Source organism: Diabrotica undecimpunctata, chromosome 11, assembly GCF_040954645.1.
Source record: "Diabrotica undecimpunctata isolate CICGRU chromosome 11, icDiaUnde3, whole genome shotgun sequence".
NCBI lineage: Eukaryota > Metazoa > Arthropoda > Insecta > Coleoptera > Chrysomelidae > Diabrotica > Diabrotica undecimpunctata.
In genome coordinates this window covers 2,765,229-2,826,176 of record NC_092813.1, presented here as the reverse complement: position 1 = coordinate 2,826,176, position 60,948 = coordinate 2,765,229, and the positions used below count along the sequence as shown (strand labels likewise).

The following is a 60,948-nucleotide window of genomic DNA, read 5'->3' as shown; positions in this document are numbered from 1 at the left end:
AAGACCTGAACGCCAATCATGAGGCTTGGGGTAGCTCCTGTAATAATTTCAATGGGAGAAACATCTCCCCAACATTAGATGAGCTGGAACTAGTTTTTTTAAATGATGGTTCATATACCAGAATAGAACCACCACCAAAATGACCATCAGTGGTGGATCTAACAATAACATCTAAGGATATTGCTACCAGATCATCATGGCAAATAATTCCTGACTTAGGATTTAGTGATCATCTACCCACAATGTGCAAAATTGGTGTCCAAAAGATTACCATCCACATGCCACCAAGGAATAACAGAAACTTCAAAAAAGCTAATTAAGACCAATAGACCTCAGTATTAGAGTCATCATTTACATCATTTCCAGGTGAGAACTACTGATCATTTGCAGATTTATTAAATAAAGCTGCACATTTGTCTATTCCATTGTACAAATCAAATGTTAATAAACAGTATCATATCCCATGGTGGGATATGATAAGTAATTCCAATCAACACCCAACTTACAAAATTATTTAATAGTAAAAAACAAATGTGATATAGCTAGAAGATTCCTTAAAGATAAAAGAAGGGCATCCTTCCTGATCCTAATATGGCACAAGAGATACTGAATTCGTTGGCTCCTCCCAGTATACATTTACATCAACAAAGTATACAAGCTAACAATACAAGTTCCCCTTTTACCTTAAATGAATACACATTCATAATAAACTCTAAAAAGGAATCTGCTACGGGACTTGACTTAATTTTATACTCTATGATTAGAAATCTACCTCATTCAGGATCATTACTATTGTTACAAATTTTTAACAAATGCTTAAGTACAGGGACCATCCCGATTTAATGGAAACAGTCATTAATAATTCCAAACCTAAAACCTATGAAAGATAAAGTCACTGCAACTAACTATAGGCCTATTGCCCTCACCTCTTGTGTAGGTAAAGTTTTAGAATCAATGATCAAAAATAGGTTGGAATGGCTTATAAAAAATAAGGGAATCCTCAGACCATTGAGGCTAGGTTTTAAAAGGGGTAAAGGATGTTCAGAATGTCTATCCTTTTTGACATCTAAAATTCAAAAATAATTTAGTAATAATGAATGTATAATAGGAATATTCTTGGATATCCATTCAGCATATGATAGTGTTAGTATTGACAAACCGTACTCTACTTTAATACATTTGGATATACCACATGGTTTACCTAACCTTATATATGACTTTTTAAAATGCAGAGAACTGTTTGTCAAAGATAACTCTGGGTTAATATATGGCCCAAATACTACTAGCACTGGACTCACACAAGGATCATCATTAAGTCCAATGCTATTCAACATATATATACCTACTCATTACACGATGTGTTCCCCACAAATGCTAAAGTCATACAGTATGCTGACGATTTTGTAATTCTAGTCAAGGGAGTAAATGTTAAAAATATAATATTAAAAATAAACAAATATTTAGCCAATCTTGAGGCCTGGCTGGACAATCATAATTTGAACATCTCTGTGGGCAAATCTAAAGCTATCTTGTTTACAAAGGGTAATACCAAAATAATGCCTGGAAATATCAGTTAATAAATACCTAGTAATAGTTTTACAGAAGAACCTTAAATGGAAGGCACATATTAACCAGCTGGAAGTCAAAATTGGTAAAGCACTGAATGTAATGCGTGCCTTGTGTGGAACATGGTGGGGCAGTGGCCCAAAAATATTAAAACTGATCCATGAAGCACTTATCTTAAGTCATTTGAACTATGGGGTTCAATTCCTATCTACATACCCTAAATATATATTAAAAAAACTAGATCAGATGCACGACCAAAGTATTCGGATTATCACAGGATGCATAAAGTCAACTCCAATCCAAGCCTTATTATCAGAGTCTGGAGAACTGCCAAAAAAATACAGAAGAGAATGGCTCACAAAAAAATTTTTGCTAAAAAAGCTAAGCGTTAAAAACAACCCTATCATTCAATCAATCGTTGAATTAAAAGCACTTTGTAATACGGACAACAAATACTAAAGAAATAAGGAAAAATCCATATTGATAGCAATTATTAGAAAAATCCAACCTTATTTGCAGAACCTATATTCCAGTTTCCAGTAAACTTCTTCCTTGCCATGAATATGAACTGGAACTACAACTTCAACCATTAGGAATTCTGAATGAAAACATTACAAAAAATGAATTCAATCTTAATTATGAATTTTGTGAACTTAGTTAAAAAATTTCATTCATACAAAAAATTTTTTACAGATGGCTCAACGGACACAATGGGAAATGCGGGATTTGATGTTTTTCCCCAGATATAAACTATTGATTTTCATCTAAACTGTACTGCAGAGGTAACCGCGATCAATCATGCAGTCCAAATTATACGGGAACAAAATATCACAGAAGACATTATCCTTTCTGACTCCAAAAGTGCACAACAAAAAATCAAAAAAACAGGGTTTTCTAAAGACACAAAACATACATCGTATTTAACGAAAAGAGGAATTATCCTAGCAAGGAACAATAATATCAAAATCTTACTAGCATGGATCCCAGGACACACAGGTATTACTGGAAACTACAAGACTGACCAACTTGCCAATATAGGTCGTTCTCTGAATATTCCCATGAATATCAAGCTAGAGTTTTCAAATTTTACACTCTACTTGAAAAGAGAGATTTGGTCTAACTGGGCAGATGAATGTTACGAAGGATATGGCACAAGTAATTCATTTTATGCCAAAAATAATAAACGAATCCACACACTACCATGGTTCAATAATTCGCATATATCAGTAGGAGACATTTAACTACAATCATCCGTATGAGAATGGGTCATTGCTCATTCCCTGTTCATCTATTTAGATTTGGAGTAAAAGATAATCCTTATTGCGAATGTGGCCAAGTGGGAGGATTAACCATAATTTTTTAGAATGTCGCTTAAATCAAAACCCACACTTCGACTTGTATGCCGAATTAGCTAAAACTAAACTTCCCACCCCCATAAATATTTGTACAATCCTCAAAAATATTACCGAAAATACAATAAACACCTTATGTAACTTTATTTCTACCTTTAATATTAAATTATAAACTATGATATTCCTTCTTTCAGTCCTGAGTACTTCTATTTTATCCGTCGGTAGCATTTCTGGTGTGTGCAAAGCTTGGAGGCTACCCCCGAGCGAGAAAAGTTTATACCTTTGTTGTGTTGTCTTACTAATATTTTAGCCTGTGAAGAAAAAAAAAACAGCACAAGTATACATGTAGATTAACCTAAAACAAACAAAGGAAGAATATAAGTGTAGGTAGACACTGATTGCTGAAGCAAGACAAAAAGTGTCTACCCTCGAAGTAAACTGGGTAACTTGTCTAGTACATAGCCCAAAAAAAGAACAAGAAGAAGAAGAAGAATTTGGTATAGTCAGTTTTTTGATAAAATTTTATATTTGACTTATTGCACAGGGTTAATAATTAAAACGTGGTTTTTTTTTCCTAATTTTGAAACATCCTGTAAAATAATTATGTTTGTGAACTTTGGCAAAACCTTATTTTTCGGTTGCAACCATCTCTCCTAAGCATTGTGTTTTTTGTTTCTTGTCAAAATATGCCTGGTTAATTTTTTAGAGCCAAATGAATTTGCCACCCACAATTTAGGACTTTTTTAATTATGATTATTTTGGAGTTATGTTGTAATACGACGAGGTGGCTTTGGTGACTGTTATCATTATGTCATATTGACACTTACATTTTGTTAACCCATGATTGATTATGGTTCTTAGTGTCGAATATTGTGAGAAAGCCGTTGCTCAGCGTTTGCGGGATCGTCATTTAACAGCGGTGCAAACAAGTAATCAGCTTTAAGAGGTTCGAGGCAATAATGTAAGTGTATTTAGAATTCAGTATGTATATTTAGAAGTTTTAAAAGAGACTGGAGATGTCGGAGTAAATGTTATGCATATGATCTGCAAAAAGATTTGGGAAACCGGAGAGTGGCCCAACGACTGGACAATATCCACTTTCATCCCTATATTCAAAAAAGGAACTTCGCTAGATTGCAGCAACTACAGAACGGTAATCCTAATATCCCATGCAAGCAAGGTTCTACTTCATGAAATATATGAAAGACTAAAAGCTTTTCTATTGCCTCATATATCAGAAGAACAAGCGGGATTAGTCCCAGGAAAAGGCACAAGAGAACACATCCTTAATGTCAGACAGCTAATAAAAAAACTCGTGAATTTAATACTCATATGCTTATGTGCTTTGTGGATTAAACAATGGCCTTCGATAAAGTCAAATGGCAGCAGCTATGGTTCATACTAGCGGAAATGGGAACACTCCACCACTTAATTTAACTAATCAGAAGTCTATATGAAAATAATAAGTGCACAGTAAAAATAAACAACACCCATTCCGATCATTTCAGAACAGAGGCAGGTGTCAGCCAAGGATGCATAATCTCGTCAACTCTGTTTAAAATCTACCTACAGAGAACATATTATGCGAAAGTACTAGACGAATGGAAGGGAGGAATATCAGTAGTAGGTCAAAAAATCAATAACTTGAGATATGCAGATGACACTTTAATAATCGCGGCAAGGAGGAAAAAAGCAAAACATGTGGACTACAGCTAAATAGGAGTAAGACAAAGATCATGATAGTAGACAGAGCTCGGAATAACCTTCAACATATTAAAGAAATTGGCGGCTTTGAAGTCGTAAATAGTTTCATATACCTGGAGTCCCTAATAACAAATGACGGAGTATGTAACAGAGAGATACGTAGAAAGTTGACTATTGCTAGAACAGATATGATGAAACTGGTAGCAATTTGGAAAGATTTTAGTATAACAATACACACAAAACTAAGGCTGGTAAGGGCGTTCATTTTTCCCATAGCAACATATGCATTCGAAACGTGGACCTTAAAGAAAGCGGATAAAAATAAACTGGACGCTTTTGAAATGTGGGTATACCGCCGCATGTTGAGAATATCCTGGATTGATCATTGCACTAACGTATCGATATTAGAACAACTTAAAGTAAAGGATATATTGCTTAAACAAATACAACAGAGATATTTGCAGTGTTTTGGATACATTGCTAGAAGAACAGGTACGATGAAAAAACTATTAGTCGAAGGTAGAGTTGAAGGAAAGAGCCCTAGGGAAAGATCTTCAAGCCGTTGGGTAGATCAAAAAAAAATACTTATTAACCAAGGGTTACATGAAGCTGAACAACTAGCCCAGGACGAAAAAGGATGGAGAGAAATTGTGAAAAATCTGTAAAGGCCTGATGGTGTCACCACATCCCAAAAGGGATTAGGACTGAGGAGGAGGAGGATTTAGATTTCTTTGAAGATTACATGAATTTGGTTTGCAAAGTTGCAGACCAGCAACTGGTCCCAAATTATTTTCACGGCACAGAGTGGCTAGACTACAATTTTCTAGGGAACATTTACATTGGAATTTAGGACAATTGAGTAATGTTATTTTTACGGATGAGTCGAGATACTGTCTTCACTCATCAGATGGGAGAGAACGAGTATAACATCGAACCGGAGAGAGATTTGCGGAGTGCGCTTTTAGTTCCTGCGTTAGCCATGGAGGGTGTTCGGTGATGGTATAGGCAGGAATATCCCGAGAGGCGCACACTGAATTGGTATTTATTGAGGTTTCGTTGACTGCACACCAGTATATTGAGAAAATGTTAGCGAATCACGTAGTTCCTTTTTCTCAATATATCGGTGATGATTTTCTATTAATGCCAGATAATGCGCGACCACACTCTGCAATGTCTGTCACGCAATATTTAGAGGAAGTTGGTATTAATAAAATGAACTGGCCAGTGTGTTCGCTAGATCTGAATATAATAGAGCACGTTTGGGACTTGCTTGGTAGAAATATTAGAGGTCGCGAAGGCACACCAGCCTCAATTAACGGACTTCGCTTGGCTTTAGAAGAGGAATAGCAAAACATCCAACAAGAGGATATTCGCAACCTCATAGACAGCATGAGTCGACGTGTACAGGCAGTTATAGAGGCTAGGGGAGGCAATACAAAATATTAAGTTATTTTTTAGTAGTTTTTCTTTATTATTTGCGTACTTAGGTTAAGTATTATTATTATTATTATTCAAGTGGATTTTTTTATGTTTTGTTATTGTTGTCATTGTTCATTAAAACCAAGATCATGTCGTTGCTTTTAATCATTACTAACATGATACAGTGCTTCTGTGATGTCGATATGATATCAGTCACCAAAGTATCCATCGTCGTATTACAAATTAATACAAAAGATAATGGTAATAATAGGAAAAGTCGTAAATTGTGGGTGGCAAAGTCATTTCGCTTCTAAAAATGACCTAATCTATATTTTCAAATGAAACAAAAAACATAATACTTAGAAGACATAGTTGCAACCGAAAAAATAGATCTAAAAATAAAAAAACTGAAATACTTTGAATTTGATCAAAATTTTCTCTGTTGCGTTTTTTTTGCATCTGAGTATATATATATATATATATATATATATATATATATATATATATATATATAATATATATATATATATATATATATATATATATATATATATATATATGTATAGATATATATATATATATATATAAATGGGAGACTATTATTATATAAATATATATATATATATATATATATATATATATTTATATATATAAATATATATATATATATATATATATATATATATATATATATAAATATATATATATATATATATATATATATATATATATATATATATATATATATATATAATTTTTAGTTGGTATAACCTGATCCTGAATGGCAAGTAGGAAACCCTCAGTCTTGGGAAACATCTTTTCTGATGTCAACCAATAGTTCGACGCTGTATTGTCGACATATTCTTGGCTGATCTCATTGAGATGTCGTCCATGCAGAGGTTTACTCATCCAGGTGCGCATTTTTTCTTGCTGAGTCAGGTGGTTTATGCGCATTTCTTGTTCCCTCAGTTTAAGCGGCGTTGTATCATCTACTGCGCAAATTGCTCGTTATAAAGTAGATGTCTCAGCCTGTACCTGAAAATAAGTTCTTATATTAGCAATTAGTTTATCCAATTGCTCACCTATATCCATAAGTCCTCTTCCTCCTTGATACTGCGGTAATGTTGTTCTCTCTACTGCGCTGCGTGGATGATGTTTTTCCGCGTTTGTGAGAAGTAAACAAGTCACATTTAAATTATTTTTAAGTTATTATTATACAGTTATAGTTTGTTGTTGACAGTGTTTGTTTACTAAAATTACGTGAAATTCTCAAAATCCTGCACCACAAGCTCTTCCACAGGTAATTTGTAACAACTCCGGTACCATAGGATCTAATGAAAATCTTAACGATTTTTATTGAAAATCTAGGCACAAAATGAAAAACATAATTCTTTAAACGAGGAACACATTGTTACTAGCTTGATAGAAATATAGAAAGTTTGTAACTGTGTCTTAGTCTTCGAAATTTTAGGCACAAACAGCTAGTTGAATAATTTGACTTGAGCAGATGTTTGCTTATAAGAGATCCCCTCTCTAACATTTCACCCTCTACTTTACAATCAATCAATTCACATTTTTAAAATGTTACTCGGATTTATTGGGACTTAATAAATATTTTTATGATTTTTATTATTTTTATTATCTGTATATTATAATTACCATATTAAAAAATCTATGTGTACTTATCTAATAAATATTCGGCACCAAAGATGTCATTTCTTGATTTTTGACAATCATTCCAGATTCACTAGGACTTTGTTTGGAGCCGTGTTTTGGGGCAGTAGTCTACTGTGATAGCAATCTCTATTTTTCTTTCGTTTTTCCAGTATACGTTTTAACATTGGACATTTTTTTGATTGTGGTATAAAGGAATATTTTTTTTATTTTTGATGCATTATAAGTAATTTTTTTATGATTTTTATAATATACTACCTGGCATTTTTACATATAATATACATAGTTAAGACGATTTTGTTAAATTTTCAATCCTAACGACAGAGGTGCGTCAGTTGGCACTGATGTCTACACACTCATAGAAAGTGCTTATGATGCACCATAATATGTGTCATACGCTTTAAAGCAAAAAAGCATGGTTAATATTATAAAAAATGGGCATATTACCATTCCTCAGCACAATATCATGCAGGGTCTATTAATAGGGTCAAATTTTGAAATTAGTAAATGTAGAAACCACTTTGGAAATCACGTGGAAAATTATGAAAAACACTGGTATACGTCTACTTTTAAATTGAAATTTACGCTTTTAAACCTAAATTTAAATTTATGTTTATTACACTTTTTTTTTTATTTTTTTTTATTTAAACACATATACCATCAACCACTAAGGGTTATTAGCGGGGGGACATACACAAACAGTAAGATACATATTGTTACATAAAAAAAAATATTTTTTCAATCTGGTATATAGTTTAGTCATTTTAAGATAACTTAATAAAGACTGTAAATTTGACGTTGGTATACTTTTTAAATTATCACTAAGGGCACACGCGATTCTTTCGTTCTGGTACACTGGACACTCAATAATTATATGTTTCACTGACAACTGAGTGTTGCACTTGGTACACATCGGAGCAGCCTCCTGGTTGAAGATATGCTTGTGTGTAAGAAAAGTATGTCCTATTCGGAGTCGGTTGATGATGACTTGGTCTTTTCTATTATTTGGTAAGATGAGTTTGGTTCCTACTTGACTTAGATATTCTTTGAGTTTGTTAGCAGTGTGATCCCAAGTAGTTTGCCACGCTCTGTACACGTGGGCTTTGATATTTACTTTGTGATCAGTCCAAGGCATTTGATTTATGATAGCAATACTTTGGTCGGTGGTTGCATTGCTTGCCAGAGAGTCCACTTCCTCATTACCACTTATTCCCATATGGGAAGGTACCCAGATAAAGGAAATATCTTTTTGTTGAGTCTGTAGATAAGATAACTCTTCTTTGATCTTGAGAAGTATGGCGTGAGTTGTATATAGCTGTTTTATTCCAAGTAATGCGCTCATTGAATCGGTGATGATAACAAATTTGCTTTCATTGATAGAACAACATTTTTTCACGGCCTGGTGAATTGCCGTAAGTTCTCCGGTATATATACAACAATTTGTTGGGATTCGTATGGTAGACTTGACGTTTTCGTAGATGTAGGCTGCAGCTTGTCCTTCATGACATTTGGAAGCATCAGTGAAGATTTGATGGGTTGTTGGGTATTTGGATATTACATTCTTATAAGCTTGCTGTATAAGGAAAGGATGTGTGGAATGTTTCGGGAGTTCTTTTAGAGACGTGTCTATTTTTGGAGGTTTATTCATCCAAGGAGGAACATTTACATGAATGGGCATAGTAAGACTGAACTGTTCTAAATTAAGACCAATACGTTTTATTCGTTCAGGAAATGGTAGTTTTTTTATTGCGATTTCTGTAAAGATCTGACGTTATATTTGTTCTGCAAAGTATTGTTGAGTAGGTTACGTTGCTGTTGTTTGCTGAAATTCTGGCAACGTAATTTAGTGATAGAAGATGCCTTCGTTGGCTTAAGGACAGTTCATTAGCCAAAACTTGTAAGCTACTTACTGGACTAGTTCTTGTGGCACCTAAAACTAATCTCAAGCACATATTTTGAATGTAGTCAAGTTTTTTTTAAAGATGTTTTGTTAGCAGTATCGTAGCATAAACAGCCGTAGTCTAGTTTACTTCGTATTAGTGATCTATATAGAGTAAGTAAGGTTGTTGTATCTGCCCCCCAAGAGGTATTTGACAGCATCTTTAGTAGATTAATTCTGGATTGGCAAGAACGTTGCAGATTGGTGATGTGGGTTTCCCAGTTTAAGTTACGTTCAAAAGAAAGTCCTAAGAAATTTATTTCTTCTGCTTGTTTCAGGACAACTCCATTTAGTGTTAATTGAACATTAGGATAATTTTTTCTTTTGCTAAAAATTAAATAACGTGTCTTTTCACTAGAGAATATAAAACCCGTGTTTTGCGACCAGCTTTCAATTGTGTGTAAGGTAGTTTGCAGTATATGTGTTCCCAGAGTTACATTGTTTGTTCTTAGATAAATGACTAAGTCATCTGCATATAGGCTAGTAAATACAGGTAGTTTTATTTGATGTATAATACTATTTATTGCAACTAGAAAGAGAGTAGGACTTAGAGTAGATCCTTGTGGAGTGCCGTTTTGAAGTACTCGTCTGGACGATGTAAATCCATTGGTTCTAACTCGAAAAGTTCGTGTTTTTTATTACACTTTATTTTTAACGAAACACCATGTATATTTTCATGTTTTTAGAAGCGACTTAACAACCTCATCTCAAAAAAATTATATTATATAGGGTTTATGAATATTTATGTATAGTTTTCGTCAAGCTATTAAATACAAAAAATTTTGAAATTAATAATTTATTGCACTTTTTATAATGGATATTTTAATTAGACAAATACAGAGATAATTTTTTTAAACTAAGCATCAATATATTGGGATTTTGAATTGAAATTCAATTCATTGACGAAAATTATACATAATTTCAAAATTTCACCTTGTATTATACGTAATAGACCATAGATAATATAAGTTGTTCAAATCAGGTTAATTCAAGTATATTTCAAAAACAAAATTATATAGGGTATTCTATTAAAAATAAATATAATGGACTATGATATACTTGCATGAATGACCCTGCACATTTAAATTTATTGTTACGTAAAAATATGAGTCATATTTAAAAACCTGTAAACATGTTTTTATTCACATGTTTATGGTTTAGATTTTACGAGAGGCTTCTATTTACCTGAACGGACCTTCCAGAAAACGGTCGAAACGATGACCCGGATTGACCTTCTAGTATAATCAGGCTGAATTCTCGACCGGCTGTGTTTTGATATATAATAACGGAGCTTTCATGGAAGGGACAGTTGATTTTGAAGATGCGCTCGCGATTTAATTGTTACGTTCGAATATATAAATTATTGTAAGATAAATTAATATAAATAAAGAAAATAAATTAAATTTGTAGGTGTTATAAATATTGAACCTTAAGGTAAATTAAGATAAGAACAAGACATTATAAATTAAAGAATTCACAACAAAATATAAATAATTATAAATAAATAAAAGACGTTACAGTGGTGTCAGAAGTGGGATAAGTGGAAATTGTGGAAATGGCTACGATTTATGAGCTCACAGTGACGAATTTAAGGAGACATCTCGAGGATAGAGAATTAGCTTCTACCGGAAAAAAGGCTGAGTTAGTCCAACGACTAAAGAACGCTCTGGAGGAAGATGGGTTTAATCCAGAAACGTATATATTTGAAGATAAACATGATGCTGTCATCTCGTCGATTTCGAAATTAGAGAACAAAGTTTCTGACGATATTTCGAAAGTTTCTTCTGATGTAGCCAAAGTTTCTGGTGATGTAGCCAAAGTTTCTGGTGATGTAGCCAAAGTTTCTGGTGACATCGCGTCATTAGAGAACAAAGTTTCTAACGAGATTTCGTCTCTGGAAAGTAAAGTTTCAGCTAACATCTCTAAAGTAACTTCTGAGATGTCTGCCCTCGACGATAGAATATCTTCGTTAAAAAATCAAGTTGCTGCCGATATGTTGGCCTTCGAAGAAAAGATGAAAGAGATGGAAAGGAAGATGGAGGAAACAGGGACAGCAGAGAGAGGTAACAATCCGATTACAGTGGAGATAAAAGAAGACGAGACGAAATGTAAGTTGGAGACACTTGAAATGAGTTGGCCGAAAATTGAAGGAAGTGGAGGTTCTATTCATGTTAAGTCCCAACTTTCGACGGAAAATCATCATGGAACAACTACATGAAACAGTTCGAATCAGCCGCAAGAGCGAATGGATGGTCTGAAATAGAAAAGGCTGTAGACCTGACTATCGCTCTTCGAGGAGATGCCTTAGATGTGCTTCAGACCATAGCCGTAGAGGAGACCGATGATTTCGAACAACTGAAGAAGAGGTTAAATATGCGATATGGCCAAGAACATTTGGAGCATGTATATCAGTCGCAGCTTAAAAATCGTAGACAGAAGAAAGATGAGGCTCTTCAAGAATATGAGGTAGATATTGCCAGATTAGTACGATATGCTTATCCAACAGCTCCCGAAGACATGATGGAAAAATTGGCCGTTCAAACGTTTATTGATGGTCTGATCACGAAATGCAGAGAACACTGCGATTAGCTCGTCACAAGACGCTGGTTGATGTCCTATCCGCCGCCCTCGAATACGAGTCAGCTACGCAGGCCTCTGGCGGGTACAGTAAAGTTAGGACTGTAAAAGAGGAAGGAGATGAAGATAAACTTGACGAGCTCGTTAATATGATGAAAAGCATGACATATAAGAAAACGAAGACCATCAGATGCTGGAATTGTGGCGAAATAGGACACGTACGAAGCTCCTGTAAACACCCTAGGTACGACGCAAATCAAGAAACTCACCATTAGGAAAACTAGAACGGGTCAGCCTTAGGGGGGCAGCTTCGACCCAGAACTTTTCCAAAGACCCTCTCATACTAATAGCTTCTTTGAAATGTCGTGAAGATAGTGTATATGTAGATGGAGACATAAATGGTAAAAAGCATACGTTGTTGGTGGATACCGGAGCGACCAGAACCATTATACGCCCGACAGTTATAAACAGCCGAAAGAAACTGTTACCAACGAGGTTGCGACTTTGGACCGCTACAGGTGAAAATGCCAACATTCATGGAGAAATCCAGGTACAATTGGGAATTGGAGCAGAAAAGTTTGTCCATACTGTTATAGTTGCTGACATCGAAGAGGATGTTATATTAGGAATGGACGTAATGAATATGCATGGATTCCAATTGAATTTTAAGAATAAGGTAATCAAAGTTGGCAACGATGAAGTATTTCTCCATCCACATAATGACAACACTGTGCAAGCAGCCATTAAAGAAGATACAGTCGTGCCTGCGAGAAGCGAAACGATCATAGTAGCGCGGCTACAGGGAATTGTGGACGAAGGGAGACCTGTTATGATGGAGCCTTGGAACCACGACGATGAGGTTGGCCGTGGAATCATAATTGGAAAGGAATTGGTGACTTCGGCTAAGGAAATTCCTGTGAGACTTATCAATGTCAACGACTACCCAGTGACCATAAAGAAAGAAACAAAAGTAGGAACTTGTGTACCTGTGACATCCATAATCCGTCAAGCGACAACATCTGATAATTCCAACGACAAATTCGACCAAATGGTTGCAGTTGCAGGACAGTCTCTGAATCAGATTAAGAAAAGGAAATTAAGGGAATTTCTTCGGCAGTATCGTGATATTTTCGTACCGAAAGGAAAAAAGACGGGAAGAACTACCGTTGTTAAGCATAAAATTGATACTGGTAATGCTAAGCCAATTCGTCAGACAGCTCGACGATTACCACAGGCGAAAAGAGAGGAAGCTGAAACGATTGTTCAGGAAATGAAGAAAGACGGGGTGATAGAACCTTCTACGAGCCAATGGGTCTCTCCGGTGGTCCTGGTTAAGAAGAAAGACGGAACGACGAGGTTCTGTGTGGATTACCGTTTGCTGAACAACGTTACCAAGAAAGATAGTTATCCTCTGCCTCGGATCGATGACACATTGGACACATTGGCTGGAAGTAAACTATTTTCTACTTTGGATTTGAAGTCTGGATACTGGCAGGTAGAAATGAACCCAGTAGATACAGAAAAGACAGCCTTCACCACAGGATCTGGATTGTGGCAATTCAACGTTATGCCATTTGGACTCTGTAATGCTCCTGCGACATTTGAGAGGCTTCTGGAAAATGTGTTGAGAGGGGTATCTTGGAAAACATGCCTGGTTTATTTAGATGACATAATCGTCTTGGGAGAGACATTCGAAGAACATTTGAAGAATTCAGAAAACGTTTTTAATCGACTTAAAGCTGTTCAATTGATGCTAAACCCCAAGAAGTGCCAGCTATTTCAGGGTAAAGTCAATTATCTGGGTCATATAGTCAGTAAAGAAGGAGTGGCCGTGGATAAGGGAAAAATCGATTCCATTAAGGAATGGCCAAAACCAACTGACAAACATCAAGTGAGAAGTTTTCTTGGACTATGTACTTATTACCGGAGGTTTATTAAGAAGTTTGCAGATATCGCTAAGCCATTAACGCGACTTACAGAGGAAGCAAGATAATACCGCTGGGATACAGATTGCCAATATGCCTTTGAGACCTTAAAAAAGCATCTAATAACAGCACCAATTTTAGGGTATCCACTGCCAGAAGGAGAGTTCATCTTAGATACGGATGCAAGTAATGCGGAAATTGGAGGAGTGCTGTCTCAGATTCAAGGAGAACAGGAACGAGTCCTCGGATATTTTAGTAAAGTTCTTTCAAAACCTGAGCGGAATTATTGCGTCACGAGAAGAGAACTTCTAGCAGTAGTTAAATCAGTAGAGCACTTCTATCAATACATCTATGGCAGAAAGTTTCTAATCCGAACCGACCATGCCGCCCTTAAGTGGTTGATGCAGTTTAAGAATCCAGAGGGTCAGATAGCCAGGTGGATCGAACGACTCCAAGAATACGATTTTAAGATTGAGCACCGGGCCGGAGTTAGCCACAGAAACGCTGATTCTCTTTCTAGAAGGCCATGCCCAGCAGAGTGTTCCCACTGCAACAAAACGGAATCCAAGGAAGCAGCAGTGCTAAGAACGACGATTGTCAACGACGACTGGACGCCTACTAAGATAAGGGAAGAACAAGAGAGAGATCCAGTTATACAGAAAATCCGAAAATGGAAAGAGGAAAACCGTCGACCACCTTGGCAGGAAATATCAAACCTATGCTCAGTAGTTAAGACGTATTGGGCCCAGTAGGACTCATTTATCATCGAAGATGGCTTGCTTAAACGAGTCCTGGAAAATGGCGACGGTTCAGAGAAGAGAAGACAGTTGGTGATCCCAAAGAGCAGAATAGCCGAAGTTCTTCGTCAGTTACACGACAGTCCATCGGGAGGGCATTTTGGTGTAAAGAAAACCCTTCAGCGAATTCGGGAATGGTTTTATTGGATGAACGGTTCCGACGACGTAAAAGACTGGTGTAAGAAATGTACTATTTGTGCCACGAGTAACGGGCCTTACCGAAAAAGGAGAGCTCCTATGAGACAATCTAATGTTGGAAGCCCGTTTAAAAGAATAGCTTTGGATATCGCTGGGCCATTTCCAGAAAGTGAAAATGGCAAGTACATGTTGGTAGTAATGGATTACTTTACTAAGTGGGTCGAGATTTACGCACTTCCAGACCAGAAGGCCGCCACCGTTGCGGATAAGTTGATCCAAGAATATATCAGCCGATTTGGAGTGCCTTTGGAGATACATAGTGACCAAGGCAGGAACTTCGAAAGCGATCTATTCCAAGGAATATGTGATAGACTAGGCATGAAGAAAACAAGAACTACAGCATATCATACACCATAACCGGCTGGCGTCTTTCGAAGGTGACCACGACGTAGATGAAGAAGTGAAAGTAAACCAAGTCCAAGACGTGTCTGACCTCACGTTTGAGGAATTCATGGGTGCCTATGGAGGTACCGGTAAAGCAAGACATGGTGTTACCACTGAAGAAAAGCAAGATCTACTCGCGCTCCCCGATGACTACTCGCTGGCCCTTACCATCCCGGCCAGTATCAAAGACGCACCAGAGTTGGCATCCGTCTTTCGAAGGAAGTTTGGTCGAGTTGCAGAACTTCAATGCCAGGTGCCAGCTCCCGGTAAAACCTTGAAACTCCAAGATGCATCACGTTACCTTTTCTATCTGGTAACAAAAGACACTGCCCGTGACCAACCTACCTACCGAGATGTATGGGAAGCCTTACTTTAATTGAGAGGGCACGTACTAGAGTCCGACGTGCAAAAGTTAGCCATGCCAAAGTTGGAGTGCCGCCAATTAGATTGGAGGGTTATCCGAAATATGGTGGAGGAGATCTTTAAAGACACCGAAGTCCAGGTGTTAGTCTGTTGCAATCAGCATAGTTACTGGTGCGGAGAGAAAACCGTCCCTTGTCATTTTTACACAACTGGAAGTTGTAAAAGAGGGTCCAGTTGCCGATACCAGCATACCGTTCCAGTTCTAGTCCCGACAAGGTTCCAGAAGGAACCATCTTTTGAGAATGGGGCAATGTTACGTAAAAATATGAGTCATATTTAAAAACCTGTAAACATGCTTTTATTCACATGTTTATGTTTTAGATTTTACGAGAGGCTTCTATTTACCTGAACAGACCTTCCAGAAAACGGTCGAAACGATGACCCGGATTGACCTTCTAGTATAATCATGCTGAATTCTCGACCGGCTGTGTTTTGATATATAATAACGGAGCTTTCATGGAAGGGACAGTTGATTTTGAAGACGCGCTCGCGATTTAATTGTTACGTTCGGATATATAAATTATTGTAAGATAAATTAATATAAATAAAGAAAATAAATTAAATTCGTAAGTGTTATAAATATTGAACCTTTAGTAAATTAAAATAAGAACAAGACATTATAAATTAAAGAATTCACAACAAAATATAAATAATTATAAATAAATAAAAGACTTTACATTATATTTAAAAGGCGCACATTGGAATTTAAAAGCGTTGCCGTAAAAAGCGTATTTTATTATTTTCAAAAATAACGACACAAACAAGGATATTCTGTAACTGGTTTTCACACTGTATAATTGAAAAATTTCATCACGTAATAATTATAATATGCCCTAAATGATATAGTTCGTTGAGATCAGAGTGTTGAAGAGCTGTTAAAAGTATAAAAATATACAATATGTTCCTTTGTGTTCATGAGTTACCCTGTACATTTCAATTTTAATTGTATACAGTATACATTGTATACAGCATACATTGTATACAATGATTTAATAAGAAACTAAAATAACATATATACTAAATATAAATATTTTATTACATATTATAAATAATTTGAAGAATTCTGAATTTAGTTTTATTTCGTTTCATTTTTAATAGACCTTATTATTTTGCTTATATTTTATTTTTTTATTTTAGACACACGTATCTTAAAAGTATCCAGACGATTTTGTTAAAAAAAAGGCGTATTTCTATAATTATGTGATTTTAATATACACGCATGCGTATATAAAATAAATATTCTTAATTTATTTTTGTTTTATTTTTTTGCTTTTAGTTTCCGTTACCATTATTATTGAATTTTGTTTCTTAATGTTAAGTAGGTAGCTTAATACAGGTAAGTTTTATATCATTTTTAGTTTTGTTTTCCTAGACTTATTATCATATTCCTTGTTCAGTATAAATCAGTGAATTAATTGGCATATTAACAGATACAAACCAACCACCGAGATTAATCCAGGAAATTTCATACACAGGTGGTTTGAACTTTTTTTCTTCTTCTTCTTCGTCAGCTTTTCCCTTTTTATGGGTTGCTGTTCCTTATTCTTATTCTACACTTATTTTTGTTCATCGTGTCTCCTTCACCTAAACTTTTATCTTTCAACTCCTCTGCTACACAGTCGTTCCATCTTCTCGGTTTTAATCTACTTCCCTTTTTATCAACTTCGGAATCCCAGGACCCGCTCCAGGTTTCAAATTTCTGCATCTATCTCCGCGTCTTTCACCATTAAGGATAAAACTATAAAACAGCCAAATCGCAACCTCTACTTCCAAAATTGCTACTCTCGACTTCAACAAATACCCACTACGATTTTTTTATTAAATCTTAGATATCTCTCCCGTGTTTAATATTCTGTGAACCTTTTTTAACAATCAGTTAACACCCAGAAACTACTTGGTTACTTAGTTAACAGAAAAATGGTTCTTAAAGATTAAGTGTAATTTCTGAAAACCTCCAAATTATCAAGCTCAAGGAAATAAAGGCCAAACTCAAAAATCGAACGGACGATCCGTTTATCACATTAGAGTACAAGTATCACATTAGTTTTAAGAGTAAAGAACTCTTGAAACAAATCCTAAAAAACATCCCAATTTAAAGAATCATCGTTTCATCTGGTATTCTGGTAGTAAAATATGTAGAGCAAGAACTCAAAGGTAAGGAACTGACCCCCACCCTTCAGGAAATTAATTTTTAATTCACTTCTATCTATCGTATTTTTGCTAAAAAGAACAACAAACTAACTTGACTAATCCAAATATTTCTTAAATCAGAGGAACATTTCATAGATGTCTTATATCTAATAGTATCTAAATTGATAGCCCAAGGTCCTCGTTTTCCAACTATCACCAGCCCAGTTTCGTGCCAACAGGCACGAAATCTCATGTCATAAAAGACAAACAATTTTCCCAAGCTGCGAAACTTCTGAGTACTAAAACACAGAATGCTTCCTACTTAATAATCCAAAATGTCTAAAATGCAAATAAACATACCCCGCATGGTCCCCAAATGCCTCAAAAGAGCTATCGACCTCTTACTAAGAAGCCAAGCCTCTTGTAAAAATAAAGCAACCACCTAGATCACTGGATGCCAACTATCTCTAGAACAAACATAGTAACACAAAACAGAAGATTTACAAATGTATAAAATCAAGAGAAATTGGAATAAAATAATAATTTGAAGAAAAATAATAAACATGTGACGTTTATGATGTTACACACTCCTACACATCAGAAAAATTTCGAAGTAAAACTGAGGAATATTTCTCAAAAAAAAAAACCAACCTCTATCCATGAACTAATATATACGCAGTAGTAATGTGGAAAAAATTAAAAATAAATATTCAAAAGTAAAAACGTAGTAGTAACTAAATAAAAAATTTATAGTATACGTCAGGGATGTAAAACACACCAACAGATTGTAGCAACTGTCTAACTGAAGTTTGTTAAACATTATAACAAAATAATTTTGAGATGATACTCTGGGGAAAATAAAAAATATTATCCAATGAATTGCAGTATTCATCAAACTAAAATTTTAAAATATTTATTTGTCATTTATAAACTATAACCATATAAAGAATTTCAGAGAATAGAAGTACAAAAAATTTCTTTGTAAGACAGATACTATAAACATAGTATAAAGTCTAAGTAATAGTCAAAATCAGGTAATTATGTAAAATAATTACCTACATACAATAGTTGGCAATAAAAGTATGGACATACAATAAGTGTACATCATGATTTTGATTTAATAAATGGACGTATTAGGTAAATAAAAATAAAGAGGTCCGGTCCTGGAGATAGTAATGAAATACAGCAACTAAGTCGTCTCCTGAATTAATAATATTTTGCTAAAAATTTAACCAAACATTATTTTTTAAAAGTATATCAGTGAAACCAGTATAGTTAGTGTGTTAATTTGTGCTATAAATCATAACTGTGAGTAGCATATCTCTAAATATTAACTATTGACTAAACTGTAACCTCAAAACTATTATTGCTGTGGGAAATTTAGTGCAAAAAAAAAATATTCTATTTGCCTCACGTATCTCAAACAATGTATGTAGAGTATGTATTTACCTCACCAGTACTAATGTCGTGGATTCCTTACTGCAAGCACATAATTCACTAATATTAAACAATACAAAAATTGAAATTAGAAGATTAATCACCCAAGCCACAAGACTCGTCATTTCTAATGGTTGCCCTACCGTCCCAAACACTTTAATAGAATATGAACTGAAAAAGCTGGGACTTCAACCAGTATCTAGAATAACTTTTTTGAAAGTAGGCATGCCGGATACTGCATACAGCCATGTTTTAAGCTTTCGCCGCCAAGTGTTTGTTACCCTGATGATACTATCCTTATCCCAGACTTTGTTACAATTTACTATGACAACACCAACTACCGTATATACTTTACCCTCGACAACTTAAATTGCACTAAGTGTGCAACAAAAGGACATCGGGAAACTGATTGTCCAACATGTCAACAAACAACCCTCAACATAAATAGCCCATATCAACCAGAGACTGTAATTCCACAACAACCTCCCCTAATGGATACCGACCACACTAACGTTCAAATTCCTAACACTGAAACCTTAGTATCTGAACAACCATCATTAGAAAAACACACTTTGTGTACAGAAAAAACCAACAAACAAACAAATTTTCCTCCATTAAATACTGAAGTACCTCCCCACACAACCAAAAGACAAATATCTACCTCACCCGATATACAAGAAACATCAACTGCCACAACTCCGTTTGCAAAACCTAAACACATAATCAAACTCCAAAAAGCCTCACCCTCTGATATTATTAAAGAGTTAGAGACCATTAAAAATAAATTTGAGTCTAGGTCCCCAAAATTTCCTCTTGATTTTAATGTTATTTGTGATGCGTTACAAACTGCCTTAAACTCAAAAAACCCTAACTCCATTGTAGAAAACTACACAACGGATATGATATAATTTAAAGATATTCTATTATTTGCACATGGTCATATTTTAAACCGCGATATAAAATCCAAATTAACAAGGCTAAGAAAAAGATTACAACTCAATATCACTGATTCCTCATCGGATATAGAAAGTGATATCTCTGTTTCTCAGTTAGATACCCAAAATGGTTAATACATTTATTTTACAATGGAACCTAAACGGATATTACAACAATGTAGAATCTCTTAATATTTTAATGAAATAATTGTCTCCCCTAGTAATCTGTTAACAGGAAACACATCTTAAAACTAAAAACTTACATATTAAAAACTATACTAGCTTTCTCAAAAATATCGACACAGAACACGCCAGCGGTGGAATGGGTATTTTTGTAAAAAATTATGTAGAAGCAAGAAAAATTCACCTAAACACCAATTTGGAAGCCGTTGCTGTATCTATATCATGCAATATCAACTGCAGACCTATTAACATATGTAACATTTACCTCCCTCATCCAAATGAAAATGTACTTGAAGACTTACAGCGCTTAATCGATGATATTCCTGCTTTCAAACTAATACTTGGTGACTTGAATTGTCATAATATCATATGCGGTAGTATAAAAACAGACAAATGTGGTAGACTTCTTCAGAAATTAATAGATAATCAAAATCTAATATTAATGAATACTGCTAAACCTACTCATTTTAGCTACCACAATAGTACTTTTTCTGCCATCGATATTTCGTTGTGTGATCACTCATTAGCTACAAGTTTTTCTTGGAATAGTCTTGATTATCTATATAATAGCGATCATTTTCCTCTAACAATTGAAACCATTGGGCATGATCAACCGAATATTCCTGTTTACCAAAAATGGAAATTAAACTCACCAAACTGGGACTTATATAGAGATCTAATAAATGATTATCTTACGAACTTCATTCTAGAAGATAGCATAGATTCATCTCTTCATCATTTCAATGATACTATACTAAAATGCGCTAATATTGCAGTGGGAAAAACAAAACCTTGCAAACGAAAACCAGTACCATGGTGGAATGAAGAAATAGCTTTAGCTATGAAATCTACCAAACATGCTTTCAATGTTTTAAAAAGACATAAAACAACAGAAACCGTTGGTAACTTTAAAAAACTTAGGGCAAAAACTAAATATCTTATTAAGAAAAGTAAAAAGAAACATGGTCAAATTATGTCTCTACCATAAATTCATGAACTCCTATGACTACAATCTGGAATAAAGTACGTACACTAAAAGGTGAACAAAACTCAATTCACATTAACACTCTTTCTTATAAAAACAAATTAATATCTTCCAAACAAGAAATTAGTAATATTATATCAGATATATATGTATATATATATATATATATATTGAAATGATATTTTTTAAAAAATTAATTTATAAGTTATATACTAGATAATATTAGATATAAAAAGTATTTGGTTATTTTAAGAAGTTATATACTAGAGAATATTATAAAAATTATTTATGTGAGGGCATTTTTAAGAAATTAGCATATAAAAGGTATTTTTTTTTATAATTATAATATTGTCAATATATTTAAGTGAGCCATGTGCATAGACAACCAACTATACATTTAAATGACAGTTGAATAAGAATTTACGAATATAAGTGGGGTTATAATATTATGTTAGTTTAAAAATGTTTAGTTTATATATAGTCACTGATTTAAGTTTATATTCTGATCTGAAAAGCCTCAAAAATGTCGATAAAATTCTCGATCGAAAAGTAAGGAATTCTCTAGATCACCGGAGATGGCTTTGTTTGCGAAATGGACTGTTCCAGAAAATTCAGAGATGTAGGAGATGGAACAAATCGAACATGATTTCTGGCCAGATGATTCTGGAACATGGAAAAAGATATAAATACCCGGTGATTTGGCATCCGTTATCAGTTACAGTTACTATGAGGCCAGTCAGTTAGTAAGAAAGTTAGTTAGAAGATAGACACATTTAGTTAGTGAAGTCAATTGTTCAGTAAGTCAGTCAGAAGGTCCAGATGTTTAATATAATAAGTTCAATGAAGATTAAAAAACAGTATAAAGATAATATTATTGAAGATTAAAAATTATGTTATGTAAAAATGGTAATTGGATAATGGAAGAAAGTATCAATTGAAAATTAAAATTATAACGACTACCACTGAACTGTTCCGCGCTGCAATAAACAAAGTAAAGATAGTCGTGATGATCGGCAAAAACATGAACGGATAGGCACTTAAAGAAGAAGAAGAAGAAGGAAGGTGATAATTGGAAAAAGTAATTTCACAAAAACAAGGATAACCGAGGCTGAGAACGAAGACATTGAGTGATGATTAAAATCTTTATTTTGGAGAACATTTTCATTTAGGCATTCAGTGAAAGAAAGGTACAAAATTTTGTTAATATAATTTAGTTAGTGTCATAATTATTTCAATTTTAAAGATAGTTTGTTTAAATTTTACATTGTCTATATAATTTAATTAGTTTCATAAGAATTTCAATTTAAAAATAGTTTATTTTAAATTTTGCATTGGTTATGTTAGATATATATGTGTGTTTCATAATAGATATAATAAAGATAATTTAAAAAAGTGCTTACAAACTAATTCTTTGAGAGCCGCGATAAAACCCTATATATATTATTAAAAAACACTCACTGCTCATCATTCACAAAGAATACATCATAACAATTTGGCGCCCACCGCGGGGCTCTCTATTTAAAAGAATTAGTTTGGGAAGATAAGTGCTCTCATATAATTAAATTAATTATCATTAGAAAGAAAAAATTATAGATTTTATTTTAATTATATTTGAACAAGTAAAGTCTCAAACTGTCTTAAGGAAAAAAAGGTACAAGAAGTAAAAAGAATGAAGAAGATGTGGAAGTAGAAACACAACCTATACAAGAGGAGAGTTTAGTTCAAGTTCCACAAGATACTGCAGAAATGAATCCAGAAAGAGAGGAAAATGTCAATATGGCAGCTTTGATGTCATTAATGATGCAGATGAACAAGACAATGGAAGAGAATTCAAAAGAACTCAAAGAAGACATGAAAGAAATGGAACAGAAAATGGAAGAGAATACGAAAAAAATGGAAGAGAATTAAAAAGAAGTCAAAGAAGACATGAAAAAAATGGAACAGAAATTGGAAGAGAATTATAGAAAATTAGAAATGAAAATAGAAGATAATAATAATAAAATTGTAAAACAAATAGAAAAACAAATGGATACAAAAATTGAAGCTGCAGAGAAAAAAATAGCAAATGAAATAAAAAATATACGGAATGACTACAGAAGTAAAGAGGATTATTCAAGATAATAAGATAGATATAGAACAGAAAATAGAGTTGCAGAAATGTAACTTAGAAGTAAAAATTAACGAAGACAGGAGAAACACAGAAGAAAAATTAGACGATATACAACAAAATATCCAAATAAATAGTAATCAAATAAGAAATGTGGAACAGAGAATAGATGATATTTCACAAATGAGAGACATAGGGAGACCTTATTTAAATTTAACAAATGAGACTGGGATTAAATTCTCTGGTAATATAAAAAATCTGCATCCTAGAGTATACATAAATAGTTTAAAACATTAATTAAGATTAGTGAATAATATTAATAATATCAAAGATTATATTAGAATGAAACTAAGTGATAATGCTGCAATTTGGTTTACCAGTGTTGAAAATGATTTAGATAATCTTCAAACATTTTGAAAATAAATTTTTAAATTATTATTGGGGTGAACTAGAGCAAGCCAAGTTTAGAGAAATTCTATATTTTGGAAAGTATAATCACAATTTAAAATCAAATATGGTAGATTATGCATTAAAACTGATAACGGTTACAAAATATTTAGAACCACCACTTAGGGAGGATGAAACAGTCTTAAATGTATCTAGACATTTTGATGCTGATGTTGTGCAAACAGCAACTGTACAAAATATTTAAACAATAGAGGGTTTTATTAATTTTATTTAAAGAATACAAAGAGGTAATATGACAAGTAATAATAACAACAACAGAAAAAATAATAATAACTTTCAATATAATAAAAATGATAATCAACAATATAGACAATCATACAATAATACTAGATATGGTGATAATTTACAAAATTTCAATAATAATAACAATAATCAAAACAGACAGAATTTTAATAACAATACGAGTTATAATAGACAAGATTTTAACAATAGAAGAAATACAGATCGACCTAATTACAACAGACAGGTAAATTATATACGAAGAATCAGAAGCTGTGAAGATAGTGAACGAATTAGTACAAGGAAAGAAAATATGAGAAGTCATAGTAATGAAAGAGATAGGACATTAGATACAAGTGGTCAGACACAATCTGACAATTCTAATAATCAAAATTTTGTTCAGTAAACTTTCTGAATTACAAGTTAGGCCATTGCTATTATGAAAAACCTTCTGAATTTATTTCTTTAGATGAAGATAAAATTATTGAATCATTTAATTTATATAAATGCTTTGGCCAAAAATAAAATGATTAAAATTATGATAGATACTGGTTCAGAAAGTACTTTGGTCTCGGAGAATTTTATTTTTAATACATTAAAACTATCAGATATAATAAAGATTCCAAAAATTATAATTGTTGGTGCAAATAATAAGAAGTTGGGTGAAATTAATAAACTAGCCAATTTTAAAATTAATATTCTTAATAAAGAAATTAATATGCAAGGATTTATTGTCAAGGATTTATGTGTTGATATATTAATGGGAAATGATGAATTGGAAAAGAACAAAGTAAAGATAGATTTTGAAGAAAAAATGGTAACTTTGGAAGGGCAAATAATTAAATTAATGCAAAAAGATGAGGTGGAAGAAGGAATAAGAGTTGATAGGATATTATTAAAAGAAAATAATGATGTTTATGAAGAAGAAATGTATTTTGATGATAGGGATATGTCCCAAAAGAATGTAAAGAATAATTGTAGTGAATATTTGAGGAATGGAAATTTTAAGCAGATGGATGCCTACGAGGTGGAGTGCGTAAAATTGGAAGCAAGGAATAATGAGTACATAATGAAGAATAATTTTATTTGTAAAGAAGAAGAAGATGTGATAAAAGTTAATTGCCCTGAAGAATATAAATCAATAGTCGTTTCCATATTGCAGCAACACAAGGGCCTTGTCAATAAAGAAAATAGAATTGCACAAAATTATATCCATAGTATAAAAGTTAACGAAGAAAAAGATTTTAAAACAAAATCATACCCAATACCATATAAATACAGAGAAGAAGTAAACAGAACGATTAATAATATGTTAGAAGCAGGAATCATTGAGAAGGCAGATACACGTTTCATAAACCCTATAGTAGTAGTACGTAAAAGATCAGGTGAAATCAGGTTATGTTTGGATGCAAGGAATATTAACAAGATCACTGAAAAGCAATTTGAAGCACCAATGAGTATAGATGGAATACTAGGAAGAATTACAGGAATGTCATTTTTCACTTAAATCGATTTACAGCATAGCTTTTGGTTAATACCTCTAGAAAGAAAAAGTAGACAGTATACAGGATTTCAGATAGATGGAGTAGTATATCAATTCAAAGTAGTACCATTTGGACTTCAATCATCTTGCAGTGCTCTATGTAGATTGTAGATGTCTTCATGATATTCTGGATCAATATGAACATTTTGTAATTCACTACATTGATGATATATTAATTTTTTCTAAAACGGCTGAAGATCATAAGAAACACCTACAAATTATAATCAACAGATTAGACAAAGTTGGACTAAAAATAAATCAAGAAAAATGTACATTTTTTCAAAAAGAAGTAATATATCTAGGTTATAAACTTAACACTAAGGGAATCGAAATGGATCCAGAACGGACACAGGTCATTCAGGAATATAAAACACCACACAATTTAAGAACTTTAAGAGGATTTATTGGAATAATTAATTATTATAAAAGGATGATACCAGATCTAAGTATAAAAGAAATTCCATTACTTGAACTACTGAGAAAAGGTGTAAAATGGAGATGGGATCAGAGAAGAGAACTAGCATTCCAAGAAATTAAAAACATTTTTCTGTCAAATTTAAAAATATACTATCCTGACTACACACAGCCATTCATATTAAGAACAGATGCATCCATAGAGAGATTATCAGGGGTATTATTACAAATACATGATGGGGTCGAATACCCAATACAATTCATTTCAAGAATTACAAAGCCACATGAAAAGGGTTACTCAGTTTCAGAATTAGAACTAGCAAGTATCATACACTGTGTCACAAAATTAAGATTTTATTTGTTGTGTAATGAATTTACTATAGAAACAGATCACCAAGCTTTAACATCTATATTAAATAACAAATATGGAAACAGTAGAATACATCGGTGGAGTCTAATATTGAGTGAATACTCCTTTGAAATCAAATACATTTCTGGAAAATCCAATATGGTGGCAGATGCTTTATCAAGGTTAGAAAATACATCACAAAAAGGGCAGCGAACAATAAAAATTGGAATAAATCAATTAGTAGAAAGTACTGGATTATATTCTAAAGAAGAAATTATAAGAGATCAGATCAATTTGAGTGAAAAACAAAAAGTCCTTAGGAAAGATGGGGTTTATTATAAAATAATAAATGGCATAGAAGTATATGTAATAAGTAGAACTTTGGCAAGGAAAATATTGAAAAATTTACATAACAATTACATGCATATTGGTTCAAGAAAGCTATGGATGCTATTTAGGGACAATTATTTTGCAAAGAATGACATAAGTATAGCAAAAGAAATTACTACCCAATGCCCAATATGTCAAACAAACAAAAAAAAATAATTTCAAAAACCAGAACACATATAGATCTAATGTTGTATATGAAAAACTAAATACAGTGTCCATGGATTTTATCTCAAATTTAGTTCCAAGTCCAACAGGAAAAAAGCATATACTAGTGATAGTGGATTTATATACAAAATTTATTAAACTATATCCCTGCTCCAGAACAAATGTTAAAACATTGAAATTATATATTAATCAATTTTTCGAAGAAATAGGACCATTTAGAAATTGCATAATAGATAATGCTACATATTTTAACAACCAAAAATTTCGGGCATTTTGTGAGAAAAAGGGAATCAACATTCATTTTACAAGTATCAGACATCCTCAGGCAAATCCTGCAGAAAGATATATTAAAGAAGTTATAAAATATTTAAAGATAGTTTGCCAGAATCAACATCAAACATGGCAGCAACATATACCACAAGTAGAATATTTTTTAAATAATACACATAATTTAAATACAGAGGAAGTACCAGAATATTTAATGTTTGGCCATATAGGAAACAGAAAATGGATTAGTGAATATAATCAGGATATGTTAGAACAAGTAATGCAGAAAGTGAATAACCGAATTAGGAGGAAAGATGAAAAATATATCAGAAGACAAAATCGAAAAATAAAAAAACCAATCACATTTCAAAAAGGAGACAAAGTGTTAATTCGTTCACTTAGAAAGAGTAATGTTACAGAAAACAGAATTTTTATTTTTAAGAAATTAGCATATAAAAAGTATTTTTTTTTTATAATTATACTATTGTAAATATATTTAGGTATACATTTAAATGACAGTTGGATAAGAATTTACGAATATAAGTGGGGTTATAATAATATGTTAGTTTAAAAATGTTTAGTTTATATATAGTCACTGATTTAAGTTTATATTCTGATCTGAAAAGCCTAAATGTCGATAAAATTCTCGATAGAAAAGTAAGGAATTCTCTAGATCACCGGAGATGGCTTTGTTTGCGAAATGGACTGTTCCAGAAAATTCAGACATGTAGGAGATGGAACAAATCGAGCATGATTTCTGGCCAGATGATTCTGGAACATGGAAAAAGATATAAATACCCGGTGATTTGGCATCAGTTATCAGTTACAGTTACTATGAGGCCAGTCAGTTAGTAAGAAAGTTAGTTAGAAGATAGACACATTTAGTTAGTGAAGTCAATTGTTCAGTAAGTCAGTCAGAAGGTCCAGATGTTCAATATAATAAGTTCAATGAAGATTAAGAAACAGTATAAAGATAATATTATTGAAGATTAAAAATTATGTTATGTAAAAATGGTAATTGGATAATGGAAGAAAGTATCAACTGAAAATTAAAATTATATAATATTTGGTGATTGGAGATTGGTGTATTAAAAAGAAGAATAAATATAAATACAGCTAAGAAAAAAGTATTTTAAATTGGTGGAAGGTGATAATTGGCAAAAGTAATTTCACAAAAACAAGGATAACCGAGGCTGAGAACGAAGACATTGAGTAGTGATTAAAATCTTTATTTTGGAGATCATTTTCATTTAGGCATTCAGTGAAAGAAAGGTACAAAATTTTGTTAATATAATTTAGTTAGTGTCATAATTATTTCAATTTTAAAGATAGTTTGTTTAAATTTTACATTGTCTATAATTATAATTTAATTAGTTTCATAAGAATTTCAATTTAAAGATAGTTTATTTTAAATTTTGCATTGGTTATGTTAGATATATATGTGTGTTTCATAATAATAGATATAATAAAGATAATTTAAAAAAGTGCTTATAAACTAATTCTTTGAGAACCGCGATAAATACCCTATATATATTATTAAAAAACACTCACTGCTGATCATTCACAAATAATACATCATAACAATATATATATACAGATTGAACGAATTTAAAACGAAACATACGAAATCAATGTATTTCGGCTCAACTCCGCTCTAGGTGGTTGGCCAACAAAATTTTGTCAAATAATTATATTATAAAAATCCAATATTTCAGCGGGCTGCTGGATTCTGAACTCATTCAAGAACAAGTCAAAACTCCACCCAAATAGGTTGCCTAGAATCACTGTGAAAACTATACTACACAAGCAGTTATTATGCTGTCAAACCACTTATCGCTTCCTTATAGTCCAAGAGATAGAGCCGAAGTTTTAAACTGATCAGTAATATGACATTTCTCTATTGGAATATATTCATTGTAACTGGGTTAAGACTTTGCCTTACAGGCGGACGCCCCTCGTGGTACAGGGGGTAGCTATACTGAGATGAAGTTGTCATTTTTTCGGAAAAATTAACGATCGATAATATGGCTGCAAATTTGCCCAGAGTAAGATCTTGGTATAACTAGACGAAATCCCAAAGGGCGGACGCGAGAGTGGATACATAAGGGGTGGCGGACAGGGGTGAAATTGCAATTTTTTGGGGAAAAATTAACGATAAGTAATATGTCCGCCATTTTCATGGCTCATTATTTAGCCCCTAAAAACTCTAAATCCAAAAAGGCGGATAGCTGGGTTGGTACAGAGAGCCATAAAACGGGGTCAAATGTACCACTTGCCTGCGCATTTTACGTCTCGGTAACAATTTTCAAACTGATTTTATTATGATATTTTTATACCGATTGATTTAAAAATTTGTATGCTCACCTCTGTTACTATTCTAAGAAGCGTCAAGTAGAGTTTTCCAAAAAAATTTCCGTAAATGAAAATTTTCGTAATTTTTTGAGGTAAAATCTAATTTGTAGAATACTTTCGATTTTCTGTAAGTTATACCATGATTTTTTTCCAAAAATTTTGAAACGATTTTTCCGATAAGAAAAAAAAATTTAGAAAAACTTTTCTAAAACATTTGATAAAACTCTACGTCATCATCTGAATCTTTTATAGAATATTTTGTAGTTTTAAAATGATATTATGATAATGTTATTTTTTTTTTCAAACTAAAGTCATATTTACTTTACAAATCACATTTTTTTCTTAAGGTTGTTTTATCGGTGCATCAAAACCTAGGGACAGTGTTTTCTCTGTTATTTACTGACAAAATGTCTTGAAATTTGGACACGTTATTCGAAATTATGTTGCCTTTAAACTGATGGTTTTACTTTTTTTATTTTTTTGAAACTTCTGTTGAAAAATTGGAATATACTGTTTAACGTTCTATTATAACCAAACTTTTTAGGCCCATCACTCGAAAGAGTTTTTTTTTCTGTAATCGTTGATTTTTGTTTCACCTTTCTGTGTCCAGTAACAATCGAGAAAAGCGTGTTCCAACTTTAAAGAAAATTGCTAAAAAATACTGAAATCTAATAGTGAAACGTGTTACTCATTATTGGGCTTAGTTTCATCGTTATCGCCTTCGTGACGTCAAATCTCATGAACGTACGGTCAGTTAGTTCGTTTTAAAATTAATTTGAATGGAGAATAATGTATTTGTTGTCATTAAACTACCCGTCGGCCGGCGGCACTGAGTAAAGATGGTCTCGCGTAAGCAGTGTAGAAAAGTAAGTGATACGCCCATTTCAAATCGCAGTTGGCTTGAACTGCTAAAACAGCCTTAAATATAAATATTTTGCAAATTAATTTTTAATTGAATAAATGTTTGATATTTGATATTTTATTAAATTAAAGTAATTTTATAATGTTAACTATTAAATATTTTTGGTATAACAAATAGTAATTTTACTTATTTTTTATTACAATAAAAAGGTTTTTAAATAATTTATATTTCATAAATAATGGTTGTTCAGATATAAGAAAAATTTGATTTATTATTACATTAATAATCAAATACAAAATATACTATTTCTATTTATCAAAAGTTTTGAAATTTACTTTGTAGATATTTTTAATATTTTTTTTTAATTTTCAAATTAATTGAATTTTTTTTTCATTAGTTAATTTTAATTTTACAAATTCTGTTTGGACATCAAGATGCTTTTATCCAACTTGGTGAAACTGACTTCGATTGTAATGAAGTTTTTGAAATCTTAGAAACTTTCATATGTCACTTATATGGAACAGGACTGACGAGAACAATTCCAAGAAGAAAAGTAATCGATGTGAGATTTTCACTATTTAACCGACAGTATAAGTTGCATGATGTGAACGAGCCTTTAAAAAAAAACTAAAAAATTTTGATGCTTCAATCTTACCACCATGTCAAGATGAATTACACCAACATCTACTGCGAGCTCATTATATTTCAAATATTTGGACAAATGCTCATAAAAAAGTACCAACAGAATTGATTGTTGAAGAACATGGTTGGGAGTTTGAAGATGAAACATATAAATTCAAATGGTTTAGTGGACCTCAGATGCCAGAATCAGTTCGAGAAGTAGTGATTGAAAATGAAGCAGATAATGAATGTGATATAATTGAAAGTGAAAGTGACGAAGATGATGAATGTGATGACATCAATGAGAGTGAGAAAAATGACGAATTTTTTAAAGTTTTTCACAATTTTTTTTTTCTTATCGGAAAAATCGTTGGAAAATTTTTGGAAAAATATCATGGTATAACTGACAGAAAATCGAAAGGATTCTACAATATAGATTTTACCTCAAAAAATTACGAAAATTTTCATTTACGGAAATTTTTTTGAAAAATTTTGAGGAAAACTCTACTTGACGCTTTTCAGAATAGTAACAGAAGTGAGCATACAAATTTTCAAATCAATCGGTATAAAAATATCATGATAAAATCAGTTTGAAAATTGTTACCGAGTCCTAAAATCCACAGGCAAGTGGTACATTTGACCCCGTTTTATGGCTCTCTGTACCAACCCAGCTGTCCGCTCTTTTGGATTTAGAGTTTTTAGGGGCTAAATAATGAGCCATGAAAATTTCGGACATATTATAGTTAATTTTTCCCCAAAAAATTGCAACTTCACCCCTGTCCGCCACCCCTTATGTATCCACTCTCGCGTCCGCCCTTTGGGATTTCGTCTAGTTATACCAAGATCTTCCTCTGGGCAAATTTTCAGCCATATTATCGATCGTTAATTTTTCCGAAAAAAATTACAACTTCATCCCTGTATAGCCACCCCCTGTACCACGAGGGGCGTCCGCCTGTAAGGCAAAGTCTTAACCCAGTTACAATAAATATATTCCAATAGAGAAATGTCATATTTCTGATTCAGTTCAAAATTTCGGCTCTATCTCTCCGACTATTAGGCAAGCTCCTCTTTCCTTTAAAGGAGACAGGTAGTTGAACGATATTTTATACAATGTCTATTACCGGGTATGGATTTATTTTTGTCCAAGTTTTATATTGGTCCACTATTTCAAATGCAGTTCAAACAGACATATATTAAATTGTATGTTCCGTTTTAAATTCGTTCAATCTATTATATCTATCTAAATTCATATATATATATATATATATATATATATATATATATATATATATATATATATATATATATATATAAGACAAATTCAAGCAATGCAAACTTCGATCGCGCATTTTTAGATTTCAAAAATAAACGTGAAATGACAGAAATATCTATAGTAGATAGTGATCATCCACTAAATTTTCCCATCGCATATCAAGAATTTGAGGAAGCTCTAGATAAATCAAAAAACACGTCATCGGGTCCTGATAATATACCAATAATATTTATCAAAAATTTGCCGTACACAGGAAAATTAATTCTCTTAAACATTTTCAATCACATTTACATCGATTTAGAACGTCTTTCGACGTTGTCCGATACCTAAACACCATCTCTTCCTATCTTCGCAGTCGTTTGTTGTTAAATTTCTTTCGCTCATGGACTTGTTTACGCCGTGTTGCCATTCTAATCTGGGTCTTCCTCTTTTTCGTCGACCTATCGGTTGACATTCTATTACTTTTTTGGGGAGTCTTGATGCTGGCATCCGTTGAACATGCCCATACCACCTTAATTGTTTCTTCTCTATATCTTGAGTTATATTTCCTTCTATTCCCATACGTTGTTTTATTACATCATTTCTGATTCGGTCTCGTCTGGAAATACCTAAAGATCTCATTGCATCCATCTCTACTGCTTCTATTCGCTTTTTGTTCTTTTCACTAATTCTCCATGTTTCAGCGCCATAAAGAAGAGTAGTTTTAATCATGGTCTCATATATATTAAATTCCCTTCCTTTCGTTATCTCTTTACTCCACAGTATACTATTGAGACATCCTAAGACTTTCTTTGCTTGAGTGATTCGTTTTTCTATTTCCCGTGTATCAGTTCCTGTATTGTCAAAGGCAACACCCAAGTAGTAATAGCTCTGACAGCAGGAAATATGTTGTCCGTTTTCGAGGTCTATGTTATCTGACTAGTTTCCAATACAAAGATATTTGGTTTTTGTTGTATTGACATTCATTCCCCAGTCGTTATATTCTTCTATCAGTTTTCTTAGCATGTACTGCATGTCTTCCCTGTCGGTCGCTAGCACTACATTTACCTTAATAAAAAATTTCCATCAATCTGGTCTGAATCAACAATTATTCCCATTTTAAAACCTTTCAAATCAAAAACTGACCCTCTTTCCTATAGACCAATTTCACTTACAATACATGCAAACTACTAGAAAAAATTATAAATAACAGATTAGTATGGTTTCTTAAAAAAAAACCGATTATTAAGCCATATCCAAAGCGGTTTCAGAAAAGGCAGATCAACTCATGATGCCTTAGTAGCTATTGACAATATTATATGTGAGTCTTCTAGAAATAACCAGAAAGTAATTGCCATATAGTTTGATATAAATAAAGCATTTGATATTGCATGGAGATACAACATTTTACAAACCATGTCTAACTGGTGTATCCAGGGAAATTTTCTTGCTTTTGTAAAACATTTCATGAATAATAGAGTATTCCAAGTACGTATGAATGGAATTACTTCAAAAACAGAATGTCTTAAAAACGGTATTCCACAGGGCTCAACCTTAAGCTCCACTCTATTTTTAATAGCAATTAATAATACCGCTCAAGAGATAAAGCTAACTTTGAAAGCAAATCTGTATGCAGATGACTTAGTTGTATATACTAGTAGCTGCAATATTACACTAGCCTTAAAAATTTTGCAATAATTTCTGCATAAACGACAAGACTAGTCCCAAAAAACTGGTTTTACGTTCTCAGGTGATAAATCTCGTTTTATCGTATTCAATAAAAGAAAAACTGATTAAAAACAACCCTTACTCTAAATGGTATCAACCTTAAACAAGTAGAGAGCATTGACTTTCTTGGCCTGAGACTGGACAGTCAGCTAACATGGACAGAACATATTAAAAAGCTAGTCGTATCCTGTCAATCTAAAATAATGCTATCAAACCGATCTTGGGGAGCGGACACCCTAAAATTGCTGCATATATACCAATCATTAATCCGAAGTAAACTGGATTATGGCGCAATATGCTATTCAATTGCGAGTAATTATATTCTTAAAAAACTACACATTATACAAAACACATCTTTAAGACTTATTCTGGGTGCTTACCAAACTAGTCCTGTTTTCAGGTTATCCTAGATGAGTCCCCCCTATCAATACGAAGACAACACATTTCTTTAAATCACCCTAATAACACAAACTATCCACTTCTTTACAAAATATATCCCTCTCCTCATTGTCATCAACAAATTAAATATCCACCCCTTAAAGAACGTTTAACGAGATATGGTTTTGACATGGAGCAGCTGACACATTCTTATCCTACACAACGAACTATACCCCTCTGGACTATTAATTTTCCCACACTATTGATATATCCCTTACGGCCTATCCAAAGAGTACCACAACTCCCATAATCATTAACATATTATATTAAGAACGGTTATCAGAATACACTGGTTATAACAAGATTTTTACTGATGCGTCAAGAACTGAAAACGGACATGCAGCGGCCTTTATTCTAGGAAAGTCTGAATATGCAGGTCGCATCCCTCAATTCTTCAGCATTTTCACGGGAGAAGCAATCGCCATTTTAAAAGCATTAGACATGTGTAATAGTCATGCAAGCTCAAACTTTCATACATATCTTAGGAAATGAAAAAGTAGATGAATTAGCAAAGAAAGCTGCTACTGACGAGCAAACTAAAATAATGACTACAATTCCGTTCAGTGATATCCAGCTCATTATTAATCAGCACTGTGTAAAAAATTGGCAACAAATGTGGAATTCTAATAAGTCTAACCTTAAAAACGTTAAAACTAGGATTTGCACTAAACTACAATTTCCAGAAAACAGAAGGCAACAGGTGATTATCAACCGACTAAAAATTGGACATACAGCGTTAACTCACCAGCATCTCATAACAAAAGAACTACCACCTGAATGTTCCTATTGTGAATATCCAATAACTGTTCAACATATATTGATTGATTGTCCTCTTTACTCCTACGAAAGAGTCATCAACAACGTACCAGAAAAAGCAAAGAAACTTAAAGATATTTTAAACTGTAATGTATCAAATACAATCAAATTCCTTAAGGACATACGGTTACTACATAAAATTTAAGTTGTATTCTATGTATCATTTTGTAATTTGGTAATTTATTATTTGTAAGTTAATACGCAATTTGTAATTAGTATATTTAATAACAACTGTAAAATTTGTAAAACCCGCTAATAACCTTTAATGGTTGATGCGGAAATTCTAAAAAAAAAACTTATATAGATATTTCTTAAATATTGGAAACACCTTAAAAACTCTACAGTTGTTAATTATTTTTGCCTTATTCTGATTTCTAATAGACAAATAAAACAAACTCGATGACTAAATATTAACTAAATAAATGAATGAACCAATTCCCGCGAATTTATTCATAGAATTCATATGACAAAAATGTTTAGCTAACGGGCGGACCGTAAAAATGATAAAAAAACCTGTTGTCGTACGGCCGTAGCGTCCTCCTGGTTTTCAGGGGTTTCTGGACGATCTACAACCGCCGCTCTCGAAGAGGATCTCAAGTTTCGAGAGTCCATCTTCGTATTTAAGTAGTTTATTGAGATACCGGCCGTTACGGGCAAGAAGTTCCGCCGAGCCTTTGTGGTAGGTGAGGGGACACCGGCAATCAGAATTCTTTAACAGTTCGAGCTTTCTTACAGACAAAATATTCTTACACTGACTTATATGTATTAGAATTCTGATGCGTGGTGTTTATCTCAAGTTCCACAAATATGTCGGCCTTCTCGCTTCGTGTAGCCGCGTTCCCTCTCCTCGAGAGGTACAAGAATGCCGGCAATGTCGACTCTTCCTGCTGCCAGTCGCTTCGTATAACTACCTTTTTATTAACAGTAATTCATATAGTTATTATTTACATAAGGTTTTGGAGACGAAGTGGTATTGCAGCTCAACCTGATCGGAAAAGCAATTACAAGTCCCCGTCGGGGCTTTTATTCGCTCTTTACCGTGACAGGCCTAAATAACGCTGTGGTCAGATCGACACGATTTGAGATAGTTATAAGACCAATGTCATTTCTATCTCAGAAAGTCGTGTTCTACTGTCAGGAAGCGTTTTGTAGTCGACACGCCGGTTCTCGTACACTTGATAATTTAACTTCTAAATTGGATAACCATTATTAGGTATTATTCTTCAATTTTTTTGGACGTCTTCGACGATAGCAGGATATTGGTTAATTAATAAAACTCAAAGGTAGCTTGGTAGCGCACCGAACCAACAAGGTCTTACGGGGTTAGTAGTGTATGACGACTGGATCCCGTTCGGAAGATGTGCTGCTCTTTTATACACATCGTGTTTGAGAATTTTCAGCACACTTCCGCCGAGAGGCCAATGACAGCGCAGTTAATAACGAGCGCTGTGGTTGGCCGGCCAAAGTAACAATCTTTGTCGTGATTGGTTACCTTGGCGACACTGTTTGGGTTTAATAATACTGCCAAGGAGACTAACACAACGAAAAAACAAAAATTAACGAAATATCCTTTGCTTTGAAGTTTGCACAAAGGAAGCAAAATATTCTGAAAACTGATTACGAGAATTGACTGACAGAAGAACACAGCTAATGCAATGGTAGCTCAAAGAATCAAGAAAGAAATTTACTTTGCACTTTTTTAGATTGCTTATTAAATATATTGATGATAATACTACAAAAATCGAGAAGTTTGAAATGGGCTACAAATAATACCTACTCACAATTTATTAGTTCGTGCTTAAATTACAATTATTCATTGATTTTGCACTATGTAAACTACTTTCTATGGAGAAAACAAACCACAATCGATCAGATATACATGTCTGGATTGACGATTCCATAGAACACAGCTCTAAACTGTTTCTATCTATATCCATTTTTATATATTCCTACTCAAAGTCAATACTTTTTCTTTCGTCGTACATAAATAAACCAAATATCCCAATTAGTTCCCAAAAATTGCCTGGTAAAGAGAATTAGGTGACTCTACAGTAGCTAAAATAGATAAAACAATATAATAGTATTATCAATATAGTATAACATGAATTTAATACTAGTTAACAGATTGACGATAGAATTAAACATGTATTTTAAAAGTTTATAACACAATAGAAACTGTTATCCAGAAGTTCGATTCGATATTAAATTTATATGAGATTTATCCACAATTGTGGCAGAACACCGTATAAACATAGTGTTGCTCTAACATGCCAATAGAAAACGGTCTCAGAATGTCCACAATCTAATTATTAAAGATACGATGACTAATCCTTGATTTGCATTATGTAAAGTGCTTTTTATTAGGCATGCAAAAGTAAATTGGCTTCGATATACGAGATAAGACTGCTTACCTTATAGAGAACAATTCGAAATTGGAGTAGGATTTCTGTTCACAACACAATTTTCTGACTTAAAGAAAAAAATGTAACGAATTTTTCTTTAGTTTAAATGCTGCAAAAGAACCAACACATTCAGAAAAGTGATCTCAAGAAATAATTAATAGAAAAACATCCGTAGCCCAAATTGATCTTCTTCTAAATGTGTATATCTTCTAGAGATGTTGACGACCACATTGACCCATCTTATTTTATTCACAGCAGCTCGAAATAGATCAGTTAACGTTAGACCTGTTCACTTCTTAAGATTGGCCAGCCAGGAGATACCTCTACGTCCAGGGCCTCTCCTACCCTCAATTTTGCCTTGCAGAATTAACTACAGAAGTCGATATTTATCATTAAGTCTGTTTTAGACTATAACATAAAATGATATAAGAAAATGGTACTAAGTTTTGTCATAATGTAAAACAGAAAACAAAATCTGTTGACAAAATATGTTATAGAAATTAGAACATGTCGTATTTTGATACCAAATTATTAGTACACACGCATGCGCAGTTAGGTTCTTCCTCTTTTTTTGCCTTGCGAATCAGAAACAGATAATAGGAGAATTTTCTTATGCATCATAAATATATATGTCTTTGTTAAAGCAAAGGTAAAACGTGGGTAAAACTAACTAGGTATTTACGTGGGTAAAAAACTAGGTTAAATGTTGGAGAAAATAAGGTTACGTTACAATAACAAAAAGAAGAATAAGAACATTGAGGTTAACAGTACATGTACACCAATTATTTTAAAAAAGGACTTTTTTAGCATGTAATGCGCAGAATCACATAACATATTTTGATACCAAAATGTGACAATGTAATACACAAAACTTCTTGTATTAATATTGTACACAATTATTTCATGTAAGTTTTTGTTATACCATTTTCTTATATCATTTTATGTTATAGTCTAAAACAGACTTTACGCAGTAAAGTAAGTCAATTTTTTTTTATGATGTTAACAATTTCTTTGTCTTATCTTATCCTCTGAAGAATAGTTATGTTACTTATGTGGTGTATATACGAGACCCTCAACAAACGTCGGTAGCACCACATTTCAAATGCCTCTAATCGTTTTATGGCATCTTCTGTAAGGCTCTAGCTTTCTACTCCATAGAGGAGGACACTAAACATAGATTAAAAATAAGAGAAGAGTAAAGATTAGGGAGGACCCAAATTATTAAGAAAAGAATAATATATTTACTTCAAAACTACTGTTTTGGAGATCCTTAACACAATTGTTTAGGTCAAAGAAAAAGAAACTAGTTGTTGATTACTTCAAATGTTCCGCAAAGGGAGTAACACATTATCGAAACTGATTTCAAAAACTGATTGATAGAAAAGCGTAGGTAATCGAATGGTAGTTTACAGTGGATAAAAAGAATCATAAATTTACTTCAAAGGTACTGTTTTAGATCGGGTATTAAATATATTGGCAAAAATACTACAAATATCTATGGGAAGTTTGAAAGAGCTTACAAATATTACTTTCAATTTATAAAGTACTGACAAAATTATAATTATACATTTTTTTTTATTATGTGAACTACTTTCTAAGGAGATACTATTTCAACCATGATCAGATATACATGTATGGAATAGAGATCAATAGGACACAACAGCTCTAAATTGGTTCCTTCTCTATCTATTTTCATATATTCCTAGCCAAAGAGATAAATACAACAGCTTTTCTTTCGTGTTGCATAAATAAACCAAATATTCAAATTCGTTTTCGAGAATTGTCTGACAAAGAGATTTAGGTAACTCAACAGTAGCCGAAATATATAAAACCATATCATATTATTATTTAATATGTTATAATATCAATATAATGTTAGTTAATAGATTGGAGATAAAATTAAACATGTTTATTAAAAGTTTATAACACAATCGAGACGCTTATCCAGAAGTTCTATTCGATGTTATATTAATATGTGATTAAACCACAATTGTAGCTGAACACCATATAAACATAGTGTTGCTTTCACAGGCCAATAGAAAACAGTCTCAGAATGTGTTGTCCCCAGTTTAACTATTAAAGATACGATGAAAACTAGTCCTTGATTTGCGTTATGTAAAGTGTTTTTTACAAGCAGCTGGCTTTGATATACGAGATTAGACTGCTTACCTTATAGAAAACAATTCGAAATTGGAGTAGGATTTCTGTTCCTAACAAAATTTTCTAAAATAAAAAAAAAAATGTAACGAATTTTTCAGAAAAGTGATCTTAAGAAATAATTAATAGAAAAACTTCCGTAGCCTAAATCGATCTTCTTCTAAATGTTCCTATATTTTAGACTGTTTTAGATCGGGTATTGAGTATATTGGCGAAAATACTACAAACATCTATAGGAAGATTGAAATAGCTTACAAATAATACTCTCAATTTTTAAAGTAGTGACAAAATTATAATTATTCATTTTTTTACATTATGTGAACTACTTTCTAAGGAGATACTATTCCACACATGATCAGATATACACGTATGGAATAGCAGCTCCATAGAACACAGCTCTAAATTGTTCCTTCTCTATCCATTTTCATATATTCTTGGCCAAAGGGATAAATACCCGAGAATTGTCTGACAAAGAGATTTAGGTAGGTAACGCAACAGTAGCTGAAATAGATAAAACCATACAATACCATATCATATTATTGGTTAATATGTTATAATATCAATATAACGTTATTTAATAGATTGGCGATAAAATTAAACATGTATATTAAAAGTTTATAACACAATAGAAACGCTTATCCAGAAGTTCGATTTGTTAAATTTGTATATGATTAAACCACAATTGTAGTTGAACACCATATAAACATAGTGTTGTTTTCACATGCCAATAGAAAACGGTACTGCGGTACTGTGGAAATAGCGGTCATTCTACTGTGACTACTCTTTCCCCTGAAGAAGTTTTGTGAGGGACGAACAGAACTGTTGAGTTGGCCTCTTCGGAAGTTTCGTCGCTAGAGTTTGGTTTTTTGTTATTTGTTTAATACTTGTAACATATATTGAGGCAGATTATTGTAATAAAGATATATAAAGGAGTCATCCAAAAATGATTATGGCTATGGTTCCATAATTTCGGGTTAATTGTCTCTAGATGTTCCTCTTCCTTAGAGAGTTCATGCAGTTTGTCTAAGGGGATGTGATCTATCCTTAATGGTTTGAATTTAATCGCTGTTTGAATATCTATGGTCCTAATTTTGGGAATCAGTAGCGGTTCCTCTGAGATGGTTGTTCTCGAATTTATGTAACTCTGGATTGGGGTTTAGAATTCACATCTGGGCGGAAGATTGATGAGATAAGTTCCTTTTAGGCCCTAAATTTTTGTTGTAAAATATCGATTTGTAATTTTGGTTGATTCGGGGAATATTCCTATATAGGAGGCATCTGATAATATTTTAAAAGTGTATGTTTTTAGTATATTGGCAAGAAGCTTCTTAGATGCTCAACTGCACAATTTGTTTGATACAGTCGTCAGTTTTCGTTGCTTCTAGTATGGTTTCCTCTTGGCAAAGATATCTTGTGTCGATTCCGGCACATGGTTCTTCCAAATATTGAAAGGATTTTTCGTTTGTGAGGATATATGGTTCAGGAGGAATGATTGTAGTAGAATTTGCGGTAGGTATAGGAAATAAATGATAATAAGTAAAGGAATTAGGATGTAGGATAGGAAAATGAATGATAAATGTAATAGTACGGTTTGAATAATAGGCATCTACTTTGATGATGTTGTAGTATCTTTAGTATCTCTTCGTCTTAGATGTTCACAAGCTGGTCTATCTTATGATGTTCTAGCATTTTATTCATGATCCATTTCAATTCATCTTTCTTGATCACACTGTTATGGAGAGTGTTTACAAGAGAAAAGGTAATGGCTTCTTCTAGGTCGTTAAGTATCTGAAGTATAATTTGAAGGGTCACATTTAATTGGTCCAGAACATTCCTTGCTTGCAAATAATGATTGAAGTCAAAAATGAATGTACTGAGATTCGTGCTGATATTATTTACTTCTTCTGCTATTATTTCTTGATTGTGTGTTAATAATGTGATAGTTTTGTTGAACTCTTTTATTATTTTCTTGATCAAGCTAATGTGACGATTAAGATGATTTATAAGATTTTCCTGATTCGTCTGTAAGATTTCTATTGCACTGTTGTATTTTTCTGCGTCATCTTGATTCAGATTTTCAGAAATTGCTTTGATAATGCTTCCTAGTCTATTAATTAGCCCTCTTCTTGTTCTGCTATAGGAGTAAATTTTTGAGAATTTGCCTCGAGCTGATTTTAATTGGTATCTAAGAGCTTGGTCGAAATTTTGTAAACTGCTAAAAACTGCTTCGAAAATGTTCGATTAATCTAGAATGAAATCTCTCAATCATCCCGTTGGATTGCGTATTCTCTGGTAGCATATAGTGGATTGAGATTTTATGAGAATTTACAAATTCTTGTATTACTCCATTTTTAAATTCCGTACTATTATCGGCTACTATCATTGTTGGGAGTCCATTATGTGTTATAAAAATTAATCGGGCGTTGAGTACATTGATTGCATTCCCTTCATTTATTGGGTAGACTTATCCATACTTCGAAAATGCGAATGGTTAGAAATTTCTGTCCATTAGCCTGGAATGAATCAATGTGAACTATTTCCAGTGGTTTAGTGGGAGTCAGTGTAACAATAATTTTTTTTTTGAGGAGCTCTGTCGTATTTATTTTCTTGGCATATATCGCAAAATCTTATGATATCTTCTATGTCCTTCTTCATATGAGCCTAGTAATCAGGGCCGCCGCTACCATGTGTGCTAAGTGTGCATCGCACACGGGCGGCCAACAATAGGGGCGGCCAAAAGCAGTCCACTGATGATAATACTTTTTTAAAACGAAAATAATTAAATAGTAATGATTCACATAATTATGTGAACCCTAATATTCCAAACAATAATAATTATTCAGTACGTGATAATACTTAAATGCGTTTCATTTATCATGTATACTTCTTTTTTTTCATCCTAATCTAAAAAAAATGTCATAAAATATTATTTACGATTTAAATGGGAATAAGCCACAATTAAAGGTTAAAATACGTTTATTGACGTTTCAATTTCCACTTCGTAAGTCGTTCTCAAAATACAAACATTAGTAAATTCAATTTACTGGAAAATGGCCTGAAAATATGAATCCAAGTGAAGTTTAATTTGTTGTTGAAAATTTTCCCCAGCAAATTACAAAAATTAACTTCCCCAGATATACAAATAATGGGAAATGGGAAAAACTTATTATTATCGCACATTACCTAATCAAGACCAAATTCATCGTCCGTGGTTACTTAACTCATTATCACTAAATAGTATTTTTTGTGCACCTTGTAAACTATTTTGTTGTGATGAAAGCAGCCGACAATTACTAAGTGGAATTAATGGGGTAAGTGACTGGCAACATTTAGCTATTATTTTAAAAAGATATGAATCCGGTGCAGCGCATATAAAATATTCTCAAAAACTGTTTAAACTATCTACAACATTAAAAAAAAATTAACAGTTGACTCTGCTCTTCAAAAATGATATGAAATGGAGAAAAAACATTGGGGCGCATGTAGAACAAATAACAATTGTAGTAAGATGTGTTTCTGCTTTCTGAAATGTTATCTATAGAATATGAAGTGTGTGCGACATTGGACATTAAAGATATTGTCAAAACGTTTTCCGAGACGAAAGCCCGAAAACTGCGTTTTTAGTTTTTTTATGTGTTTATGTTTCTATTCACGGTTTATTTTAATTAAATGGACGTTTAAAGGATATTAGGATATACATATTCTGGACGTTGGATCATGGTTATTAAATTAGGATAATGGACGTTTAAATTAGGATATTAAGATGGGATATTAGGATATTAGAATATACATTAGGATAATATATATGGACGTTGGATCATAGAGTCTAAATGTTCAAGTAAGTATTTATCTATTTACAAATTATTATTGTTACATTATGCATCTTCTGCACATTTCTTTAAATAATAGTATGTATGTCTAAAGTGTTGGAAGGGGGCGGCAAATATTAAGTTGCACACGGGCGGCCAATACCTTAGCGGCGGCCCTGCTAGTAATATCGTTTTATAATTTGACTTTCCGTTTCAGCTATTCCTCTATGGTTCGTTTTTCCTTCATGCTAGTTTTTTATAATTTATTTTTATTGTTTTTCTAGGTTAACATCTTCCAATAAAAGATTACATTTAAATAAGTCATATGCGTTGTGTTTAAAAGTTTTCCTGATAATATCTTGAGGTGTACTTTAAAAATTTTTAAGGTATCAGCTTTTAACTGATCTTTCGATAGCTGGATATGATAACGTCTTTTATCCGGAAAGGTTTGTATGATTGCTGGAGGTCGTGGATTGTAGTTGACGATTACCAAGAATTGGGTTTTCTACTGCTGTATGTATTGTTTCATTTCCGTCTTCATCCATGTTTTGATCTTCGTTTTCAACAGTGTCTTCTGGGATGTTTTGATCTTCGTTTTCGACAGTGTCTTTTGGGATGTTTTCTGAAATTAATTCTGTTGCTTTTTCCTCTACAATCTCATCAATTATTTGATCTGTATCTGGAATATTAGTCGCTGACCATCTATCGTCTTCCATGTCTACTAAATCATCAAAGAATTCCTTCATTTGTGAATCCATGTCCTTAGTTTCCTTTGTGTGTATTTTGATTCGAGACAGTGTGTCTGCATTTGTATTAGCTTTGCCTTTTTTGTAAATTGCTTTGTAGTCTTCTTCTTCTTCAGGTTCCTTTTCCTATCGGAGGTTGGAAATCATCATCGCTATTTTAATTTTATTCGCCGCGCTTCTGAATAATTCTAATGAGCTGCAACCGAACCACTCTCTCAAATTTCTTAGCCAGGATATTTTGCGTCGTCCAGGGGTTTCTCTTCCCTTGTATCTTCCCTTGCATAATTAACTAAGTAATAAGTACTTCTCGCCCCTTATTATATGACCCAGATATTGAATCTTTCTAATTTTAACAGTTTTTCTTTGACTTCACATTCTTTCTTCATTTTTTGTAACACCTCTATATTAGTTACTTTTTCAGTGCACGTTATTCTGTGGATTCTCCTGTAGCACCACATCTCAAAGGAGTTTAATTTTTTGATTTCAGACTCTTTTATTGTCCACGCTTCCATGCCGTATAGTAAAGTATAAAAAACGTAACAACGTAGCATTCTTGTGCGGATCTCTTGATTAAGATTACGGTTACAAAGTAAGTTCTTCAATTTTATGAACGTGTTTCTTGCCATTTCTATTCTGGATCTGATTTCTTTTGTTTGATCTCCATCTTCGGTTAGCCACGTTCCTAAATATTTAAATGTTGTTACTCTTTCGATCGTTGTATTATTGATGATCAGGTTATCTACATTTTGTGGTTTTTTTGAGAATATCATTGATTTCGTCTTCTTGAGATTCATTTGCAGTCCGTATCTTTCACATGCATTGTATACATGTTGTATTATGTACTGTAAATCTTCCATGTCACTTGCAAATATGACCGTATCGTCCGTATATCTAATATTATTAATGCTATTTCCGTTGACCAAAATACCTTCCACAATATCCAATAAAGCTTTTTGAAATATCACTTCACTGTAGACGTTGAATAAGAGTGGTGAAAGTATGCACCCTTGTCGAACTCCTCTAAGTATAATTACTTCCTCTGTCAGTTCTCCTTCGACTCTTTTTCTTCGTTTTTGGTCTTAAGAATACTTAAAAGCTTTTCAGGTTGAACTCTGTCAAACGCTTTTTTAAAATGTATGAAGCAAGCATATATGTCCTGATTCATATCCAGACATCGTTGTGTCAGAACATTGACTTCGAATAATGCTTCTCTAGTTCCTAGACCCTTTCTAAAACCCATCTGTAAATCACTTATTTCTTGTTCTAATTTCATGTGGATTCTGATATGTACGATTTTAAGGAAGGTTTTCAATGTGTGGCTCATTGATTTTTGGAATCGTTACAAAAGTACTTTAATTTGTAGTGAAATTCTTGTAATTTTAATCTCCAACGTACTAGATTGGAGTTGGGTTCCTTTAGGGAAAATTATACTGCAAGGGGTGGTGATCTGAAAGTATTTTAAATTTTCTTTCAAATAGGTAGGATCCGAAATACTCAGTTGTCGACACCCTTGCTAACATTTGCTTTTCTATTGTGGAGTACTTGGTTTCGGTTTCATTTAGTGTCCTGGAAGCAAAGGCAATTGGTTTATTGGGAAGGTACTGCTTCGATAGCGAAGTTGCCGGCATCTGTTGGATCTGGATATTGTAATACCGGCTCATTAATTAATAATTTCCTGCACATTTCAAAGCATTCTACGAATTCGCGTGTATGTTCGATCTTTGCATCTTTTTTTAAGCTTTTAAGCAGTTAGATGTTTTATGATTTTTGCGAAGTCTCGAATAAACTTCCTGTAATATCCCAGTAGTCCAAGAAATCCTCTTATTTCTTTTGCTGTTTTCGATATTAGATATTTTTCTATTGCTTCAATTTTTGCTGAAATCGGTTTTATTCCTTCTTGTGTGACTGCATGTCCCAGAAAATTAACTTGCTTTTTTAAGAATTTGCATTTGTCGACTTAGATTTTTAGTCAGGTTTCTCTTAGTCGTTGAAATACTTTTGTGAGATTTACTGTATGTTTCTGTAGTGATGTTGAATATACTATTACGTCATCCATATAGACGAGACATATTTCTCCTTGAAGTCCTTTCAATACGTTGTCCATCATACGTTGAAACGTAGACGGAGCGTTTTTAAGTCCAAATGGCATTCTTAAATATTCATAGTGTCCATTTTCCACATTAAATGCTGTTTTGGGAATGTCTTCTTCAGCGCTATCTCGATTTTTTGAAATCTGCTCGCTCAGTCGAGGGTCGTAAAATATTGACATCTTCCCAATTTGTCCAAAATATCGCCAATATGAGGAATTCTGTATCGGTCGTCAATTGTCTTCTCGTTGACCTTTCTATAATCTACCACTATCCTCCACTTTATTTTAGCGGATTATTCTGGTTTCTTTGCCACGACTCAAATGCGCGAAGACAATGGCGATTGGCTTGGTCGAATGATCACTTGCTCTAATATTAAAGAGATTTGTTTCTTTACTTTTTCCTTGTGCACATACGGATACCGGTATGATTTCGTATATACAGGCTCTTCGTCTTTGATTCTGATGTGGTATTTAAATTCGTTAGTAAAGCTAAGAGGAGTGTCTGGTTGGTGAAATATATCGGAGAATTTTCGGCATAGGTGGCGAACTTGTTCCTCTTCTTCTTCGTTAAGATGTTCGGTTTTAATTAAGTCGTCGATATCTTGTCTGTGGTCTGATCTGGAGGTTGTTTCCATGGAATATATATTGAAACCTTAAATGTCTATTTTCTTGCTTTCGAGTGGTTCCATAAGAGAAAGGTTAATGGGGTCTGACGTGAAGTTGGCAATTTCGGACCAGGCAAGGTGGTTCTCGGCGTTAGTAAGGGCTTCTCGTACTACGACGCCTTGCACGTTTTGGGTTGAAATAATGATGGTTCCTTTTTCTTCTTTGACAGGAATTTTGATTTGGCTAATAGAATTTGCTTCCGAATGAATGGAATAAAATTATGTTTTATTTGTTTCGTAATATTTAATGGGGATTGTAGAATCTTTTGTAACTAGAACCGATTTGGGAAAGTTTAATTGGGTTTCGAAGAGTTTTAGATTGTCGAAGCTAAAAAGACCATCAAAAGTTTTGTAAAACTTAAAGAGATAAAATGTCATTCTGCTGTCAGAATTATGTTCTGAAAATGAAGGAATTTCGGTACAATATTTTTGGGAATAAGTTTGAAAAATTGATGTGAAGACAAAGTTGACATAATGTTGTATGAAACTTGGAAAATATCAAGAAGCTATTTCTGGATTAAGTAATGACTTTGTGGATCCTGTATAGATTAAAAGACGTAAACAAGGCCTAGAAATTTTAATGTAGGGTAGCTGCTTCTTGTCGGGAAATGAATGAAGTTCAATTACGTTTCGATTGTTTCTGGTGGGTCCTCTTGAAAATTTACATTTTCTCGTATTCAGTTGGTTAATTTTTGTATTTAAATTGTAGCAAATTGTCGTATTCAGGTTCGTAGTAATCGTTGTAGTTGGTATTCTCTTCTTGTTCGTATCCGTGGCATTGTATATTGTAAAGTTCTTCTACGGTGAATTTTGGTTGTGCTCGGTAATCTGGTGTAAAATGTTGACGGCCTCTGGTTGTGGTTTCTGTTATTCCGCTCAAAGGTCTTGGTCTAGGCTGTTTTGACTGTTCAGATTTGGGTACCCATACATTTGACTGGTTCTGGGTCCTGAATGCTGAAGGGTTTGAATTTTCTCTAAATTGGTTAAAGGTTTGTTGCCGATGTGGTTGCTGAAACTGATTCTGCGGATAGAATTGTCTCATTAGTTGCTGCCATTGAGGAGGCGTAAAATTTGGCTGTTGATATAATGATTTCTAGATAAGCACAGGCATCTGCTGTCTCTGAGGTTGGCGTTCTGGATAATTTTCGCTTCTTCCTGACGTTGAAGGTTGAATTATTTGATTTTTTTGAAGGTATCGAATATTATTTTCTTCCTGTACGTATTATATTGCGGTGGCTAAACTTCCTGGTCTCATTGCTCTGATAACAGAGCCCGTTGGTTCTCGTAGGCGTGCTAAAGTATGTTGTAAGAGCTTGTTAACGGAAAAATTCTTGTTTACTCCTTTTAATATCGGCATTTACGGTATGTAATTCTAGGTAACTATTAATACAGCTTATAAGTCCCATGATCTTTTCATAAAAATGCATAATAGATTCTGTTGAGCCTTGTCTTAAATTTACTAGGTCCCTTGTAAGCGAATTTTTCCAAAATTTTGAATTAATGAATTTTTAATTTTTGTTATACTCCAACTTTCGCATCCATATACAGATATAACTTCTGTCGTACGGCCGTAGCGTCCTCCTGGTTTTCAGGGGTTTCTGGACTATCTACGACCGCCGCTCTCAAAGAGGATCTCAAGTTTCGAGAGTCCATCTTCGTTATAAGGAGTTAAATTGAGATACCGGCCTCTAGCCTCTACCGGCAAGAAGTTCCGCCGAGCCTTTGTGGTAGGTGAGGGGACACCGGCAATCAGAATTCTCGGCAAATAGTTCGAGCTTTCTTACAGACAAAATATTCTTACAATGACTTAATATGTGTTAGAATTCTGATGCGTGGTGTATACCTCAAGTTCCTCAGAGATGTAGAACTTCTCACCGGCCTTGTCACCTCGTGTAGCCGCGTTCCCTCTCCTTGAGAGAGGTACAAGAATGCCGGCAATGTCGACTCTTTCTGCTGCCAGTCGCTTCGTATAGCTACCTTTTGTTAACAGTAATTCTTAGTTACTATTTGCATAAGGTTTTGGAGACGAAGTGTTATTGCAGCTCAACCTGATCGGAAAAGCAATTACAAGTCCCCATCGGGGCTTTCATTCGCTCTTTACCGTGACAGGCCCAAATAACGCTGTGGTCAGTTCGACACGATTTGAAATAGTTCTAAGACCAATGTCTTTTCTATCTTAGAAAGTCGTGTTCTACTGTCAGGAAGCGTTTGCAGTCGACACGCCGGTTCTTTTACACTTGTTGATTTAACTTCTAAATTGGATAACCATTATTGGATATTATTCTTCAATTTTGACGTCTTCGACGATAGCAGGATATTGGTTAATTAATAAAACTCAAAGGTAGCTTGGTAGCGCACCGAACCAACAAGGTCTTACGGGGTTAGTAGTGTATGACGACTGGATCCCGATCAAGCAAGCAAGCAATTTGATTAAACCCAGCCTGTGAGACATGTTTACCCTTAAGAATTACGTTCGGGTGTAACAATTCATTGGAGCGAGGTGAGTTAACTCGTGTAAATACAGGAGTCACCCCACCGCGCTCCAATGCTCTAGACCATCCCTTTCCCCCCTATAGCACTCTGATGCGCGATAGGGGCACAACTATCAGCCAAATCCTCTTCATGTGGAGGTCCTGGGTAATAGAACCCCAACATGGTTTCCTAACCGATTGCAAAAACTCAGGACAGCGCATTGTCGCTATGATCCTGTTATCATAATGTGGCTTATCCGCGAACTAAAATTGCTTACTTGGGCCTCAAGTCTCCGCTCTGAGCCTAGGCTCAGTTCGGCGACTTGGTGCTCAAGGGGTTGGGCCCTACGTGCCCGAGTTTTTTTGGGTTTTTTGTTATTTTTTTTGGTGGCTTGCGCCGGTTTTTGTTAGTATTTTTTAATTTTTTTGGTGGCCGAAGCCGGTTTTTTGTGTTTTTTGTGATTTTTTTTGTAGGTGGCCCTGAAACAAAAAATCAGAATTAGTGTAAAGTCCATACTATAACATTGAAAATATATATATATATATATATATAAACAATATAACAATATAGACTTTATCGTCTATGGTCAACTGGGCCCACTCTGTGCTTTGCGATAGTCCTTGGGTGTTTTGAGCTACGAACTGTCTTCTGTGTGCGTTGTTGTTATTTTGAAGTGTTTTCTCTCTAGTGTTTTTTATTTTCTCTCTAGTGTTTTATTTTTTCTCTCTGGTATTATTTTCTCTCTAGTACTTTTTATTTTATTGTATTATTTGTTGTTTTCGTCTTTTGTGCTTCCATCTGTGGAAAGCGTCGTACCTCATCATCTCTCTTAGTATGTGATTGGGGTGATTTTCTATATCTTCAAACTTTGTCCTGGCTTTTTCTTTCATCGTGTCTGTCACTCTGATTTGTTGCAGTTCTCTGAAGAGGAATCTTTCTGCAACGTATCTTGGTACGTTGACTGCTTCTCTAAGGCTGTTGTTGTGTGCCGCTTGTATTTTCTCTTTGATGTGTTACATACATGTCCCCAAGCGAGGGATGCATATGTCAGTATGGGCAGTATTATGCTATTTATTAATCTTATCTTTGTTTTTATTCTGAGTATACTTTTCCTCCCTGTTAGTCCTCTTACAGAAGCTCTTGCCATGTTTGCCTTTTGTACTGTGGCTTCTACGTGTTTGTTAAATGTTAAGCCTTTATCCATAATTACTTTAAAATATTTTGCTTCGCTTTTCCACTCGATGGGATTGTCTTGCACAGTTACCTGTTCTTCTGGTTGCTGATGCCTCTTTTTGAAAATACAGCCTGTGTCTTGTCTGAGTTTATTGCTATTTTCCATTTTAAACTCCATTCCTCTATGTCGTCTAGTGCTGTTTGTAGGTTATTTACCGCAACGTCTATGTTTCTGTGTTTGGCCGCAATCGCTGTGTCGTCGGCATAGAGGCTTAGTAGTGTACCTGGTGTTCTAGGTATGTCTGCTGTGTATATTAAGTACAGTAGGGGTGACAGTACCGCTCCCTGTGGAACTCCAGCCTCCGGGTTCCCGAGTTCGGATAGGACTTGTCCTATCCGGAATCTGAAACGTCGGTTGCTCAAGTACGACGAGATCAGTCTTGTCATTGCTCCACTGTACCCGTATCCTCTCATTTTGTATATTAGTCCTTTATGCCAGACTCTGCCGAATGCTTTGCTTACATCTAGGAAGGCTGCTCCTGTGTATTGTTTATCGTTGAATCCAGCTGTTATGTACTCTGTTAGTCTGAGCACTTGTAGCTCACTGGAGTGTTCTGATCTGAAGCCGAATTGGGCTTCAGGTATTATATCTAATCTGTCTGTTTCAGCTTGTAGTCTGCTGAGTATAATTCTCTCTACAATCTTGCTGATTGCAGGTAGTAAGCTTATTGGCCTGTAATTTTGCGGGAATGTGCTGTCTTTTCCGGGCTTTGGTAACATTATGACATGGGCCTCTTTCCATCTGTTCGGGAATTTCTTAAATCTTAGCATTGCGTTTATGATGTTAGTTAGGTATACTATAGCTCTCGCTGGTAAGTATTTTAGTGCCCTATTTGTGATTTGGTCGGGTCCGGGTGCTTTTTTCGGCAAGCTATTTTTAATCAGTTCGTTTATCTCCTCTGGTGTTGTAGGAGGGATAATTTCGTTTGGATTATCAGGTCTTTCTCTTTGTCTTTCGACTTCTGCTATGAAGTCGATGTCTTTGTCTGGGTGGTAATTTAATATACACTCTCTCTCGAGAGTACTCCTCATTACCTCTGCTTTTTCCTCTATGGTGTATACAATTCCATTTTCCCCGTGTAGTGGGGGGATTGGTTTTCTGTCGGTTCTCAGAATCCTCTGGAGTCTCCAGAGATTTTGCATGTGTGGTCCTTGTTCTTCCATGTCTCTTATGTGATTTTCCCAGCTTTCACTACGGTGTTGTTGTAGTGCTGTTTTGACCTCTCTGTTTAGTCTGTTTGATCTGTTTTTGTCTGCCTGATTCCCTGTCCTTCTTGCTGTCTGCTTTGCTCTGTTCTTTTCCCTTATCAAGTCTTTTATTGCTTGTGGTATATCCTTAAATCTTCCAGAATGCATTTCTACTTCCTCTTCTGTAGTGCTGTTTCTGAGCGCTTGTTGGATGATGTTTTCCAACGACTGGATCCCGATCGGAAGATGTGCTGCTCTTTTATATACATCGTGTTTTTGAATTTTCAGCACACTTCCGCCGAGAAGCCAATGACGGCGCACTTAATAACGAACGCTGTGGTTGGCCGGCCAAAGTAACAATCTTTGTCGTGATTGGTTACCTTGGCGACACTTCCTCGGTTCTACCTGTTAATTTACTGATATTAACATGAAGCAAAAACTTGTTTTATATATTAGCTGCATTAATTCTGTCATAATATTGGTTTAGAAGTATTGTAGAAAAGTATAAATTCATGTAATTCATTTGGATTTCCGTCAAAATTTGGAAGAATGCATAAATTTTTTACGTCAAATTGTGGAACTGCCATATTTTAAAAAATTTTCAATATAATATATACTTAGTCAATAGTCAAATCAGTGTAGTAAATTTTCAATAGTCAATATATAAATATATTAATCCTAATCTACTTATTTTCTATCTATTAATCTCTATGTTTATTAATATATAGTATTTTCATTAAGCTATTCAAATTTGTCTTTAAATAAGTTTTTGAATCTGACTCTAAAGTTAATCTAAGGACTTAGAAGAGATATTTTTAAATTATTTTAATCTGTCTGTTAATCTATTCAAATTCTTGTTTAATTTATCTTCTAATCTAGCTCTGATTCAATCTAAGGACTCAGAGGAGTCTGACCTAATAACAATTCTTTCAAAATTTAATCTTCTTAATTCTAAGTAATGATAAAAATCGCTTATAGGATAAAGAAGATGCCAATGTGCATTCCTTTATTCCTAAAAGTTTCTAACTTCTAATTCCCTCGAATGAACTCTGCAAATGGTTTCCCTGGGGCTGGTTCTTGGAACAGTGGACAAAGACTTAAAAGTGACGAGGATGTATAAAGACTCTTCCACTTCCATACCAACTCGGCGCCAAATATGAACGTTCTTGGGAAAAACACTTTTTTAAAAACTAAACTCACAATTAAAACTTTTATTTTCGACTTACAAAGATTTTAGTAACAATACAATAAATAAAAATCAGACTGAAAAATATTGATTTTTACATGGTGTTTTATGATTTTATAATTGCCTATCTTGCTGTCCAATACGTCGCAATTCAGTCCAGAATGTTCAAGCAGTAGCCCCGTGTTGAATCCACGTGGTAGAATTCACTGGATGGTAGCGGTCATTGTATTGTAACTCGTTAGACCAGTTCACTTCCTAAGATTGGCGAGCCAGGAGATACCTCTACGTCCAGGGCCTCTCCTACCCTCAATTTTGCCTTGTAGAATTAACTACAGAAGTCAGTATTTATCATTACGCATGATGTGGCCGAAATAAGCCAATTTTCTGTTTTTTATGGCGTTAACAATTTCTTTATCTTTTCTTATCCTCTGGAGAATAGTTATGTTACTTGTGTGGTGTATATATGAGACCCTTAACATACGTCGGTAGCACCACATTTCAAATGTCTCTAATCGTCTTTCCTCCTTTCAATTTTCCGCAAAAGGAGTAACATATTATAAAAACTGATTTTAAGAATTGATTTATAGAAGAACGTAGCTAATTAAATGGTAGCTCACAGTGGTAAAAAGAGAATCATAAATTTACTTCAAAGTTACTCTTTTTGATCGGGTATTAAATATGTTAGCGAAAATATTACAAATATCTATAGGAAGTTTACAATAGCTTACAAATAATGCTCACAATTTATAAAGAAGTGACCAAATTATAATTATTCATTTTTTTGCAATATGTGAACTATTTTCTAAGGAGATACTATTCCACACATGATCAGATGTACATGTATGGAATAGCAGCTCCATAGAACACAGCTCTAAATTGGTTCCTTCTCTATCAATTTTCATATATTCCTAGCCAAAGAGATAAATTCAACAGCTTTTCTTCCGTAGTGCATAAATAAACCCAATATTCCAATTCGTTCCCGAGAATTGTCTGACAAAGAGATTTAGCTAACTCTACAGTAGCTGAAATAGATAAAACCATATCATATTATTAGTTAATATGCTATAATATCAATATAATGCTAGTTAATAGATTGTTGATAAACTTAAACATGTATATTAAAAGTTTTATAACACAATAGAAACGCTTATCCAAAAGTTAGATTCAATGCTAATATATATATATATATATATATATATATATATATATATATATATATATGTGATTAATTCACAATTGTAGATGAACACCATATAAACATAGTCTTGCTTTCACATGCCAAAAGAAAACAATCTCAGAATGTGTTGTCCACAAGTTAACTATTAAAGATACGATAACAACTAATCCTTGATTTACGTTATGTAAAGTGCTTTTTACAAGGCATGCTAAAGCAATTGGCTTTGACATACGAGATTAGACTGCTTACCTTATAGAGAACAATTTGAAATTGGAGTAGGATTTCTGTCCCCAACACAATTTTCTGAATTAAAGAAAAAAATGCAACGAATTTTTTTTAAGTTTAAATGCTACATGCGGAATGAACAGGTTCAGGAAAGTGATCTCAAGAAATAATTAACAGATAAACGTACGTTCCCAAATTGATCTTCTTCTACATGTGCCTATCTTCTAGAGATGTTGGCGACCACATTGACCCATCATATTTTATTCACACCAGCTTAGCTCGAAATAGATTAGTTGAAGCTAGACCAGTCCACTTTCTAAGATTGGCCAGCCAGAAGATACGTCTTCATCCAGGGCCTCTCCTACCCTTAATTTTGCTTTATAGCATCAACTACAGAAGTCGGTCTTTATCATTACACATGGTGTGGTCAAAGTAAGCCAATTTTCTTTTTTTATGGTGTTAACAATTTCTTTGTCTTTTTTTATCTTTTAGAGAATTGTTATGTTACTTGTGTGGTTTACATATGAGACACTTAACATACACTTAACAAATGCCTCTAATCGTTTTATGGCATCTCCTGAAAGGCTCCAGCTTTGTACTCCATAAAAGAGGGCACTAAATATATATTAGAGTTTAGAGAAGAGAAAAGATTGGGATGACCCAAATAAATAAAAAAACAATTATGTATTTCTTCTTCTTCTTCTTCCTTTATTAGGTAATACCCCAGGAGATAATTTGCCCAGCTAATTCAGGGGGGATATTCTCAACTTGCTCTAGACAATCGAGTATCCCCATATAAAACTAAATTGAAATTATTTTATATTGAATGAACACTAGGTTGAAACTTCTTCTTCTTAGGCCAGACAGTTAGTATAGGAAAGACAATTCAACACAGGATAAAACTTTTCTCGCTTGGGTGTAGCAACCAGACTTTTTCTACATAATCTTTTCTTTTCTATTAGGTGCTTTTTAGTTATTTATATATAAAATAAGTGATGAGGTCCTCAGAGTTCCACAGCAAACTCTTCTGCAGCTATCTACTTAATTCAATAGCTACTTTACTGTGGACTGTCCAAGTTCTTCATTTTTTTTTCTACCAACGGATGATAGAGAACCCAGGTGTAAAAATAGAGAGGAATTTGTAAGGTTATGTTATAGTAGATAAGATAGAAATATATTATAGATTGATTTTGGCTAGATTAAGAAAAGTAATCAACAAATTTAGTCTTTGAGAAATAAGATTGGATAGGAGAGAGCAAATCTCTATAGGAGTTTGTAGTTTTGTTTTAACCAATTCTTTGTAGAGGTCAAAACTTGGAGAAACGTTTATTGGACACTCTAGGATAACATGATTCAGAGATCCAATTTGACCACATTGACAGTATTGTCTCGAATACCCATGCGGAATAAATGAACGGGAGTGGAACAATGTCCTGTTCTCATTTTAATTACTGCGGTGATATGCCTTCTGTCTTTATAAGGAAATTGATTGAACCATGGTGATTTGCTCCATTTATTGACTATTTTACTATAAAACGACCCTTTTGATCTGTTTGAATTCCATTCTTGTTCCCATCGAGTCCAAATTAGCTTTTTAATATAAAATAAGTAGTTTGAATAATGTAATTTAACTTTGGCTGGCATTTTTAGTGATCTTCCTATATTTGCCAATTTGTCTGTAACACAATTGCCCTTAATATCCGAATGCCCTGGAATCCAAGCCAGAATAATACTGATGTTCTGTTGATTGGCTTCTATAATGCCCCTTTTGGTCATACTAGAGGTATGTTCAGTTTCCATTGAGTAAGATGTTTTCCCTATCTTTTGGATAGCACTCTTAGAATCAGACAAGATTAAGGCCCTCTTGATATCCTTCTCCAAGACAAATTGAATCGCATGATTAATTGCAATAATCTCTGCAGTGCAAACTTGAGTCTGTGTGGGGAGTTTACTAGAGTATGAGCATTCAAAGTCAGGACAAAAAACACCAAATCCTGCTGAGCCCTTACTATCAACTGACCCATCTGTAAAGATTATAGTGTGAAGTGGATTGTCAAGTGATATTCTTTGAAATTAAAATATTGCACGCTCATCACCTTTATTAGATTGCACATTCCTAATAGGGATAGAAGTTAATTAATATTCTAATTCAAAATTGTGGCACGGAAATAAGTCACTAGAAAATAAATTTGGGGTATGCTGGAATTTATTCATGATGGAAACTAAGACGGGAATACTTTTTTTATTCCAGTAATTATGATTTGATTGCATTGATATTTGTAATTGATTCAAGGCAGAAATTATTGGATTATTAATTAGCATAAGATTTTTTAGGAGGAATTTAGAATTAAGCCATTCCCATCTGTACTTTAGAGCAATTTGACCACTTTCACTTAACAATGCATGAATAGGGGTAGATCTCATACATCCTGTTATGATACGAATACTCTTATATTGTAATTTATCTAACCTGTTGATTAGCGACTTAGGAAAATCTGATAATATTTGACATCCATAATTTAAATGACTTTGTATCAAACCATTATGAACCATCTGGAGAGTTTTAGGATCACTACCCCAATATGTTCCACATAGAGCTCTCATTACATTCAAGCTACGACTAACTTTTAATTCTATTAAATCCACATATGATTTCCACTTCAGGTTTTTTTGAATAACTACCCCTTAATATTTCACTGTATCCACCCATTTAATTGCATGACCTCTAATTCTTACGTTTGGAGGATTAATTTTACGATTCCCTATTTGAAATATAATTGCTGAGGACTTATTGTAAGATAAATTAAAGTTTTGTTCTAATAACCAGAGATCCATCCTATCCATTAACAAGTTCAAAGAATTAATTAATTTAAGTAGATCAGCCCCACTAACCAAAATAACCAAATCATCCGCATACTGTATCAGATTACAACCGCTGGGAATAATCTCGTATAAAGATATGGAATACAGATTAAATAACATTGGACTTAGAGGGGAGCCCTGAGGTAAGCCCTGATTAGTTTTTCTTGAACCATGAATTTGACCAGTTTTGTCCTTTACATAAATACTACAATCATTTAATATAGAATAAATGACATTTGCTAGTTGAATAGGAATGTTATATTTAATTAGTTTAGAGTATAACAGAGAGATGTTGACACTATCATAAGCTGCTGAAATATCTAGGAAAAGTCCTATGGTAAATTGATTCAATGAAAATTTTTGTAGTATTTTAGAATTTAGTAATGAAATGCATTCCATGCAACCTCTACCCCTTCTAAAACCAAGTTGCAATGGATTTAAAATATGATTGTGTTCTAAGAACCACTCAATTCTGTTTTTAATTAATGTTTCCAGCATTTTACCAACTAGGATGATAGAGCTATTGGCCTATAATTAAGTGGGTCAGTTTTATCCTTTCCATGCTTAACAATGGGTAATATGACCGTTTGTTTTCACGAGAGAGGAACCTGTCTCTTCCGGATACATTCATTAAAGAATTGAATTAAGAGTAATGATCCAGAGTGCGGTAAATTTCTTAACATAGAGTATGAAACCTGATCAGGACCCGTAGCAGAATCAGTTTTAGATAGAAGAGTATTGTAATATTTATCAAATGATATGGGATTCACAGAATACTGCAGACGACTGAAAAGTAATTCAAAGTCTCCAGAAATAGGTGAGAGAAATGTTAAAATTTCTTGAGCCATCTCCTCAGGTGGCAATTGAGATAAAAGAGACAATTTACTACCAGAAACCTTGTTAATTTTATTCCAAATATCTTTAAGGGGAGTATTTCTATTTAGTTTGCTACAAAAGGATCTGAAGCTTATTTTTCGCTTTAATTTTAGAAATTTTCTAGCTTTCGCTATGAATTTTTTAGCCTCTATATAGTTTTCAACACTAGGAGAATTTTTAAATGTATTAATAGCTAAATCTCTCTTTTGTATTATATGAGCACATGAATCGTCCCACCATGCAATGTGATATTTGTTATTATGAGAGGAGGTCCAAGGAATTGATGTGTCTGCCACTGATGATATATATTCGATAAAATTTTCATAGTCCTCAATTGGAAACGATGAGAAAATACAGTCTAGTTTTTCATGGAAAGAAAGCCAATCAGCCTTTTTGAAATTTCTTATTTTAGAAACCTGATTAGAGTCCTGTGTTGGGATACCGACATAGCATAGAATGGGAAAATGATCACTAGATCCTGTATCTGGAATGGTGGTCCATCCACTAATTTTAGGTGCCACATCTATCGAAGCCAATGATAAGTCAACTACTGATTTGCTGCCACCAGGACGAACCAATCTTGTTGGAGAACCATCATTAAGAAAAATTAACTTAAGATCTTCTGCAGTTTGCAAAATATTTCTGCCATTAACACTATCTCTTGAGCTTCCCCATGCTCTATGATTACAATTTAGATCACCCATGATGAGTAGAAGTTTGTTGATCGAGTTGACCAAAGAAGACCAGCATGTTTTGGAAATGAGATTGTCCAAAGGACAATACATATTTAATATATTTAAATTATGCTTGGGTAAAAAGATGAGTTGAAATTGAACATCTGAATTAAAACCAGGATTGTTAATATGAATATCCCGAAAATCTATATTGTATTTGATAAGGGTAATTAAGCCCCCATATCCATCACCTCAATCCTTTCTGATAATGTGATACCCTCTGCATCTAATTATGTGTTGGTTAGATAGCCAAGACTCACTAATGAGGACAATATCAGGGTTATAGTCATTAATAAGAACTTTTAAGTTATCAACATTGGTATTATAAGATCTTATATTCCATTGTATAATATTTAGTGGGGCGTGATGATTGAACATATATAATGTTAAAAACATGTGTGTACCAGGTCAAGACGAGAGGGGAATCAGTATTCTGAGTCCTCAGACCCAGATACCTCCATCCCTCCTCGCTCCTGACTAGTACTTATATCATTATGTGATACACTTTTGTTTTTATGATTACCAATCTCTACATTTAATCCAACGTGATCCTTAGGAGAACTATAATTTTTATTAATCAATTCACCAGTAAATGTCATAACCAAATCCCTGTGATTTTGATTGAGCATTAATATAACCTGATTTGAATCTCTTTGGGTCTGAGAGTTATTTATAAAGTGACTAGGGGATTCTTTGGGGGATCTCCCATTAGGATTGTTCAATACTTTAGAATGAGAACTTTGATCAAAGCCTGCATTTATTGGTCTTTTCCTTTTTGATGGAGTGGATTTTGTAATCTGACTGTAGGAAACAGAATTTGAAGAGAGGGATGTAGCAACTGATCTCCCCTTTTGAACAGAAATGCTATTTGCAGAGGATAGATTGTTTACAAGATTAGGAAAATCCTTAATGTTCAACTTTGGGCTAGATGTTTCCCTTGGAATGTTTTGGTTAGCTTCATAATAGGATAAGTTGGCAAACGACATAAGTTCCTTAATACTCTTTTGTCTTTTTCTTTTTTTACATTCAGGATGTCTAGAGTCATGATCTAGTGTTTTACAGAACATACAAAACCTACTGCATCCTACAAACGAGGGAGAATCATGATTTACACCACATGTAACACATCTGTTTTTCCCTTGCATTGAGAAAGAGCATGCCCATATAAAAGACAATTATGACATTGGAGAACTGGACTAACAAAGGGTATCACCTTCATAGGCAGACCATAAATTTCAATTTCTTTGGGAATATTCCTTCCTGAAAAAGTTAAACAGATAGTACCTGTAGGGATGAAAGTGGTTTCTGAATTATTTTGCATAACCCTTCTATTCATTCTTTTAACAGAGATAACTCAACAAAAGGGTAGATTAGTAGAAGTTGACATTTTAATTTCCTCTTCTGACAAAGATTTAAAAACTCCCCTGACAATACCTTTACAAGAGATAAGATGAGTGGGAATGAAAACCTCATAACCTAATTCTTCCCAGTCCTTCCTAAGGATAAAC

General features: G+C 33.6%; 1 protein-coding gene across 1 annotated transcript; it reads left to right on the top strand.

Annotated features, from left to right (window-relative positions):
• The first annotated feature begins 20,782 nt into the window (after positions 1–20,782).
• On the top strand, positions 20,783–21,631 carry LOC140452960 (uncharacterized). The gene has a single exon (XM_072547280.1). The coding sequence runs from the start codon at positions 20,783–20,785 to the stop codon at positions 21,629–21,631; it is 849 nt and encodes a 282-aa protein (XP_072403381.1).
• Positions 21,632–60,948: the final 39,317 nt, after the last annotated feature.

Bases quoted from the DNA above. Each gene is read 5' to 3' on its own strand.
- LOC140452960 (XM_072547280.1), top strand. From the start codon at position 20,783: ATGGGTATTTTTGTAAAAAATTATGTAGAAGCAAGAAAAATTCACCTA.